The sequence below is a fragment of the Lichenostomus cassidix genome, unplaced genomic scaffold, assembly GCF_008360975.1.
Source record: "Lichenostomus cassidix isolate B80296 unplaced genomic scaffold, HeHo_3.0 HiC_scaffold_577, whole genome shotgun sequence".
Classification (NCBI taxonomy): Eukaryota; Metazoa; Chordata; class Aves; order Passeriformes; family Meliphagidae; genus Lichenostomus; species Lichenostomus cassidix.
Genome location: NW_028148002.1, coordinates 350 through 70,588, shown reverse-complemented (window position 1 = coordinate 70,588; position 70,239 = coordinate 350). Strand labels below are relative to the sequence as shown.

General features: G+C 46.8%; 2 protein-coding genes across 3 annotated transcripts; both read left to right on the top strand.

Annotated features, from left to right (window-relative positions):
• Window positions 1–1,108: 1,108 nt before the first annotated feature.
• On the top strand, window positions 1,109–3,454 carry LOC146420402 (prefoldin subunit 4). Its single transcript, XM_085048314.1, has 4 exons — window positions 1,109–1,267; window positions 2,073–2,180; window positions 2,615–2,758; window positions 3,031–3,454. The coding sequence occupies exons 1-4, from the start codon at window positions 1,247–1,249 to the stop codon at window positions 3,160–3,162; spliced, it is 405 nt and encodes a 134-aa protein (XP_084904440.1). The 5' UTR covers window positions 1,109–1,246; the 3' UTR covers window positions 3,163–3,454.
• Window positions 3,455–39,749: 36,295 nt separating this feature from the next.
• LOC146420401 (docking protein 5) lies at window positions 39,750–67,240 on the top strand. 2 transcript variants are annotated; one of them, XM_085048313.1, is made up of 8 exons: window positions 39,750–39,925; window positions 55,289–55,396; window positions 60,558–60,672; window positions 60,767–60,886; window positions 61,594–61,744; window positions 63,264–63,399; window positions 65,153–65,273; window positions 66,618–67,240. In XM_085048313.1, the coding sequence occupies exons 1-8, from the start codon at window positions 39,860–39,862 to the stop codon at window positions 66,683–66,685; spliced, it is 885 nt and encodes a 294-aa protein (XP_084904439.1). In that variant the 5' UTR covers window positions 39,750–39,859; the 3' UTR covers window positions 66,686–67,240. The 2 variants fall into 2 exon arrangements, with proteins under 2 accessions (XP_084904439.1, XP_084904438.1); XM_085048312.1 differs by having other exon boundaries at window positions 61,555–61,744.
• Window positions 67,241–70,239: the final 2,999 nt, after the last annotated feature.

Genomic DNA, 70,239 nt, shown 5'->3' with positions numbered 1-70,239 from the left:
GGGGACAATTTGATTGCCCTTCCCCCACCTGCGGCCACCCTTCGGCCAAAGCTGCTGGGTGAGCGGATGGGGAAATGTGGGGGAGAACGGTGAGATTTGGGATTTGGGGGGATTTTGGGACATCTAGGGTGTTTGGGAACATTGGGGAAATTTGGGTCTGGCCCCATTTTGGGGTGTTTCTTCCCAATTTGGGGTGGATTTTCCCTATTTTCGGGTGGTTTCCCCCCTATTTTTCGGATGTTTCTCCCATTTTCGGGTCTATTTTTCCCATTTCTGGGCTGATTTTCACCATTTTTGCTCCAATTTACACCATTTTTTCGCAGGAATTTCACTCAATTCGGGTCTGGGGTCTCCCGCAGTGTCCCCTCCCCGCCAGCTCTCCCCTCCAGATGGCTCCTCTGTCGCTGCTGTCACCTCCCACCTGCAACTGCCTTCACTCCAACCTGCGGCGTCGTGACCTCGCCAGGCAGCCACGGCCCGGGGTGGTGTGCGCGGGGGGGCAAGGGGCCTGCCAGGTAATTTGGGGGAAATTCCGGCGATTTTCGGTCACTTATATCCGGTAATAAGAGATTTTGGGGGTGCTTATATACGGTTATACCTGTTTATATACGGTAATTTTTTTTGCTCGTGTAAATGCAGTTATATACGGTAACTTTGGGATGCGCGTATATTCGATTATCTACGGTACACTTGATGCGCGTACATACCATTATATACGATAAAAAATAGATGCACTTATAGTCGAGAAAGTACGGTAAATTTTTGTTGTGCGCGCCTATTACGTTATATACGGTAAAGGTACCGTAATTACAATAATAGGCGCGCGTACGAAAACCCCCCGTATTTACGAAAATATAAACGCACTAAAAATCTTACCGTAATTATCCCACTATCTCATTATCCCAATATCACATTATCCCAATATCACATTATCCCACTATCCCACTATCCCATGATCCCTTTATCCATTCCCGTCGCATGGCGGCACCAGAGCCCCACAGCGGCAGTGCCATCCCGCCCCTCCGCCGGACCGTACCAAACGCCGCGGGGGTGGCGTCGCCTCCACTCCCTGCCCCGAGTCCTCTCCCCGCAGCGCTGAGAGAGGTCAAAAGAAGGATATTCCTCGATTTGCTCAGGGTTGTGGCCGTTTTCTGAAGTTTTCCCTTATAGTTCTTCCTCTCCCCGCGGCCGCTGCTCCCCCGTGCGCGGCGGTGGATGGTTGTGCCCGCGTGGCCATCCCGCCGCCATGGCCGCCTCCATGAAGAAGGTGGGTGCGGGACGGGCTGGGGCTCTGCTCCCCTCCCGGCGGGCTGCCCTCCCTCCCCAGGAGCTTGCGGCTCCCTCGCTGCTCCCGGGCCGCTCTGTCGGAGGTTCCTGCTGGCTCCTGCTGGCTCCTGCAGTCCGTGCGGTGGGCAGTGCGGGTCAGGCCGTGCCGCAGTGCCGGGGAGCTGAGGGCGCTGGGGCGGCTGTGCCCTGAGGGGCTGCGGGCATTGCCAAGGCTGTGCTTTGTCGTGTGCAGCTGGTGAGGGGATTGCAGGGAGTGGGTTGGGCTGGAAGGACCTTAAAGCCCATCCAGGGACACCTCTGCTGTCCCAGGGTGTGCCAAACCCCAATGTCCAGCCTGGCCTTGGGCACTGCAGGGATCCAGGGACAGCAGCCACAGCTTCTCTGGGAACTCCATCCCATCCCATCCCTCCCCACCCCACAGGGAGCAAGTCCTTCCCAAACCCCATCAAACCTCGCTGTCCGTGTGAAGCCATTCCCCTGTCAGTCCATCCCCCTGTCACCACAGTCCTTGTCCATATTCTCCGGATAAATTTTACAGCAGGGAGTGCAGAGGGTTGTCAGTGTCACAGAACAACCTTTGGCGTTAGGATGCTGTGGATGGCCAGAGCTTTAATTGGGTGTTATCCACCTTAATGGGAGAATTGCTGCTGTCCTTCAAGAGGCACTTGGAGCAATTCTGCATCAGCAGAATGGCAGACTGTTGTCCAGACTCTTTGTAGGAATAGCCTTTTAGCGAGACTCAAGGGAAGAACTGAAATCAGCATTTGGATCTCTTCTCCTTGCAGGCTGCAGAAGATGTCAATGTCACCTTTGAGGATCAACAGAAAATTAACAAGTTTGCAAGAAATACCAGCAGGATCACTGAGCTGAAAGAGGAAATAGAAGTGAAAAAGGTGTATATTTGCTTCAGATCTCATTAATTTTTCATTGGCCTGAATTAATTTTCAGCTGTAATATAGAAAATGGGGGCAGTGAGTTACTGGGAGCTTATGCTTTGGTTCTGATAGGAGGTTTTTGATACTTTGGAAATAGAGAATGGTGAAAGCATGTTAGATATTAGTAGAATTTAAATCTGCTGTTATGCCTTTTTCTAGACAGTTAATGATTCTGTTAATGACAGATAATGAGTGCTGGCTAGGAATTTCTACTGGATTGAATTTAATCCTGATGCTAAATTCCACCTCTGAAACTGCTGCGTTGGATATCCTGGTGCTGGGTGGGATTTGTTCCCAAAATCCAGACTCCCTGAGCTCCTCATCCAGCTGTGGCAGTGTGTCCAATGAAATACCTTACAGAATGAGCATCTTCCTTGTGTCTTGGCAACCAGAAGCAGCTGCAGAATCTGGAGGATGCCTGTGATGACATCATGCTGCTGGATGATGCTGATTCCCTGCTGATTCCCTACCAGATCGGGGATGTCTTCATCAGTCACTCCCTGGAGGAGACACAGGAGATGCTGGAGGAGGCAAAGGTGTGTCTGCAGCTCCGTGCTGAGCACTGGGGTGGGATGGGATGATCTGTTCATCCTCTGGGGCTTTGACATTCCACATTTAATGTTGGATTTAGGATTTGAGTCACTCCAGAGTCACTCCAGCCTGTGTTTGGCCCAGCAATAAATCCTGCAGCCAGACTTGGGGCTGAGTTGGAAAAGAGACACCTCTGTGTTGGTTCTGTGTTGCTGACAAACCTGGCTCGGTTTATTTGACAGAACTGGTTGATTTTGATTTATTTTTTGCTTTTCAGAGGAGTTTACAAGAGGAAATCGAAGCGTTGGAATCCCGAGTGGAGTCAATCCAGAGGGTGTTGTCTGACCTCAAAGTTCAGCTCTATGCCAAGTTTGGAAACAACATCAATCTGGAGGCTGAGGACAGTTAAAGCTTTTCTAAACACAGAACAACTTTTCCTTAGGCTATGAAATGTTTAGTTAACATTTTTGCAATTACATTTGAGAAAAGAAAATCCATCTCTCTCTTTTTATTGGTGTTTTTTTTGGTTTTTTTTTTTACTTTCCTGTCTTGGGTTCTGTAATTTTGATAAAAACTTCCTTATTTTGATTATTGCAGTTATTTATTTGTTCAGGAAAGCATTGGCTTGTCCTTTTTGGTAAAGCATCAAGATTGGAATGCTTGCATTGTTTATTAAAGTAATAAAGTCAGGCATGTATTGGGAGTTTCTTGAGTCTTGTTTTCCACTCACAAAAAGGTTTAAAAGTATAAAACAAATGGAACCAGGGAATTTTTGATTGGCATTTTGATGGCTTTTGGATAAAAGCTGTGTGATGTAGAGGACATGAGCAGGGAGTGGTGATTTCAGGTGTTTTTAACCCTCCTGGAGCTCCTGAATGTGTTTAGTATTTGGAAATCCTAAAATATACTGGAAGTCGGAGTGGTGAGTCTCAGTTTCTCATTTTCCTGAACAGTTTTTAAATAAATTGGTGTCAGAGTTGTTCCTAGGTTTTGTTTCAGTGTCAGCATCACTCCCTAATCCATGCCTCCATCACTAGGAGGAGCTGAATAATTTTTAAATGCCTTAATTGGCTGACTCCTTACAGCCTTAAATGATCCAATCAACCAGTGAATTTATAACCACAGAAAGTACAAAAGAGGGTTTTTCTCCAGGTGAAAGCTGCTGGAGTTTGACCACACCGAGGAGCTCCCAGCAGATGGCATCAAAGCTTTGGGAATGCCAGTTTTGGGCAAAGCTGGCAGTGCCTCAATCAGGGATCACAGCCTCCTTCCCTGCATGGGGACACTTCCAAAGTCCCAGCTCTGCAGGGATTTTAAAGGATTGTCACTTCCAGCTAGGCCACAGGATGGATATGACTTCATTATGGGGAAAAAAAAAGAGTTTGGGAGTGGTTTGGGTGGGAAGGGACCTTGAAACTCATCCATTTCCACCTTGGCAGGCTGTGGAGAGCTTGCTGCTCTCTGATCCTAAAGGTGGGATTGGCCGTTTATACAGTGCTGGTGTTCAGGGAAGGTTTTTCAGGGTCCTTGTGAGTGCCACAGACCTGGTTTTCCCCTTCTTTTCTCTCCCTTTAGGTTTTCTGTGGTACATTTTTCCTGTTGGCTCAGTCCTTGCTACAAAAACGTGAGGGCATTTTGCACCTGGGGTGTTCCATTGCCTTCTGTGCTTTGGACAAATGTGTTTGCAAGCCATTCTGCCTCAGCATGCTTCAGATCAGCCTCTGAATTTCTGTGCTTTGCAGAGCTCCTGTGCCAAGCCATCATTTGGTATTTTTATATGTGCAAAACAGACCATGCAGGAAACACTTTTTTTATTCCGCAGTTGGCATTGTAGAAGTGACTTTGCAGATGGTGCATCAGTTGCTTGGAAGGATTTGACAGCATCCTGGTTTTGCCTTTTAATAACCTTTCTGTCATCAAGATTTGCAATTGTTTGTGAGTTGGCATTAGTTCTGCTCAGCACCCCATGTTCTGAGTGCTTTTTATTTTTGGTGGATTGGAATCTGTTCTCTCTGCTAATGTTGCCTTACCTGAACAGAGAACTGTAAAATGGACATGAACAAACCCTGGTGCTCCTCTGTGATCTCATGGATCATTTAGGTGCACTTGACAATAGAAATGGTTAAATATCCTTGACAGAATGCAAATGGTTTATTGTTGTTCCCTGTATTGGCAATAGAGTGACATTTGGAAGCACCTAGGAGATGAAATGTCTTTAAGGCCTTTTAGGGTTCTGGCCAAGCACTTCTCACTGATGAAATCAGCTTGATTTTTGGCTTAAAACATCATTTCAACACTGGTTTTGTTCTGCAGGTCACAGAGTCTCCCAGGGCTTGGCTGCAGCAGTTCAAGCAGTACAGTCCAGGTGAAATTCAGCTCATTGTGTGTCTGCTGGCAAGGAGAGCCCAGCTCTTCAAAGGCTGGGAAAACCTGGTGGAATTCAATTCCTGCACTTAATGTCCTTCCAGGAGCTTATTTGTAATCCTGGATCTCAGCTGATACAAAGAGGTTTTCCACAGGATGATCTCCAGTGGAACCTTTATTAATCCACATTTTCCAGAGCAGATCTGGGGTACCTTTCTGCTCCACGATATAAATGTGGTGGATAATCATTCAGTAATTACAGGCAGTGGTGTGTAGCTGAAGCACAGATAATTTTGTGGTAATAAAATCACTTCCAAGAGCAAAAAGAGACTGAATTTTGAATACTAAAGCCACATTTTCTGTAGGAGCAACAGAACTGAGCAGTTTGGTTTGCATGACTCAGTGGTTCAGATAATTTATCTAATGTTATTCTAATAGTCTGATTCATGAGAGACAAAAAAAAATATGAATATATATATTAGGAATAATAAGGCCTGACAGAAATTATTTACAACCAACTTTGTCTTTATTTAGATTGCATGAGTCATGCAGAAAACCAAATTAATTTGTAATTAAACTTTAGCTGCAGAGAAGCACCAAACACAGACCAGGGAGGATTCCCTCAGCAGGAAACCAAACAGGTTTGCAATTCAGGGGAACTTCATGCAGCTGATTTAAAGTGTAATGAAAAATGTACCAAAAAATGATAAACATGAGGAGAACATCAGGATGTGCTCAGCGTTGGACTCCAGGCTTGGCCAGCACAGGTTTGTGGGGTTTTTTCCTAATTTTTTTTTTTTAATTTAGAAAATTTAAAAAAAAATTTAGAAAATTAAAAAAAAATTTTTAATTTTTTTCTAAATTTTTTTCTAAATTTTCTAAAGTTTGAATTCCTGCTGTCTCTCAGATATCTGGTGTGAGCATGAATTAAACTCAACTCCTGTGTAAGGCTGGCTTTGAACAACAACTGCAGCACACAAATCTGTGCTTGTCTATAAACCTGACTGCCTTTGGGTACAACCAACCCAGAAAAACATTATTAATGCCAACACCCATGGCCAAGGACTGCTGGTGACTAACCCTGCCTTTTATTAACACTTGGGGGAAAAACAATACCATGTTCAGTTCCATTTCTGTTGTGAAAGCATCTTCCCCTCCAGTTTTTAATATTGCTGTTAAAAGCTCAGCCAGCAAAGCTTTGGTTTGCTTCTGAAAATATCTCCCAGCAGCAATGTTGAGCGTGGCAGAGATCAAACAGCCTCTGGGAAAGGTTTGAAACTCAGGGTTTGGTTCTTCTTGTAGGGATTGGAGAAATATTCCTGTGTTTTTCACATGTGGAAGAGAAAGTAAAGCTATGTAAGAGAGAGCTAAGCTTTCTCCTAGCTGCCTGAGAGAAAGAATTGTGGTCATTTCAGCTCCTGGAAAGAGGAGTTATGGATTATTCAGAGCTGTTCAGGATGGCATTGATAGGAATTGACTTTTACTTTGCAGAAAATGCAGCTAACAACACGAGTGCAGGCAAATCTAAATAGTAAAAACTGCAGTTTTCAAATATAAAGGTTAGAAAAAAAATCAGAGTTTTTATCTAAAGGAACAAAATGGACTTTGCCATGGAAGAATTATGGTCCTCATGGCACATTCCATTGCAGTCATGTTTGATTCTAGAAAAGTGGTAGGAAAATCAACTGCAGGACATATTTTATGCCATTTATTTAATTTCACAGAGCTACAGCTGAAGATAGACTTCTTGGGGATATCATTGTGAGATTGCAGAGATTTTGGGGTTATCCTGTCCCAGCTGATCCTCCTCCCAGCTCATTCCCATGGAGGAGGTTGTGATTTTTAGGAATGGCCAAGGAATGCATTAGGGCACCATTATTCCCTCTGCAGGAACTTCTCTGGCATCTCATTGTTATCCTCCTGGGATGAAGGAGGTTTTATGGGATTTTAAATTGTGGGTTGTTGGCTGTGAGTTTTCTTCTTTAGGTTCTTGGAGAAGAATCAACCAAATGGCACAAAGCACGATTTACTCTCAGCTTTGCACTGGACACAGAGCTGTCAGAAGTCAACAAAGCTCCAAACCCCAATATTTTGCTCTGTGGTTGTTAAATTGACCTCAAACAGAATTTAAAATTCACTCCCTGCTCTCCAGCAGAGCTTTCCATTCATCCACATGCACTGCAAGTGACATTTTGCTGGTATTTTGCTTTTTTTTTTTTGCCATTTCCTTTGGGCTTTCGAAGCTTTTGAAGCTGCTGGCACTGCTGGGTGTGTTTCTGCTGCTGCTTGGTGACATCAGCGCCAGGATGTCACATCAGCCTGGCTCTGACTGATTTATTGTCACCACTCAGGACTTCCTGACACACCATTTTATTGCCATTCTCCTTGTCACCGCTCAGGACTTCCTGACACACCATTTTATTGCCATTCTCCTCGCCGCGGCAAACGGCAATCAAATAAAATCGCATTTCATTTTCCAGCCAAGCCAAGGTTTATTGAATATCCCCAGCAAGTTTCAGCTGCTGCCTGTTGCCATGGCAACGAGCAGCAACTTTAGGAATTATCTCCAGAATTTCCTGAGTTTCCTGTCAAACTGGAGCAGCTTGGAAAGCTTTTCTTAACTCTAACAGGACAGGAGGGAGAAAGATCCCACTCTGCTCCCTGAATGCTGCTGGAATTCTGCATCTCAAAGTGGATACAAAAATTAGGATTTTTTTCCTGGCTAATTTGCCTGTAAGCTGTTTCCATTTGTGCTTTGTGCTGCCAAGGAGAATAAAATGTTTGCTTTTTTCTTTATTTCGATTTGATGCCTTGCTGATGAGCTCTGGGTCAGGCTTGGCTGTTGTTCCAACTCTTCCCAGTTGGGCTGAAAAACAGAGATTTAGGCTCTTGGCTTTGCTCTCGTGGTGACCTGCAAAATGAAAAATGATGATACTTTAATGAAGGGAGGTGTGAAGATGCTAAGATTTAAATTCACAATTCACAAATAGGGAAAAACAAATGAATCAGACAATTAATATGAGGGAAAGGGGATTAATTCAGAGCCAAATCAGTGCCCTTCAGTTGTAGTGAATTCTGAAGGAGAATAGAAGAGATATTCTGTATAAATGCAATTTTTCTGAAAATCTCAGTTATTTCCAGGGACAGTTTCATCATTAATGTGCACAGCAAAGTTTGTTTTTCAAATCAGGCCACAGGGTTGGTTGGTAACTGTTTGATTGAATGCTGTGACAATATAAAAACCCTTAATTTCTCATTTTTTTAACATTTACCCCCAAATCAAAATGCTCTTAGGATTTCTGTGCAGTTCTTTTCCTCCTCCTCAGATGAGGAGTATTTACTTACCTGTCCCAGCTATTGCAAGGGGGAATTAATTAGTCAGTGTTTTGACAGCTTTGTAAAGCATCCTGTAGGAGTCAAGGCTTGAAATAATCTCTCAGGTAGCATTTCTCACTATACTTAATAGGATTTCAATTAGAATGCCAATTAACACTGATTTGTTTTAAAGGAACAGCCCTGTTTTGAATTGCAGCACTGCACATTGAGCCTCGGATTTAATTGCAATGAGATTGCTGAAGTGCTGCCTTTATCCCCAGGAGCAGAAAACTTGGATTAAATTCCCAGAAATCCGGATGGAACAGAAACATTAATCTCAGCAGGTCCAGCACAGCCCAAAAGGAAGAGCCAAGGAGTAGATTTTTGGTGCCTTGCTGCTGCATGGCTGGAATTTTATAGGGTTTTTTCTGCTAAATCCCAAACACAGGGGAAATCTGGATTGTTTGCAGGTGGATTTCTCTCTTCTCTGCAGAGCTCACCCTCCTGGGCTGGAATTCTCCCCAGGCAATGGTTGAGATCCTCAGTAAAGGAAGAACTGCAAAAAGATTTCAGGAGTTGGATTATTTCAGGAGTTGGATAGCAGCAAAGAGATTCCCATTTGCAGGGTGTGCACATCACAGCCCACTAATTAATGAAGGAATTCATCAATTCCTCCCCATCCTGCCCTCACATCCCCCTTGGCACTTCTAGCTGCGTTTTCTCTTCCCTCAGAACACCTCTGTGGGTATGAAAAGCTGGTGGGGTTGATGGTTTAGGGGTTTTTTGTCCATTTAGGAAGCACTTTGAGGCCATGCATCACCTGTCAGGGAGGGAAATGTGGTGATTCCAGGTGGTTTGATGTCCAGGCAAGCTGAGGGCTTTGAAGTTTTAATACAATAATCCCCTTAGCAGGCAGGAAAGGTTTGAAGACATCAATTTTCGGTATGTTAGGAGTAAAAAAGCTGTCCTTCAGTACCCACAGCCTGAGCAGGGACAGCTCTGGGGCCAGCTGAGGATGGGAAGTGTGGATTTGGGATATTTGACACTGCTCACTGCTGGGATCTGAAGGATCCTGGCAAATCCTTATCCCAAGTAGCCTGAGTTTGTCTCAGGGATTTATCTCAGAGCAGCTGTGCCCTGCACTGGTGTTTTTGTAACAACACAATTATTAACTTAAACCCCCAAAGCTTTCACCATTATCACACTGAAAACCACTTGGCCTCAGCTTAGTCTTGTGCTCAGTGTGAATATTCTGATATTCCTTTAGAAATACTCTGATATTTCCTTTAGAAAGCATGGAATTTTCAGATTCTCAGCACTGCACAGATGACATTTGTAGCTGTAATAATTGCACATTCCCACTGAGTCCTTAAGTACCTTTTTTCCCCAAGATCTGAAGGCAAAAATTTGAAAATTCAAGTAACTCTGAAGCAGAATGTGACCAACGTCTGGACTGTGGCAAAATTGAGCAGACTGAGCCTCTGAGCCATTTTCATAATTAAATTAATCAAGGCTCAGGTAAACCAGAGTGGGAAATGAATGGAGCTGAGGATCTGATTGCACCTGATTTTCCTGGGCTTCTTGTCATTCCACATTCCCAGGTCATTCCCCTCTTGTTTTGTTCTCATCTGATCACTGATTGCTCTTATCCTGAGGAACAACTCTATCATCAGCACCAAGGAATGACCTCCCAGCCCCTCTCCATGAGCTCTGCCATCCTTCCAGGGAAAAGCTGCTGGAATGCTGTTCAACCCTTGGCACACACCTGGAATTTCAACAAAAAAGATAGACCCAGTCTTGTGAGTCATTTCCTGGATTGATCTCATTTCCCTGGAAGGTTAATGAATTCTAAACGAATTCAGGCATTAATAACCACTTACAGATATGTGAAAGGCATTTAGCTGTGCACCAGGCAAGTGGTGGAAGCCAGTTTATGATCTCTTCAAGACTTTGGGAGCTCACTGGATGGGATTTCAGATCTGGTTGGTTGATACACAGAGTGGTTGGTGTGAAACAAAAGGTGTTCTAGAGCTCAGCAGGTAATTCTGAACAAGGCATGAAATTCAATTTGCTTATCGTGCATAATTAAAACCTTTGTGGGAAGGTGATCATGGTTTTCTTCTCATGGCATTCATTAAAATGTTCAGTGACTAAATAACTGGACCAGAACAATGTCCATTCTCCAGTTTTTTTCCCCCCTGGGACAACAGAATCGATGGTGCTGCTCCTCCTCTCTGGATTTTCAGAGCTGCACCACAACACCAACTCCAGGAGCTCAGCTCTGTATAAACACACTTTGATATTTACCAATTCCGAACATCTTGAGCTGCCAGCAATGGGGAGACTTGCAAGTCTGAAGCAGCAGCAGGGAATAGATCAGGCAAATAGCATCTGTTTCCTGTCAATGTTTTGGTTTCTATCCACAGCATATCTATTCTATTCTATTCTATTCTATTCTATTCTATTCTATTCTATTCTATTCTACCCAAATTGGGAGAACTTTGATACACTCTGGATACTGTGTGTGATCACATCCCATTTGATTTAAAATCCTCCTGATGACAGCCAGGGTGTGGGGTGTGGAGCCTGGGCCAGGTTTGATTTGGGTTTTTATCTCACCCCAGGGCTGCAGGAGCACTGAATGCACTGATTTATCTGCTCCAGAGCAAAGTGTCAATAGAGAGAGAGAAAAGGACTGCTCTGCAGTCAGAGCTCTGAGCTGCTCAGGCACCCAAATAAAACCTGTTCCACACCTAATCCAAGCCAAGCACACAGATAAAGTTATAATTATAAATGAAGAAAACCCACCACAGGCTCTGGCCAACCTCCCCACCCTCACAGGGAGGAATTTCTTCCCAATCTCCCATCTAAACCTCCTTTCTGCCAGTTTGTCCCACTGATCTGCTGCTCACTGCCCCGCCAGAACAAGAACATAACCCCCAAAAAATCCTCAAGCTGCTGCTGAGCTTGATTTGAGAAGGATGGGATGGTAATAAATTCGGGGAAAAGGCCATTATCGCTGTCATTTTGTATCCCAAACTGCCATTAGTCATTTGGATTCACAGCAGATGTTCGCCAGGGAGATTTCTGCTCTGTGGAAATACATGATTGGAGGATGTTCTCTTGGAGAAAGAGCTGTCAAATGTCATTAGCACAGCTTGTCCATCTTCCACGGGTTTATTTAAGATATAAAGCTTGGGGCGATGTGGTATCAGTCTGTAGATTAAATTAAAGGTTGCAAAGTAGATATTTTATCTGATTTTCTACACAAGGAGGCACAGATTTGCCACTGATAATTCACAGGGCTCAGGAGAGGTTTAATCTGTTTATCACCCAGTGCATTCAAGAGGAAGAGGTTTTCCTTTCAATAATTTTACAGCATAACAGGATTTCAGGGAGCTAAAACCATGAGGATCATTCAGCATTTCCCTGGGCTGGTGTAGCTGGAGTGCAGGACAAGTTCAGATTTCAAATCAAAAGCAAACCTATTCCCCCTGTCAGACACAGGTTAGACTGTGTCCTTCATCCTGCCCTTGGTCAGCCTCCAGATCAGTTCCATACCTCTGGATGAGTTGGAAAAAAGCTCTTAAAGTTGTGATGAACAAATTGCTTTTCAGTGAGAAAAGGACTTTTTTTTTTTTTTCCTGAAAACAGGAGATGTATTTTTGCCCAGCTCTAGCAAAGGGATTGGAGCTGGATCAGCTCCATACCTTTGGATTATTTGGAAAAAGCTCTTAAAGTTGTGATGAACAAATTGCTTTTCAGTGAAAAAAGGACAGTTTTTTTCCTGAAAACAGGAGATGTATTTTTGCCCAGTTCTAGCAAAGGGACTGGAGCTGGCAGCTTGGTTATGAAGTCAGAGTTTCATTTTTCAGACATTTCACCAAAGCCACCAAAGACTTCCACTGCAGGAAGAAGTGTCAGTAGCAAATGTATTACAGCAACACAGTGGTGTGAATTATTCTATTGCCTGTGGACTGTTTGAAAATCTTATTTTGACTTTTCCCACAATAATTGTGCTGCACAAACTTTGTCACATTTATTTCCTTGGTGACTGAAGTCATTTAGCAACTCCATTGAGACTTTTGAAATGCTGGGCTCACAGAGCCTGTAGATAGGATTGATTTGCTGTTGGAACTCAAGTCTTTGAATTATCAAGTTTAAAATCTATCTTTTCGTTCTAACACAGAGCAATTCTTATGTGGGGTGAAGATTAGGTGGGCAGAGCTTAAAAAAAAAAACAGCCACAGAAAAATCCGAGAAATCTGAGTCCAGAGTTTATTTTATTTATTTTTCAGTGCTTGAGTTTCATTGATGGCAGTGTGTCCTTTAGATTGCAGATAAACAGATAAATTTGTAGATAATTCTTACAGCAAGCACAGAACATTCAGCAGCACGAAGCTGATATTTCCAGGGATCTCACCTCACCATGGGCTGGAAAACATGTTGAACATTTTCTGCAGAATAGAAAATGACTTCTTTTCCCTCCCTCTCCTCTCTGATCTGCCCTGCTGTCTTTTGCCCACTGCATTTTCCCATCCAACTTCCCCTAGCCACTCTGTAATTCTGACGATTAAAGTGCAATTAAGGCTTAAGAGCTATTAGCACGAGGGATTTGGAGATGGGGATGAGACTGTAACCCTGACATCAAACGGAAATGTCAGCGTGGCTGGCATGGAAGGAAGGGTGGCTTTCCTCTGCCAGGGAAGAGCTTCCCATGCAAATTCCTCTCAGTGCAGCCCTGGGATGGATTTATCCACAGTGATCTCTGGAATTACCTCTGTGCTGCCAGCATACAAATGGCACAGTGCAAATTATATCATTTTAACTTGTTTATCAACCTGCCATCGCAGCCTTTTTTTATAATTTTTTTCTTTTCCCCAGTGCAGCGGTGTAAATCTGACTGGTGCAGAGAAAGTCAGGGAGATGCACTGGCCTGTCGGGATTTCCAGCAATATTAGCAGGAGAAATCCATTAATTTGTCCGTATGGAGAGGATTTAAAGGTTGTTGCATTCATTTGTTACCAGAGCCTGAGCACTTCATCACACCGACTCGGCGCAGCGAGAAAATTATCTCTTCTTCTCAACTCCATTAGCAGCACTTTTGCAGAGTCTTGGAAAATATAAATATTGGAGGATGTTAATGGAAATGACACCCATACCTGATGTATTGGCGCCAGGAAATGTGATTAAGTGCCCTGTTAATTAACTTCTTTGCTCTGCTACTCGTGAGAGTGTAGTCATTTTTTAGAGGTAAGGGAAAGGGAAAGGACACTGCTGTGATGTGGGGTGTGCAGGGAGAGGTGCCAAAATCTCCTCTTTCCTGCTCCTCCTCTGGCCCAAGCAGGCTGCAAAAATGGGGGAAAATCCCTCTGATACACATCATTTGTGAGCTCATTATTAGGCATAAATCATTCCAGTTTATCCAGAGGATTTTGTGTCCAAAGCCTGTCCGTGTGGCTCAGGGTGCTGTTAATGGGACTTGCTCGGTGGAGAGCCACAGGGAGATTTCCCTGCATTACAACACAATAAAGAGCACCAGCAGGAGCTCTAAAAAGCCCTTTAGATCAGGAAATTAGAGCCAACAGCACCGTGAGTTGTGCTTTTCAAAACACCGATTTGCCTGCTGGCAGGGCTGGCTGTTAACAGTGAAATATTAATTCTTGTTCGCTTTGATTTTTATTATTTTTTTAGCTTCTTTCATTGACAGAACCACGCTAATAGCACTTGTAAAAAATCCTGGCCGAGGGTTGGAACACACCAAGGCGACATTCTGGTCAGCTGCTAATGAGTTAATGAGCTGCACAGCCTTAATGAGCAGAGCAGAAATGGAGAGACCAGAAGTGCATGAAGCTGCTGAGTGGAAGCTTTAATTACACTCCCCTCTCCAGGTCATTAGCTGCATAACTACCTGTGGAGGAGCTGGTAATTATTCTCTCGCGGCACTAATGAATTTGGGGTTTGTTTGGATTGGGAAAATGTTGAAATCCTTTCCATGAACGATTAAACTCTGCCATGGGCTGGACCAGAAACACGCTTGACCATACTCTGCATGTTTCCTTCACCCCTCCTGCTGCTGCAGTTTGGGTTTAATTACAAATTTCCAGCCTGACTTTAATGAACTTAGCTGCAGTTTGGACAGGAGGAAATCTTTGCAGGGCCTTGCAAAAAGAAAATTCAAGCAGCAAGTTTTCAATTTCATTGAAAATTTCATTTCATTCAATTTTCAAGTTGCTGAGTGTTCTGACAGAGTTTCCAAAGGCTGATCCTGGTCATGTTATCGTAACCCAGAGATACCTCAGCTCCCAAAATCACCTGTAAACCAATGGAAAACAATTTTGGAGTGGATTCTTGGCAACTTGGCAATGCATTTCTAAATTAAATAGCATTTATTGTAGCAGCTCTGAAAAGGGGAGCTGAAAACGCACGGAGGGTAATTTTTTCTGCGAGGTTCCAGACCTGTTTAATCCATTTTCCTCTGCACTTTGCATGTGTGATTGCAGCTGCCTGCAAAGAGCACTGGAGTGAATGCACAGCTCAGAGGAGCTGACAGCTCCCATACACAGATCCTGTTTGCTCCTGACAGAGCTACAGGGCTGAGCCTTTGCCTGAGCAAATCTGGGGGATTTTTAAATATCTGAACTTACACGGCAATCAAACGCTATCAGTCTCGTTTCTAGCAGTTCATCATCAGCTTAGGTATTTTTATATGGGGAGCAATGGGATGTTTTTAAATTATCTTTGCAGTGTTTTGGATATTTCAACCAAAGGCAGTAAATAGGCAGTGAATCAGGTCTTGGAACTGATTTTTCCACCTTTATTTCCCTGCTGGGGTTGTGGAAATCATGTGGGCAAAGGAAGTGAAGTGCTTAAAAATCAGAACCAAGTCAAATTCTCCAGTCACAACCTGAAAGACGGAGAGATGGTGACAGCCTCCAAACTCCATCTGACTTCTGCAGGACAGTGACACTGATTTCAAGCACTGAGGGATCATCTCAGTGATTCTCAGAGGGATTTAATGTTCAGTGTGTGCTGAGCACAAAACACAGGTGGTGCTGGGGGTTGGTTTAGTCCACATTCTGCTTTTTTATTTCCCATTTCCCTGGGTTTTACAGATCTCCCCTGCCAGGCAGAGAGAAAGGGACTTAGGGGCCCCCACGTGGCTTAGGGGCTAAAACACCCTAATATTTTAGGATGTTAGCAAAGGAAAGAGGCAGAGAAAGCCCTGTTTGGGGGGTGAGGAGCATCCCTGGCACTTCCATCCCCAACCAGCTCATTTTCCAGTGCAGTCCTTATTCCTTCACTGCTGTCTGCAGATCCTGGCAGGAAATCCCAAAAAGTGCTGTGCCTCTGATCCCATTGTGCCTCTGGAGCAGCAGCTCTGATAGCATTGCTCTCGATTTAGCAGCGACTAAATGCAGGCTGGGATGTTTTATTAAGCTATTCCCACTTCTTCAGCTTGCTGTGTGTGTTGGGCTGTTTGTGAAATGCTGGCTGGTTAGCAGAAAAAATTGGATTACCAGAATGCTACATTCATTTTTTTTTCTCTAACTTCTGGGTCAAATTTAATCAGCTTACAAGTCAAAGAATGCTTTCTGCCACGGCAGTAAACACAGCTGGGATCCAAAGCTGAGCTGTTGGGGGCAGAAAAAAGGCTCAGGCAGTTACAATGTCAGCTAAATTCTTCTTTCAGCCTCTCTAACTGCTTGTGATGCTTGGATGAGAGAGGAAACTTTTTAATTTCAGCAGACCAGGTTGCCTGGGCCCCAGCATTGCTCATGTGGCTCCTGCCAGACTGTTTTCATTCCTAAGAAATCCCAGCTCTGCAGGTGCTGGAGGAGAAAATTCATTTCTCCAGCGAAGCCCAAGTGTAGGAATCAGAAACAGAGAGGAAACAGATTTATTGTGTGAGGTGGGTTTTGTCCTGGGCCAGTTTTGTGGCAATAATCAAAGCTGGCTGCAATATTGCACAGGGTGATGTCCCCTGAAAAGGCAGCAGGTTGGTCATTTATCATGAATTTATCAAATTCCCCCCTCCTGGTGTGCACTGGGGAACAGCAGAACAGGGAAAAGGTGTCTGACTGCACTGAGAAACTGCAGGGAGAAAAGGCTTTTTGTCAAACATTGACTAAGAAAATACTGATTAATACATTATCTTTCCTAGATCTCCTTAATTCTGACAACCCCAATGCAAATTTGGATGAAGGGATCTATTTTCCTCTTCAAGCTGCTTTGCACTCCACAAGAAGAGATGTGACTCTGGGATAATGTGCTTTTTCCCAAATGTCCCATTGTGCTCTGAGCCATTCACAGCTCTGACACCTCAGTGCAGGCTCTCTGCTTCTGAAATGAATGTTTCATTAAAATAATTCAATAGAATTATAATTTGTTTTTATCTCATTATATAGCCTTGTAGTTATCCCTTGAAAGACTTCGGCTGGTTATCTCACTGCTGGGATGCTGCAGCCATAAGGGATTTTTGTGGGGATTTTTTTAACCTCTGACTGCAATAAAACACCTCTAGAGGCTCCCAGTTTTGGCATAAACCACGCCAGGATTTCTGGAATATCAGGCAATTTCTGGACCTGCAGAAGGAATGGAAAGACATTTTTGGTTTGAGCACATTGCCATCTCCAGGTCTGGTTTTTTCAGAATGCTTGTGGGGAAAGAGTTTCTCTGTGTTTCCCAACTCCTGTTTCTAGTCTAACTGAACCCAAACCAGAATATAATTTTCTCATCACAATATTTTTTTGTCTCTCCCATTGTTTGTAAAGCAGTGAATTGTACAGCTTGTTCTGAATATTAGAAAGCATTTCCTCGCTTGGTCAGGAGCCAGTGATAAAAGAAATTATAATGAGCTCATTTCAATTCCAAATGAACTCATTCCTGCTCTGGCTGCTGCAAATGCATGAGACAGGAATTGTGTGTGTCCTAGGTTGCAATATTGATGTAGTTAAGTATTCTATTACCACCAGCTGTGGGCCATTAGCTGCTATCACCCACTCCGGATGACAGGCAATGGGCCATCCGTTAGCTATTATCACTTGCTAACGACCCACCCCGCATGACAGGCAATGGGCCATCAGGGACCCACCGTGTGACTCATGGACTTATCTCATCCCATTGTGAGATGCTCTGCCGAGGAGGGAGGAGCCAGTGTTCCCACCTGGGTATAACCTGGCCCTGGAACTGCCTGAGCTAGCCCTGTCTACTGGGTTCCCAGAGGACCAGAGCTACCACTGGATCTTCAGCTGGAGACTAGACCTTCACAGGATCACCGCTCCAACTGGACTACTTCAGTTGGACTGCTACTACCACCCTAACAGGGTGTTAGGTTGTATCTGACTTTGTCAGTGCTGTTCCTTGTATTATTTCACTTATTTTTAATTTCAATCTTGACTTGTGATCTCCCACTGGTTTGTTTTCAAACCAATACATATTTTGGCGCCCAACGTGGGGCACGACCTGGGGAAACGCAGAAATCCTAGCACCATGATGCTCGGCTTATCTATATGGGTACTGTATCTCGCTCTCTATATTTTTCCTCAAATGGGATACTATCTGCCCGTCGTATTGCTCCTGTTGCGACCAGGGAATGGCATGAGAATTGCCCTATTGGTTTATTATGCCTATGGCATGGTTACCTGTGAGGCGATGAACACCATTCGTTATATATACTCGACTTTGTCTGCCTGGCCTAACCTGAGCTGCTTCATCTGGGATCTCATCAGCAATCGCACCCACCCTCTGGGGCTAGGAGGAGAGAGCGGTTTCTTCCAGCCTTTCAGGTCAGGCACAGCCATTTTTGACAACATTGAGTTCTCTCTGGATGCTAGGGATGGCATAATCTTTTTGTTAGTTCTGTTTTCTTTGACCAGCACCGTTTACCTCATGCTGAAGAACAGAACAATACTTTGTCTTCTTGAGGAGGAGAAATGAAGCAAGTCAGCAGGCAAGAGGAAAAGAACCAAAGGAGCAGTCAATGTCTCAACACAGACCATTGCCGAATCAGAACAGCCAAAGCCAGTAGCGGTTGCCCCCGTCCAGAAAAAGAAATCCAAGAGCAAGTCAGTCCGCACAGCGACTGATGAGGATGCGGCAGGACCATCTCACCAAGCAGAAGAGACAGAGCCAAAGATCATCACTCGCTCTCTGTCCCTGGGGGAGCTGCGTGACCTACGGAGGGAATTCACCCGGCAGGCGAATGAGTCCATCTTGACCTGGCTGCTCCGTATCTGGGACGCCGCAGCTAATGACACTATTCTGGATGGAAGTGAGGCCAGACAACTGGGATCCCTGTCTCAGGATGTGGTCATTGACCAGGGGATTGGGAAAACCCAGGAAACTCTCAGCCTCTGGCGGCGATTGCTACTGAGTGTACGGGACAGATACCTGTGCAAAGAAGACCTCCAGATGCACCAAAGGAAATGGAACACAATAGAACAAGGTATCCGATGCCTGAGGGAATTGGCCGTGCTAGAGATCATTTTCTCAGAAAACGAGAGATTCCCCAAGAGCCCAGATAATGTCCAGTGCACTTCACAAATGTGGCTAAGATTCGCGCGGCTCGGACCAGAGATATACTCTCGTTACCTGGCAACACTGCAGTGGAGGGAAGGCGAAGACCAGGTGGGCGTGTTAACAAACAAACTGAGAATTTACGAGGACACTGTCACCGCTCCACTACGCACTCAGGTCTCATCAGTGGAAACAAACCTGGCTGAGCAAGTCCGGAGCTTGATTGAAGAGAGCCTCCAGAAACTAAGGAAAGAGTTCAAAGAAGGATTTTTCCATGTCACACCGAAACCAACCAGAGTCTCTGCCATCAGGAGCAGACGTCCCCCAGCCAGGGAAAGAAGACAAACCCCGCGACGTGACCTCTGGTTTTTCCTGCAGGAGCATGGGGAAGATATGAGAAAGTGGGATAGGAAACCCACCTCCTCCTTAGCAGCCCGGGTACGTGAATTGAAAAAGGAAACATCCACTTCAGGAGGCTCATCTAGGTACAACACTGCCCCAGTCTCTTGTGGACAGAACTCCAGACAGAATGGAAGCGATAATATGACTGATCCTCTTGAAGGGACCTCAGGGACACATTTACAGGAGAAGAACATCGTGCACCAAAAACAGGATTAAAGGAGCCCTGCCTCTAGCCAGGTAGAGGAAAGGGATAATCGGATCTATTGGACTGTGTGGATCCGATGGCCTGGCACGTCTGACCCACAAAGATATACGGCTTTGGTTGACACCGGCGCTCAGTGCACCCTGATGCCATCCAGGTATGTGGGGACCGAACCCATTTCTATTTCTGGGGTGACAGGAGGATCCCAGCAGCTGACTGTACTGGAAGCTGAAGTGAGTTTAACTGGGAATGAGTGGCAGAAACACCCCATTGTGACTGGTCCAGATGCCCCATGCATCCTCGGCATAGATTATCTCAGGAGTGGATATTTCAAAGACCCAAAGGGACATCGCTGGGCTTTTGGGATAGCAGCCGTAGAGACGGAAGACATAAGACAACTGAATACCCTGCCCGGTCTCTCAGATAACCCGTCTGCTGTAGGACTATTGAGAATTGAAGAACAGCGGGTACCAATTGCTACAGCAACAGTGCATCGCCGGCAATACCGCACTGACAGAGACTCTGTGGCCCCCATCCATAAGATGATTCGGGATCTGGAGAGCCAAGGGGTGGTCAGCAAGGCTCACTCACCCTTTAACAGCCCCATATGGCCAGTGCGTAAGTCCAGTGAAGAATGGAGACTGACAGTGGATTACCGTGGCCTGAATGAAGTCACACCACCACTGAGTGCTGCTGTACCGGACATGTTGGAACTTCAGTATGAGCTGGAATCCAAGGCAGCAAAGTGGTATGCGACCATTGATATTGCCAATGCCTTTTTCTCCATTCCTCTGGCAGCAGAGTGCAGGCATCAGTTTGCTTTCACCTGGAGAGGTGTGCAGTACACGTGGAACCGACTGCCCCAGGGGTGGAAGCACAGTCCCACCATCTGCCATGGACTGATCCAGGCTACACTGGAAAAGGGTGAGGCTCCAGAACATCTGCAGTATATTGATGACATCATTGTGTGGGGGGACACAGCAACGGAAGTATTTGGGAAAGGAGAGAAAATCATCAGAATTCTCCTGGAAGCCGGTTTTGCCATCAAGAAGAGTAAAGTCAAGGGACCTGCCCGAGAGATCCAGTTCCTGGGAGTAAAGTGGCAAGACGAACGGCGTCAGATTCCTTCTGAGGTCATCAATAAGATCATCGCGATGTCTCCACCAACCAACAAGAAGGAGACGCAAGCTTTCCTAGGCGCCATAGGCTTTTGGAGAATGCACATCCCTGAGTACAGCCAGATCGTGAGTCCTCTCTACCTCATAACCCGCAAGAAGAACGATTTCCGCTGGGGCCCTGAACAGCAGCAAGCCTTCACCCAGATCAAACAGGAGATCGCTCATGCGGTAGCCCTTGGCCCAGTCAGGACAGGACCAGAGGTAAAGAATGTGCTTTACTCTGCAGCCGGGAGCCATGGTCTGTCCTGGAGCCTTTGGCAGAAGGTGCCTGGCGAGACCCGAGGCCGACCACTGGGATTCTGGAGTCGAAGTTACAGAGGGTCTGAAGTCAACTACACTCCCACCGAGAAAGAAATCTTGGCAGCTTACTAAGGAGTCCAAGCCGCCTCAGAGGTGATCGGCACAGAAACACAACTTCTCCTTGCACCCCGACTGCCAGTGCTGGGGTGGATGTTCAAGGGAAGGGTTCCCACTACCCACCATGCCACTGATGCCACGTGGAGCAAATGGATTGCCCTCATCACACAGCGCGCCCGTATTGGAAACCCAAATCGCCCTGGGATTCTGGAAATCATAACAAACTGGCCTGAAGGTGAGACTTTTAAATTATCTTCAGAAGAAGCAGAGGAGAAAGTAGCACGTGCCGAGGAAGCACCCCCGTATAACGAGCTGCCGGAGAGTGAAAGACGCTATGCCCTCTTCACCGATGGGTCCTGCCGAATTGTAGGCGCAGATCGGAAGTGGAAAGCTGCAGTGTGGAGCCCCACACGACAAGCTGTACAGGCTACCGAGGGACAAGGTGGATCGAGTCAGGTTGCAGAGCTTAAAGCCATCCAGCTGGCTTTGGATATTGCTGAACGAGAGAAATGGCCAAGGCTCTATCTCTACACCGACTCCTGGATGGTAGCCAATGCACTGTGGGGATGGTTAGATCGCTGGAGAAAGGCTAACTGGCAGCGCAGAGGAAAACCCATCTGGGCCGCTGAGATTTGGCAGGACATCGCCGCCCGGGCAGAAAAACTGACTGTGAAAGTTCGTCACGTGGATGCACATGTTCCTAAGAGTCGGGCTAATGAAGAGCATCGTAACAACGAGCAGGTGGACCGAGCTGCCAAGGTGGAAGTGTCACAGGTGGATCTGGACTGGCAGCACAAAGGAGAATTATTTCTAGCTCGTTGGGCCCATGATGCCTCTGGTCATCAAGGGAGAGATGCGACATACAGGTGGGCTCGTGATCGAGGGGTGGACTTGACCATGGACAACATCTCACAGGTCATCCACAGCTGTGAGACTTGCGCTGCAATCAAACAGGCCAAGCGGGTGAAGCCTCTGTGGTATGGTGGACGATGGTCAAAGTACAGGTATGGGGAAGTATGGCAAGTTGACTACATCACACTTCCCCAAACCCGCCAAGGAAAGCGCTACGTGCTGACCATGGTGGAAGCAACCACAGGATGGTTAGAGACCTACCCTGTGCCTCATGCTACTGCCCGGAACACCATCTTGGGTCTGGAAAAGCAAGTCCTGTGGAGACATGGTACCCCTGAGAGAATCGAGTCTGACAATGGAACCCATTTCAAGAATGGCCTCTTAAGCACCTGGGCTAGAGAACACGGAATTGAATGGATATACCACATCCCCTATCATGCACCAGCTGCTGGGAAAGTTGAACGGTGCAACGGAATACTTAAGACAACTTTGAAGGCACTTGGCGGGGGAACCTTCAAAAATTGGGAACTGAACTTAGCAAAGGCCACCTGGATGGTTAACACAAGGGGTTCTATCAATCGAGCCGGTCCTGCCGAGTCCGAACCTTTGCACACAGTGGATGGAGATAAAGTCCCTGTGGTACACATAAGAGGTTTTTTAGGAAAGACTGTTTGGATTAGTCCCACCTCAGGCAAAGGCAAGCCCATCCATGGGGTTGTTTTTGCCCAAGGAGGCTGGTTATACTTGGTGGGTGATGCAGGCAGATGGGGAAACCCATTGTGTCCCACAAGGAGACCTTATCTTAAGTGAGAACTGTGTAGATGGTAATAGAATAAGGGGTGGATAATGTCCTAGGTTGCAATATTGATGTAGTTAAGTATTCTATTACCACCAGCTGTGGGCCATTAGCTGCTATCACCCACTCCGGATGACAGGCAATGGGCCATCCGTTAGCTATTATCACTTGCTAACGACCCACCCCGCATGACAGGCAATGGGCCATCAGGGACCCACCGTGTGACTCATGGACTTATCTCATCCCATTGTGAGATGCTCTGCCGAGGAGGGAGGAGCCAGTGTTCCCACCTGGATATAACCTGGCCCTGGAACTGCCTGAGCTAGCCCTGTCTACTGGGTTCCCAGAGGACCAGAGCTACCACTGGATCTTCAGCTGGAGACTAGACCTTCACAGGATCACCGCTTCAACTGGACTACTTCAGTTGGACTGCTACTACCACCCTAACAGGGTGTTAGGTTGTATCTGACTTTGTCAGTGCTTTTCCTTGTATTATTTCACTTATTTTTAATTTCAATCTTGACTTGTGATCTCCCACTGGTTTGTTTTCAAACCAATACATGCTGGCATGAGAAATTTGGATTTTACCTCCTTCTCCTTGCTGCCTGCCACAGAAAGCATCCAGACTGGGACAGCTCAACACCAACAGGTTGGAGGAGAAAATGACCACCTGCTCCTGGGTTGGCATTCCCTGGGCTGGTTTTGAGCTCCTCATCCAGCCAGAGCTCTCAGGAAAAGCTTCAGAGGCACAGGTGGCTGCAGGGATTGTGTGTAGATACGAGCAGTTGTAAGGTGTGAGGATATCTGCTCTGTGCCAGGCTGGGGTGGAGCTCAGGTGTTCTGCTCAAGTGTTCTGCTGAGGGAAATCACCTCTGAAAAAGTGAAATCATCTCTGTGCACAGGTGGCAGCTCAGCCTGGGTTTGAGTCAAACCAGACAGCAGGAAGAAGAGCATAAAGGTACTTAAAACCTTGAATTCCTCCTGCTAAATCACCATTTTGGGTGGTGGGAGCTAATCCTTTTGGAATTGCAGGCTGTCTCGGAATAAGCTCTTCAAAACCCACAAAATTGGGTCACAAAATTGCAAAATTGAGGTAAAAAATATTGACTGTGTTTTCTGCTCCTGGACTGTTTCAAAGGATTTTTTTTTAATATCAATATTTAGTGCTGCAACATAGACTTTAAATGCCTGGAATTCTTCTAAGAGGGATTTTATCTTATTTTTTTTTTTAGTTTGGGAAGTCTTGTGGCAATCAAAACGTGACTCTGCTAAAATCTATGGCAACACAGCCTATGAAACGTGAGCAAGGCTGTTCTCTGGGGGAGAAAAAGGGACTGGAGCTTGTTAAATTGGAATGTAATTACAACCAAAAATCAAATAGAAAATATCCTGGTGGAAGGTGTCCCTGCCCACGGCAGGGGGTGGAACTGAATGGTCTCTAAGGTCCATTCCAACCCAAACCCTCCTGGGATTCTATGATTTTTTCTAAGCTAAATGGTGTAAATTCATGGAGTAAAACTCTTCTAGACTTCTCTTCCTCCTCCTCCTCCTTCCCTCAGTGTTTCCTCTTACCTGCCCCTCTGATAGAACTCTGGATGCTTTTCAATAAACACCAAATGGTTCATTTTTGAGAGCATTTCAAAACCCAGCTCCCTCTCCCAGCAGCCCCAGGTTCTTCACACTAAAGCTGGGATGATACTGGTGATTAATCAGCCGAGCCAGTAATTGCAGATCTGATTTTGTGCCAGCAGCCTCAGTTTCCTCTGCTCAGGGAGAGGAAACATTGACCTTTCTACCTGTCAGCCACCGTGACTCACTGCTGATGAGTGTCTGAGGCTGATGGGATTCTCTGGCAGGAGGAATCAGCGCTGCAAATCTCCCTGTTTGATTGTTGCCTTCCTCCTTCCACAGGCCCTGGGAACTGCCTCAGGCTTCTCCTGTCTCATCCAGGTATTCCCCAGGGCCAGGAACGTTGTGTCCACATCACCTCCTGGGCTTTTCCTTGTGTCCACATCACCTCCTGGACCATTTGTTGTGTCCACATCACCTGATGCCTAAAATTGCTGGTAAAAACTTGGAGACACAGACATGCAGTATAGGAAAAGGGAATTTCCTTGGTTTATTAGGATTCCAGGTGCACCACGATGAAAAGAGCAACGATATCACACACATACAATTTATGGACCTCACCAATTAGCATACCTACCTAAAATTGTCCAATAAGAAGCCTAAGAAATGAAGTAATTACCCCCATATTCAAATTACCTCCCCCCAAAAAGGTTACAACTCAGTTTACAAAAACATGTCTCAGGGATGAGGCTCTGTTCAAGGTTGGTGCCTCATGTTCTTGAAATTGTGGAGATTATTTCATCTTCCCCAAAGAATTCTGAGCAGAGCAAGGGTACAAGGGTTATAAACATGTGGGGCTAAGGTACAGGGAGTGAAAAGTACAGGAATGGGAAAGGGTAAAAACAATATAAAGAGAGTATAAAAGTATAATGAAAAAGGACAAAACCCCATCAGGCATCAACCTCCTGGACCATTTTTTGTCCCCACATCACCTCCTGGACCATTCTTTGTCTCCACATCACCTCCTGGGCCACTCCTGCAGTGAGGTGAGCTGAGCAGGAAAATCCTCCCTGTGCAGGTGGGAAATCCTCCATCCCTGCTGGGTGTGGAAGAGGCAGAGGCTGGGGAAGCTGAGGGATGTCTCTGTGGTTTCTCTCTGGAGAACAGGAGCCCTTTTAAAGAATCAGATTGTCTGGCCCCTTCTGCCAGAACTGGGTGAAAATTTGGGCAAAACAATTCCCATCACCCTGAGCTCCCAGAGGATGAGGATGTCCCACCCTGCTCCGTCTGCACCTGATCTGAGCAGAACTTCCCGCCAGGTTTGCAGTGAGAACACTCTGAACATGTGAATTTACAGCACAGAAATCTTCTGCAAACTCCCTTTTCCCTCTCCCCTCGTCTCAGATCTGCGGTGTGAGTGGGACTGGACAATGTGCTGAGGTAAAAACTCCAATTCTAGCCAAGGTGAAGGATTCTTCACTTCATTCCTTCTCATTCAGCTTAATTGCACAATATCTGGTGTGATGTGCAGTTTGGCTTCAGCCTGGTGGTATGGAAATGGCTTTAATTTTCTCTCTCAGCTTGAAGACTGACTCGTAAACAGTGGCTGACAGGCATATCTCTCATCTCACTGACAGCAAACTGATCTGTCAAAAATCCCAATTAATATTCCGAGCAGGGAGAAGAAAAGCAATGCAATTCCAATGAGGTTAAATCATCTGTTTTAAGATTTGGGATTCCTCCCTCTGAGCACCTCAGGTGCCTCCTGAAGGTGCTGTTTGCAGGTGGGATGTCCACAGCAGTGCAGCTCTGCAGTTGGTGCCTCCAGGGAGGAGTTCAGGGGTTATTTCCACACATTCTGTGAGCCAAAGAACTCTGCTAATTCCTTTATTTACATTTTCAAAGCCACCAAGCCCAACTCCCAGCACTGCCTGCACTCCTTGGAGAGGCTTTGCAGTGCTCAGTGCTTCAGATTGCTTCTCTGCTGGGTTGTGGTTGAAATTCAGCATTTGCAGGGCCAAATGCTGCTCCTGCAATCCATTTTCTGGTCTTGTGAGGCAGCAGAGTGAGGATTGATTCAATTTCCCTGTTGTTAATCACCATCGTGGTAAACAAACCCTAATGGCAGGGATGCATTAAAAGTCAACAAAAACCAGGAAAGTGGCTGCATTTGCTCATTATCCACCAATAACCCAAGCAGTTAATGCCTTTGCAGGCTAATTGCTTTGCTCTCTATTTTAGACCAGAAGAAGTCATATTTCAATACAAATTGGGGTGCCACGTTTATCGTGGAGCATTTTTTTTTTAATGACTAATTAACTTTCTTTTGCATTTAAACCACCAAAGCCAATTGAGCTCCAGCCTCACGAGCACCACTTTGGGGAACACATCTGGAATTCCAGCAAGGGATCCCAGAATGAGCTGAAATGCTTTATTGGCTCTCAGACCTTCACTTCAGATCACTCAAAGAGCAAAGGGTTGGTTGTTGTGTGGCTTGCAGAGCAAATCGATTAAATGTGGAATATTTTCATGAAATATCGTCCATGAGAGATCATTTCAAGCTCTCCAGTCAAATCCTGTTTGCCACAGTAATTGTTCTTTTACAATAACAGTGGGGGCTGGAAAAGAATAGTTTGCTTACTGAAAATTGATTTTTTTTTTTTTTAATTGGAGGGATTTTTTTCCTTTTTTCCCCCGTAAATCACAGAATCTCATGTCCTGTGTTCACCTGCAGATGGTTGAGCCTGAGGGAAATGATGAATTTTTAACAAATTATAATTGCAGCACACATTTCCATGTGAGCAGAGCTCGTGCACAGCTCAGTGCCTGAACACACTTTCTGATTTTGGTTCACATTTTGGTAACTCTTTTGCAGCTCCAAACGCAAGAGGTTGAAAATCCTTTCAAACAGGATGACAGCAAATGTTCTCCTCCACACAGCTTTGGTCACTGGTGAGTTTTATTGGCTGAGGGGGGAATTTGGGCACAAGGAGGATCTTGCTCTGGGCTGTGTTTGCATTTATTTAAAACCCCAAACACATCCCAGAGAGGTGTGTCCTGAGCTGACCTGCCCAATCTCATTTTTTGATGAGAAGCTCTTTGTCTCACTGCTTTCTATTTTATTCCACGACTTGCAGGTTTGCTGCAAATCCCATTGAGCTCCCAGTGCGCTGTTGGATCATTTTCCTCCTGCAAAGCTGCTCTGCTTTTCCTTCTGCTCCTGCCAGGGAGAGGTGAGAGTCTCCAGCAGCTGCTGTCTGGGCTGGTGTTGTGCTCCTGATGCTCCTTGTCTGCTCGCCAGCACCATTTCCAGAGCTGGGATGGTGCCAAGAGAGGAAAATTGGACTAAAAAAAAAAGGTGATTTAATATTTTCCCTGCATTTTAGGATGTGTGAATTAAAAACAACCAGCCAGCCACAGCAAAACCCCCAAAGGCACAACCCAAAACCCCACAGCCCCAAACCCCACAGCCCCAAAATCCCACAACCCCAAAACCCCCAGCCCCAAACCCCACAGCCCCAACCCCAGAGCACTTTACCTGCATGGCAGAGGATTATGGGGCTTAATGCAATTTGGGGCTTTAAAAATGGTGTTTTTCAGTGCCTTGTGCTCCTCTATCTGGCAGTGGTTCAGGCAAGATGTTTCTTGCAATCAAACCTGTCTTGAAGCATAAAGCAGGAGATTTCCATCCTGAGGAAGGGAATGCATGTTTCCCAGCTCTGGGTGCCTCTCTGCACAGAGAGTTTGGGGTGGAACATTCCAAATGGAGGTTTTGGTGCTGCAATAACATCCCAAATGGGGTTTTGGGGTTGCAAAAACATCCCAAATGGAGGTTTTGGTGCTGCAATAACATCCCAAGTGGAGGTTTTGGGGTGGCAAAAACATCCCAAATGGAAGTTTTGGGGTTGCAATAACATCCCAAGTGGAGGTTTTGGTGCTGCAATAACATCCCAAGTGGAGGTTTTGGGGTGGAATATCCCAAGTGGAGGTTTGGGGTTGCAATAACATCCCAAATGTTGCCCCTTGGTGGCTCTGGGGAGGTGCAGTGCTGGAGCAGAACTGCTTTTTGCACAGCAGGTTTTTTATTGGGATTTGTGTCGGGTTGGACACGTCAGGGTCAGCAGAAGAGCCAAGATTCCACCAGTTGATGATAAAAAATGTATATATAATGCTGTGAGGTGACTGTTTAAAGGGAAACCAGTGGGGTTTAGGTCTCACTTCATCCCCTGCAAATCCTATTGTCTGTGGAATATTGGAGATGCTGCTGGTCTTCTCACAGCTCTTCCAGCCCTGACTGTGACAGGGAAGGAGAGGTACAGGAAGGAATTTGAATCACAAATATGATTTTTGATTGAGCTGGTTGGTTTTATTTTTTTAAAATTCTTCATTTTTTCCCAAGAGCTGTGAAGATTCAGCAGTGCCAGGGGACATCAAACCAAATGGCTCCATTGCAACTGCAGTGGCTTCATCTTCCAAATTACTGCTTTTATCTCACTTTTTTAAAAAGTCATTTCTGACTGATTCTAAAATCCCTGTCATTGAAGGACTGAGGAGCTGTGAGCAGCACTGCAATATTTGCTTTTATCTGTCATGTCTATTTTCACTTGCTTTGAGTTAATTTGTCACATGTTTTGTAATTACCATTAACCATCTGAAACCTTCTCGGGATGAAATGCTTTGCCAACGTGGCCATTTGCAGTTCCCTTCAATTAGGCAGATCTTCTAAATAAACCTGAACTCCTCTTTTTTTCTTATTCCTATTTGCAGGACCTGGATTCTTCAGTTCATCCCACTGGATTTTGGCTTCTGGTTCATTCATTTCGAGCATCCTTTCTACCCAAATATCCTTGGAAATGTTGCAGTGTTCACATGGGCTGATTTAATTTATATTTTAATTCATAGTACTATGATTTTTTTATCAGTGAAGCTATTTCCCAACTCAACAAATCCTTTACATTAAGCTGCAAGGAGCTATTGTTTTTCATATATTACAGTTATGTTTTCTTTAATATTGATTTTTTTTAATGTCGATTTTATTTTATTTTTTTTTAATTGTGCTTCCTCAAAGCCTGGCCTGCTTTTTGTCCTTCCTCAGTTGTTAAAGGCTCCAAAAGTGCACCCAGAGTTTATTGCTTTGCCTCTCAGCCCTGCAGTGCCATTGTTTGTGTTGGGGAATGGTTGGGAAATCTCTCCCTGCCAGATAAACCTCAATAATTCATTTCACAAGGACAGTCTGGAGTCTCTAATCTGCTGCCACGACTGCTTATCTTCTGCACTGCCACTTGTGGAATGAAAGGATAATCTTCCTTTGGGGTGAGGTGAGGAATTTTAGAGCAGAAAGTGCTCATGTGAGAGCAGTTGGTTGTTGCTCGTGGTGCTTCTGCTGAAGCTCAGGGAAGTTACTAAAACCAGATCAGGTTTTCATGCTAAAAAATGAAAAATCCTGAGAGAAATCCTGAAAGAAATCCTGAAAGAAATCCTGAAAGAAATCCTGAGCTGCCGGCATTTGCTCAAATTCCCTACAAAGAACCAGGAAAGTAAAATCAACATAATTATATAGAAAAAGTTTTCTGCTTTTTTTCTAGAAATGAAGGTATAAGCAAAATACGGCACTGAATCAATTGCAAAATGTTTTTTGGGATTATTGAGGCTGCCTGGGCTGAGATTCCATTAAGGAACAGGCAGGAGTAAATCAAAACTCCATTCACACCTATTCTGATTCTGGTAAGTAAGAGATGCTTCAGACCAAGCTGTTCTTCAGGGTCACGTTCTTGTTCTGAAATTCAAATGCCTAGAAATGTAATTTTTATGATTAAAAAAATAACTGGTGATGTTAAGCAAGGGGTTGGAGCTTTAGATTTTCACATTTTCAATCCAGTTTTGAGAGGTGGCAACAACACTTGAAGGAATCTAAAAGGGATTTACAGATTAGACTGGATATATCTATTTTATTCTATGCTGTCAGTATTTTCAAGGATCTGTTAACAGTGCAGTGGGGTCAAGTTCCTTAATTTAAATTGGATACATCCAGGGAAAAAAGCTCCAGGAGAAAAGCCACTAAAGGACTTTATTAAAAGTCAAAACCAAAATTACCAATTGCTTACACTTTTAAAGCCACAGATCTCACAAACATTTTAATAATTGTAGGTTTGTGTTTTGCTCATGGAAATACCCAATTGCTAAGCACATTTATAAAGACAATCTGGGCAATTAGAATTGCAATTATACATTTTGTTTCGTGGCAAACAGTTGGAAAAAAGCAGAGAATGTGATGATGCCATTAAATATCACCCAGAAATGCTTTTTACCAAAGCTGCCCAAAGGACAGAAAGTGCTGATTTTTTGTAAGAGGGAACAGCATTTGTTGGATTTTGGAGCTGCAGCGTCCCAGGGTGTGAGCAGGGAGCAGTGAGGGATGGCAGCAGCTCCTGCTCCAGCCCCAAACTGCTCCAGTGCCATGGAAACAACACTCATCCATGATTTATTGCCATGACTCAATCCCAGCATTGCTGCTGTCTTGAGCTGAAACACAGCTGGGAACTGGAGTGTCCTTCACTCATTTGATCAATCCTTGTGGTCCATGTGTCTCACCTGAACTGACCCACAGATGGGAATTGGAATGTCCTTCATTGATTTTATCAATCCTTGTGTTCCATCCATGTCACCTGAGCTGAACCACAGCTGGGAATTGAGGTTGTCTTTCACTGATTTTATCAATCCTCGTGTCCCATGCGTCTCACCAGGCAGGTGACATTAACTCTCCCAATGAGCCCAGGAGCTGTTTGACCCTCCCAGCAGCCTGGCCATGCCATGGGGACACCAGCTGTCCCCAGAAGCCACCAACACACCCAGCTGCTCCAGGAGATCCATTGCCCCTATTTCCATCAGGTGATAGCTGCACTGTTGGCTCGGAGGTGTCACAGGATGTTCAGGAAAAATGGATTAGTGGGTGACATGTCTCCAGATCCAAGGGATTGCTGAGCAGGAAGCTGGCAGGGATCCTGCTGGTGGCCAAAGGAGTGGCCCTGACAGCCTGATGGCATTATTGGTGTCCCCACCCTCTGCAGGAACAGTTTTGATCCTGCTTTGGTAGATGGGTAATTGTGGATAAGAACTTCACGTGGTGAAAGCCCAACTGGAATTGTGTCCAGCTCAGGAAGGAGCTGGAGCTGCTGCAGAGTCCAGGGGGAAAGAGAGGATTTCCAAGGGATGGAGGGACAGGACAAGGGAAATGGATTCACACTGAAACAGAGCAGGTTTAGATGGGATATTGGGGAGAAATTCTTCCCCATTTGGAGACCAGGAGGAAAACTCCCAAGACAAAGGACAGACTGATGTGTCCACAAGAGCAAGCTGGGCTGGAGGGAATGAAATTCTGCATTCTGCCAGAGTGGGTTTACTGAGACTCCAACCAAAGCTTGCAATAAAGTTACAACAAGCAGGAAAAAACCCAAACCCTCCTAACTGCTGTTATTGATGGAGAGAGAAACCAGGGCTTTGGAATTACTCATCCATCATCAGGGAACGAGGTCTGGAGCAGCCTGAGCTGCACAAACACCATTCTGAGTGAAGCCATTCATCTGTGATGTGCTCTAATCCAGGTGCTCAGGCTCTGCATGAGTCAGGGCTGTGCCTTGGGCAGAAATTCCCAAGAATTTTGGAAGAGGAATGAATCCCTAACCCCTGCAGGGTGGGAGAGGGGAGTCTGGCACTGCCTGCAGCACAGCAGAACCTGCTGGCTCTGCTCTCTCTGAGCCCCAAGCTCTGCTTGCTCTTTGCCCTTTCCATTGCACTTTACCCCCAAAAACCTCCCAAATCCACAGCGAAATGGGGAAATCCTGCTCCTCCTGCAGGGGGCAAACCTCCTCCCAAATGCAATAACCAGGCTCCCCCAGGAGCCTGGCAGCCAAACCCCGCTGAAAATTCAATAATTCCACCAAACCCAATGCACAGAGGTGATTTCTGGAGCTGCACAGAGTCCTGCTGTGGTGCCAGGAGCAGCATTGCTGTTTTCCACTGCTGCCTCCAGCCCTGGCAATCGAAAATGACAGGTAATATTGGTACAGAGAGATCAGCTGCAATTTAAAATTGCTTCTCCCATTCCCACCTTTTTTTTTGGCTGTGGTTTGTTTTGGAAGAGAAAACTCTTGATTGTGTAAATTCACAAAGACTCACCCTGAATGACCAAAATTTGAATTTCAATATGAAATAATCCTTAAGAGGCCCACAATAAAGATATTATGAGGTTTTAACACAATATGGAAGTTTCAGCACATGTTTTGTTCAGTAATTCTCCAGCACTGCATTTTGTAACAATTTTGAAGCTTTTAGCTCAGTGCTTTTTGCCAGCCAAATTCCACTGTTAATAACATTCATGTAACATTTTAAAATGCTTTGTAAACTACTGATTGAAAAAAAAAAAATTGTGAGCGTAAAGTGAGATAGATGTGTCTGGCCACAAATCATGGCAGAGTGAAATTGGAATTAATGTAATATTTAACCATCAGTGAGGAAACAGAGGTGCTGCTGACAGAGCTTGTTAATGCTGGGCAGGGCAGGTTTCTCAGGTTGATTTTGTTGTTTTACTTTATGAATGAGTGAGTTTTGTATATTTTGTGTATTTATTTTGTATATTTATACCTGTGCCTGTCTCCCTTCTCTGCTCCTGCTACTCCACGTGTTTCCCCAGCCAGGACAACTGCTGAGTCCCCAGAGCCAGGTGAGCTCTGGGAAGCAAAGTCACTGCTGCTAATGAACCTAATTTAAAATCATTTACCTGCGAGACGCAATTGCCAATATTTTGTGTGTAAATGGCAGGGAAATCAAGGCTAATTGGGCACTGAGTCACTCTGCTCAGCCCCTGGGGAAGGACAAGGTCTGTCAATCCACCCACTGCAGGCAATCCTTGGCAGCTTTGTGGGACAACTTGGTCAGCTTGGGGTGAAGCAAATCATCTTCCTGAGATATTCTCCAGTCAGAAAATGTGCATTGCTTTGGGTGCCTGAAAGGAAATTGAGCTCAATTCTGTCCAAATTCAGGTTCCTGCACCACCTCCTGCAAAGGGAGGATGACATGGAATACAAAATCCATCATTCCCAACAGCTCCAGGGCACTGGGAGAGCTTTGGCTTTCCCTGCCTGCAGTCCTGGGGAGTTTCCTTGTTTCCAAATTCATTCCTTTACCTCAGGTGCCCAAATTGCCCAAGGAAATGGTCAAATCCAACCTCCCAATCTCCTGCTGCTAAGGCAGCACAAAATAACAAACTGCCTTGCAGACTGACACTGTTTGGTGTCTTTTCCAAATGCCATCTGCAGAGACTATAATTAGAATATCTCCTCTTTCCTAACTCATTTAACAGCGATGAAAAGATTAAAAAAAATAAAAATCCAGGCGCAAATTTTGCGTAGACATGCAGCAATAAATGCTCAAAGCTGCACTGAGTCAGGAGAAGTATTTGCCTTGCAGCTATTTTGTTAACACCAACACCAAATTTGCTTGACATGAGCTCAGGAATGAGCATGGAGGGCAAAACAACAGGGAAGGAATTTCACTGGAATCACTTGGTGTTGGAATATCTGTAAATGTGTACATTGAAGTCTAATTTAGAAACATCTCCTGGTGTTTAAAAGGGTGATGTAATGCAAAGAAGCTTCGACTTGACTTTTCAAGTGAAACACTTGAACGCTTGGGGTTCGACTGAAAGTTAACTGATGCTTTACTTGCAGTATAATAATAGTGAATTCTGTATTTAAATAATGATATTATGTGATAATTGTGTGTAACAGCAACCAGCATGGTGTCCAGCACTGAGTGCTGGCACTAACCCCAAACCCATTTTCTAGACAAGCTTGCAAGGTTTAGATTCCTACAGAACATCCTTCAAAATGTCATTCACCATTAAATTCAGGTCCTGCATTAAATATCTCCCTGGGTACCATTCATACTTTCTCAGTCTAGTTCCTTTGTGGAGATACAACAGGCAAAACATTAATTTAAGGGAAATGCTGCAAAATCTCCCATCCTGAGGTTGGCAATCCCAGTGCTCAGAAAATGGGAAGGTGTTGCTCCTCCCAGACGTTGCTGCTGCCAGCAGATGCTGTTTGGAAGGATCCCTCGGGGGATTATTGCAGTGCTGTGGGGTGGAGCTGGGCAGACCCCAGTGAGGTGCAGAGCACTGAAATCCTCCTCCAGAGGCAGTCAAATCCCAACCTCAGGAGAAGGGCAGTGAGCAGAACCAGCCTGGCTGAGCTCTGAACTCTGTCCTGCTGCTCTGCCCAGCCCTGGCTCCACACAGGCTGCAGTCCCACCTTTGGGACCTGCTGTGGGATCAATGTCCCCGTGCTGGCTCAGCCAGGAAACACCCAGCAGGCAGTGGGGAAATGCAATTTTCAGGTGATTATCAGCCCAGGCTGATTCACCCCAGAGCCCCAGATCAGAGCCAGCTTTGATCCCTGCAGGCTCTGATAAATCCCCCACAGCCCAGGGAGGATGGATGGTGACCCTGTGACCTCACTCAGCCCTATTTAATCCCTCAGCCAGGTCTGGAGGAGCAGGAAGGTCCCTTGATGTGTGTCTGGAGGGATGACAAAATGCCCAAAAGCTTGTAATTGTCACAGCAACACAATAAATGTTGTGTTTTCAGTGCTCCCTGCATTCCCTGGGCCTCCACATCCCCTCAGCATGTATTTATTTCCATTTCAACACTCCCTGTGCTGGCAGGGGTTTTATTAGGGACAAAATATTACAACCAGAAGGTGAATTTCCAGTAAAATGCTGCATTTCCTGGGCTGCCCAGCCCCCCTCAGTGTCTCTCCTCTCCCCACGTTGCTCCACAGGCAGCAGAATTCCTGGGCTGAATCATGCAGAGCCAAGGCAGCGATAGCACTGTGCAAAACGACATGCTAGCCTGCTTAATAGATTATTTATTTTCATTAAATATTGATTATCAGCAGCTCATGCTGGCAGCCACTTCCCTGCTGGCTGCACAAAGAGCTCTGTGCTTTCACTCCATTAGAATGAGAGGGTTTTTTTATGAGTTAAATGTTCAATCTCATGAATTTTCATGTTTTGGCACTGACTGACATCTGCATAGTAATTCTGCCAGGGAGTTCTGCGCGTGTTTCACTAATGCAATTTTCTACCTGATGGATTTCAAAATCCCCGGAGCGAGTGAGGATGTTTGAACCAAAGGTTCTGCCCTCCCTTCGCCAGGGAAACTGCCTCAAAAAGCCAAATTTTTTGGAGGTTTTCCGAATTCTGTGAGCCAGCACACGACTCCTGACAGAGCTGGACATTGCCTGACTCTCAGAAACAGATTGTGGGTGATGTGCAAAGGAAGATGTACAGAAGAAGATGTGACAGAAGGGAAAGGCACCTGAGAAATCTTCATTTCAGCAGAATTCATTGGCTCAACGTTGATTAGCACAATGGCACAGGAATGGGGAAGGAATCTCTGGGAAGTGCTGTGCTGTGGAGGCAGGACTAGCACCAGAGGAGAACAAGCCACAATTATGAGGCAAAATGGATCAAATCTCTGCATTGTGAAAGACATAAATTCAGAATAAACTTCTCTCTTTTTTTTGGCTTTTTCCAAAATGAAATGATCCAAGGCAGCTTTTTGCAAAAGGAGAAGAAGGGATTTCAAAGTCTGCAGCAACATGAGAGAACCCATCCATTTTTAGGAAGAATTACACTCTCTCAGTTTTGCTCATTATCTGTTGCGTTTCCTCCCAGCCAGAACTCATCCCAATTCACAATTCCCACTGCAGAAATCGGAAGGAAATGTCAGAAATGTATCTCACACCGCAGCAGAATTAGACACTGGAATGCCCAACAGCTTCTCAGGGAGATGCTGTGTTTGAAATATTGCATTCCAGTAACCTCAGAGCACTTGAAAAGGTCAGCACACTTCATGGTGATGTTATCATCTCCAAACTCCTCGGGAAAATCAAAACAATAGCGGAAAAATGTTGGCATCTTGACCTTCTGGAGGCAAAACGTTAGGGGAGCGTTTAAAATAAAAATATTGACGTGTGTTGTAGATTTGCAGAAAATCCTTTCAGGGTGATCAAATGAGAAACCTTTTTTTTTTTCTTTTTTTTCTTTTTTTTTCTTTTTTATCAGGAAATGGTTGACTAGCCCCAACTCCATCGAGAAAATAACTTCCATGGAAAATACTGTGGCCTCAAAATAAGCAGTTTGTTATCCTTTAACTCGGGAAGTCCCAGAGATGTTTGTCAGATTTCACCTGTGATGAACTAATATCCTGGGCTCGGGGGGATGAGGTGCTGCAGGTACAACGAGATGAATGTTAACCTCCTTTTAAAATGTCAGGATGGCATTTTGGGGCAAAACCGAGTAAAGGTGGGATTTTGAAAAAAAAGAGTGATTTTTATTTGCAGTGGGGTAAAAGCAAGGAGCTCATTGCAGGGCAGCACCACTGAGAGTTCTGATGAGATTAGAGCAGAAATATTAACAACAATTAAATATTAACAACAGCCTGGTGCTTCAAAGTGCCCCTTGACTCTCATCTGCCTGAGAAATAATAGCAATGATTCCCACATCAGAAGGGAAAGCACTGCAATGACAGCTTGTTAAGGAGGTTTGGGACAGTTCTGAATGTGGCTAAAGATAAATACAGGGCTGAGTTTCCTTCTGCTGAGGGCTGATGGGCAACAGGCTCCAGGGAAATGCAAGCAGCACTGCTGTCCAACCAACCAGGGCACACATTTGAGTATTAAAAAAAATGGGAAACGGGGAAAAACTAGGAAAAAACTAGGAAAAACTAGGAAAAAAACTAGGAAAAACTAGGAAAAAAAATAGGAAAAAACCTAGGAAAAAACCTAGGAAAAAACCCTAGTCTTTTTCTGGAGATAACTCGGAGTGGAAAACCCGAACAATGAGATTTTCTGGCGCGTTCTTGGAACGCATTGCCCACACGGGAATTAAAGTGCATTTTCTCTTTGAACCGTGGCGTGTGTGAGGGATTTGTGCTCTTCTAAGGGAAGATGTAAGTGGACGCTAATATCCCAATTCATCAAAGAATGAGCACAGGATTAAATCCACCTCGACTTAGGCAAGCTCTCAGGAATGTGTTTACCTGCAGGAACACACCAGTGACTAATGAAACCAGCAGTGTGTGTTTACAGGGATTAGAAGAAACGTCTAAACTTGTTGAAAAGCCATCTGAAGTGGCTCTGTAATTTCTTCCCTGCTATGAATGCCTTTGAAACGCAGCTAAGCCTCTCTGGTTTTGTTTATTGTTGTTATTTTTTAATCCTGGCTTCAGAATGTGCTTGATGCTCCCAGCATTAGTATTTGACAAAAGTGCATTTCTGGGGGATTTTGCAGCCTGGGCTTTGTCAGATGCAGCTGGTGGGTGTGGATTTCATGGAGAGGGTTGTGTTGGAAGGACCTTAAAGCTCATCCAGTGCCACCCCTGCCATGGCAGGGACACCTTGCACTGTCCCAGGCTGCTCCAGCCTGGCCTTGGGCACTGCCAGGGATCCAGGGGCAGCCACAGCTTCTCTGGCAATTCCATCCCAGGGCCTGAAACCCCCACTGGGAAAAATTCCTTCCCAAAATCCCATCTAAACCTTCTCTCTGTCCATTTGCAGCCATCCCCTGTGTCCTGTCACTCCATCCCTTGTCCCAAATCTCTCCCCATCTTCCCTGCAGCTCTTTCAGGCCCTGCAAGGCCACAGGGAGGTCACCCTGGACCTTCTCCTCTCCAGGTGAATAAACCCAGCTCTCCCAGCCTTTCCTCAAAGGAGAGGTGCTCTATCCCTCTGATCAACTTGGTGGCCCCAAGGTCATATTACAGACTTATCTCAGAATATTCTCATTTCTGGTGTATTTTGGGGCATGGAAGTGGAAGGTTTTGCTGGTTCTGGCAGAAGCTGTTCTGTTTTATGCATTCTGTAAAACAGCTCTGAGAAGAGAAGCAGGAAGTGTGAAATCCCAAAGTGAGGAGTGCAGGGTTGCCTCCTCTGTCCTAAGGGAATTAGTCCTCCAGCTGGAGAGTCCTCAGAAATCCACTCCATCAATTAATATTCCTCAAAGCCTCGCCGAGCAGAATCACCTCTTCAAGGCAGAGCTGGGAGCACCACGCTGTCACTCTGTCACTGCTCTGTTTCTGGCTGCTCCCAAAATGAACGAGCCACACGTTTAAACCAGAAAGGGACAACTTTTACCAGAGCTGGATTTGGCCTCAACCATCTTTTCCAAGCCTAAATGGTTCTGTGAATTATATAAATATGGGCATATTTTCCCTCCAGCCCTGAGCTCAGCCCAGCTGGGCTCTCCCTGTGTGCTCTGTGCTGCTTCCCTCTCTGCCTTTCTCACTGTCCCGTTTGTCATTTTCACAGCAGGACAATTCCCAAAGTCACAGCCACCTCTCTGGCTGACCTCCTTGGGGTGCCTGTATTAGTGACTCTATAAAAAGCTGTTTTGAGGAGATGAGAGTCCCTCTTTGCAGGACATGCTGTTTATAGCAAGGCACTAGCAGGTAACTGTGGAGTCACCAGAGCTCCTCTCTCCTGAATCTCGGGAGAGCTTGGCAGTGTTTGCACGTTCTTGGAAAAGGAGAACTTGGAGCCACAGAAGACAAGCCCAGGGTCTGGCGCCAGGAAAAACCTGTCCTTGCTGCCACCACCCACTGCCCAGCAAACACAGCTCGGCTCGTGTGACATTGCCCAGCTCCGGGGCAGCAGCTCGGGTTTCCATCCTGCATCCCTCGGAGGAGATGCCAGAGAATCCTGGCTTCACTCCAGGCGTCTGAAGGACTTTCTGGGAAAGCTACTTTCTGGGGGAAAACCGCAGCTCGGAGAGATCAGATCGGGCTGCTCTGCCTGAGCCTCCCGCAGCTGGAGGGCACGGAGAGGGGCTGGGACAGCGGGGCGGTGCGGGGCTCGGGGCGGAAAGCAGCGGAAAGGTGCCGCGGAGCGCTCCGGGGCGGTGCGGGGTTCAGCAGAGCGCTCCGGGGCGGTGTGGGCTCGGCAGAGCGCTCCGGGCCGGTGCGGGGCTCGGCAGAGCGCTCCGGAGTCGCTCCGGGGATGGTTCGGAGCAGCGCGGGGCTGTGCGGATCGTCCCGGGGGCGGTGCGGGTCATTTCAGGGAGGTGCGGGGCTGTGCGGATCGTTCCGAGGGGCGCTCCGGGAGTGCTGCGGGAGCGCTCCGGGTCATTCCGGGCGAGCTGCGGAGCGCTCCGGGGCCGCTCCGGGCGAGGGGCGGTGCGGGGCGTGGAGCTCCGAGGGCGGTGCGGAGACGGTGCGGTCACTCCGGTAGGAGGTTCGGGACGAGCGGTCGCTCCGGGGCGGTGCGCTAGGAGGTGCGGTGGCTCTGGAGGGAGGTGCGCTGGCTCCGGGGCGGTGCGGTGGGAGGTGCGGTCGGTCCGATAGGAGGTTCGGTGGGAGGTGCGGTCGGTCGGATAGGAGGTTCGGTAGGAGGTGCGCTCGCTCTGGTGGGAGGCTCGGGAGGAGCGGTCGCTCCGGGGCGCGGCTCCGGCGGCTGCTCGGCCATGCGGGCGGGCTGAGCGGCGCCTGTCCCGGGCGAGGATGGCCTCCAATTTCAACGACATCGTCAAGCAGGGCTACGTGCGCATCCGAAGCCGGCGGCTGGGGGTGAGTGAGTGAGTGCGTGCCCGCCGGTGCCTGCCCGGGGCTGGACAGTTCGCTTTCCCATTGATTTTCCCCTGCCGCTCCTTTGTTCCTGCAAACCGAGCCCGGTGTGTCTCCGCAGGGGAGCCACGAAACAAACAGATGGGCAGAGAGGAATGGAGGCACCATAATATCTGTTATCTGTAGATGTGTATGGATGTATTTACCTTTTCCCCTCTCTCCCGGGGGCAGCCGGGGATGCTGCTCTGCCTGAAGCTCTCAGCGCTGCCTGTCGCTCCGGGGCAGCTCCGGGAGGGTCGCAGGGCTGGCGGTGGCCGTGCCGGGGCTTTGGGGGTCCGGGGAGCCTCGGGCAGGGCTGGGCTGAGCGCTGGGAGGCTCTGGAGCCGCTCAGGTGCTTCGCTTCCTGCCGCCACTGAGGGTTTAGCGTCTGGGGTGGGACAGCTGAAGCTTTGCGGGGTTTTCAGGGCTTTTCGCGTCGCTGGAGTTGCGCAAAATGCAAATTCACGAAGCCCCGTTTAGCTGCTGGTTTGATTTTAAAGTTATTTTGAGGATGTTTAGCTGCCGCCGTGTGTTCCCAGTTTGGCTGGATGTGCCAGGAGAGGCAGCAGGGCAGCTCCCCGCAGCTCCCGGGCTGGAATGTGCTCTGAAATGCTGGAATGTGCTCAGAAATGCTGGGCTGTGCCCCCAGTCCGGGGCTGCTGCTGTCCGGGGATGGGGATGGAGAGCTGTTCCCTCCTGCGAGTGTCCCCGAGTGCGCCTGGCTCTGGGGATGTGCCTGGAGGGAGGCTTTGGGCAGATGAAACCTGTTAATCGGTGTATCTGCCTCTCAGCGCTGGAAAGGAACTGTTTTATTGTGTTTATTAGAAGCTGACGGGTTGGCAATTCGGAATTGGTTTGTTGCAGGGAGTGTCTGTGCTCCTCGGCAAGCTTTGCTGCCTCACTGCAGTTCCAGTTCCCTTCTCTTGCTGGTTCCATGCTCAATGACTTCTCCCCAGTTTTGGTAACTTGCATCTCCCTGGCTGCTTTGGGAACAGGGAAGCATTTTAAAAGTCTTCCGTCGGGCTGGATTTCCCATCCCTGCCCTTGCAGGCACAGCTCATTCTGCGAGAACCCTGTGACTCTGTGACAGATTGACATAATGTCATTAGGAGAGGACTTGGAGTAGATTTGGCAGAATTATTGTGTCAAGATTCAGTTTCATTATTGAATATCTATGAATGTTCAGTTTGCTCCAGCACAAGCTGGAGATTGAGCTGTGATACATTTTTCCATGCTGTAACAGTGAAACTCAATGCAGTGAGGTGCATCTAACTCTGGAACAGTTGTTTCCAGCTCGGAGTGTTGCGTTGGCCCCCAGCTCAGGAGCAGATGGGTGAAAAGTGGCTGCAGATTCCTCCTGGAGCGTTTGCTGTAAGCTGCTTAAAGCCCAGTGCCCTGCTTGCCAAGCCCCGAGTGGAAATGGGGAATTTTGATCAGCCTGAGCTCTCTGGGGCAGGCTGGAGATGTCCCTGGTGCTCCTGGAAATGGGGAATTTTGATCAGCCTGAGCTCTCTGGAGCAGGCTGGAGATGTCCCTGGTGCTCCTGGAAATGGGGAATTTTGATCAGCCTGAGCTCTCTGGAGCAGGCTGGAGATGTCCTTGGTGCTCCTGGCTGTGATGTGATGTGACACCTGAGCTCCTGCCTGCAGCAAGAGCTTGAGTTCAGTGTCTCTCTGGCTGATGGGAGCCTGGCTTCTCCAGAGGGGAAGGATTTATGCCAACAGGTTGTTTTCTGCTGGCTGTGCCGGGAAGGGCTGTGGGACACCCAGGAGCAGCTGGAGGTGGGCAGGGAAAAATTGCTTTATAAAATAATAACTGTCAAACAGCTTTCCCCTGCTGTGAGGAGCTCAGGAAGGACGAGGCTGCTCCAGCCCCGTGCAGGACTCGTGTTTGATTGAAAGGGATGCTGAGATGTGAGTGGGAGTCTCTGAAATCCATTCCCATATTCTGGTGGCACAGCTGTAATCAGAGCATTGTCTCTCCAGGCTGAATGCAGCTCCTGGCTCTGACTCTGTAATGCTATGGTAATTCCATCTCCAAGGGAACTGGGAGCAGAGCTGGGAACCACAAATTACCTCAAGAAATGACTTTTCTGAGGAGCTAGGGTGCAGGTGCTCCGTTTGGAAAGAAAGGGGTGCAGAGGAGCAGCTTGCTCAAATCCACACCTCTTTGAAAAGGAATGTGACAGTTCTGGAAGGCCCCACTTTGTAATTCCAAAATTGAATTTAGGCTAATTAGTTTTGCACCTGAACTCTTTTTTTTCGGGCGCACTCGAAATGTGTGAGTTTAATTGAATATTATTTAATAGAATAGTTCCCATAGCAACATTTGTACCACATGTGTCTTCTGCAGAGCCAAATATATTCAGGAGAAAGCTCACTCTTCCCCATCCTACCCATCCTTATAGGGAGAGAAAGAATTCCCCCAGCCAATGGTGTCCGTGTGTTGTGTCATTAGCAGTGACACACAGCAGGTCGTGTGCTGGAAAACTGCTGACAGGGGAGAAGCACAGCCTCCCAGAGTTCTTTAAAGCAGGCAAAAATCAGCTTTGCTTCGGGAGGAATGATTCTGTCAGGAACCACCAGCGACCACTGGAGCTGAATTTGGGGAAGGAGGATGCTCAGTGCTCTGGCTGGCAGTCACTTCTCAGCTGATGAAGGGTTTTAATTCTGGATATGAAGCAGGGCTGTTGTTTTATGGCTTCTCTCTGTCTAAAAAGGCTTTTTTGTGCTTAGGGTGCTGAAATAATTTGCATGTGAAAATGAAGGTGAAGCTGTATTCTGGGAGAGGACAAAGTTTTTCCTTTTATAGGGAAGAGGGTTATTAAAATCAGAAATCTGTAGGACGACAGATGCTGCTGAATCAATACACAGAGATTACTGCTGCTGCATGACAGAAATACTTAAAACAAACAGTCCTGGCAAGTTGTCATTGGTTAGAAAAGCCTTACAAGGTATTGATCCCTGTGGAACATATCCCATCACTAACTGGACTGTTTACAACCCAGGAAAATCCTCTGAGCACTGAGTAGCGTGTGGAACTCTCAGAGGTGGACATTAGGAACAGGCAGCCGGATTTATTTCCTTGCTGCTGTGATTTTGGGGAGGTATTTCCCGCCTGTGGAGTTCGGGGAGGCTGCTCCACGAGTTTGCATTGCCATGGAGCTCCTGCAGGCTGTTAAAAACCCTGGCTTGGGAGGATCCATCAGCTTTTGTGGAGCTGTGCAAGCAGCCAAGTGTCTGATCCTGAAAACACAGACTTGTTGGTCTGTTTGTCAGGGGATAAAGCTCCTGGAGCTCTATGGGAATAACATCTGTCAGGGGATAAAGCTCCTGGAGCTCTATGGGAATAGTGTTTGTCAGGGGATAAAGCTCATGGAGGGCAACAGAGGGGCAAAGGGGAATTTTTTTACCTGGGAATCTGTGTGGGAAGGAGGTGCTGCCGCCAGGTTTTTGCACTCCTGTCTCAGGAGGTGCTTTGCCACCTCGAGAGGATCTGTTTAACACTTGTGATTAACCCCAGCCTGCCCTGGGGCTCTCTGTGACCCCAGCTCTGCAGGGAATGATCTCAGGTGGCTCTCAGAGGCTCCTGCATGGCAGTTTGGGTTGGATCCCAAAGGAGCTGGGTGTCCAAGCTGAGGGTCAGTGGGGTTTTGGCAGCCACAGCCCCAAATTGCAGCTCTGCAGTTTGTCCTGGCAGTTTCCTGAGGCCATGGGGCTCAGCCACCCTCCTCCAGGGTTTGGTCACTGGGCTGTGCAGCTCTGCAATGTCCCTGCAGCCCTTCTGGAGGGGGTTCTGTGGCTCTGTGCTGATGGGGCTGGATTTGCTGGGGTCAAATATGTACAAGGGAGTCTGAAAGGATGGCTTTGACCACCTTTGCTGGAGATGGAGAAACTTCTGCCCTTCCACCTGGCAGTGGGGCTGTTTGAAGGGCTGATGGTGAGCTCAGCCCAGACCCTTTTTCTTCCTCTCCTCCCTGCAGGGCCCTTTCCTGGCTGTGGGACAGAGATTCAGCCTGCTCAGGGACAGAGATTCAGAGCCTGTTCAGGGACAGAGATTCAGCCTGCTCAGGGACAGAGATTCAGAGCCTGTGGGACAGAGATTCAGCTCAGCATTGCCCCAGCACTGCAGGGACAGCATCCCTTGGGGTGCTCTGGACACACTTTAACCCTGATCTGAACCAGCTCAGCCAAACTCAGTGCAGTGCTGCTCTCAGGGAGCTTTGGGAAGTCCAAATCAGCAGTGACTGTGCCTCTGGTGGAAGATGTGACTGCTGGCACTGGAAGGGTGGAATTGTTCCCTCTTCAGTGTGACCCTTGGTGAGGACAGAAATGAGATCTGAGTGGGTCAAGTTTCTTTCCTTGATGGGCCTGACTGGCCCCAAACCTCCTGATCACATCACTGGGAAGGAATGAGGTGTCAGGGGTGTCCTCCAGCACAGAATTAAGACACTCCTGGCCAGCCCTGGGTAGGAATTAGTAGGAATTCAGAGTTCAGCTTGTGACAGAGGAGGGAGCTGAGACTGCCCCAGCTCTGCAGCCAGTTGTTTGCTCCTGGGGAATGCTGAAGTGGTGTGAGCAGTGCTCAGATATTCCTGGATTGATTAAAAAAGTCAGTGAAAAAAGGAATTCTTGTGTTTCTGGAATTCTTCTGTTTCTGCCTGCTTCTTATGTCGATTAGTGCTTTGCTGGCAATATTAAATTTTCCCCTAAAATGAGGAGGATGTGAAGCTTTCCTCTATTGGGTGAGGAGTTCCCAGTTGAGCAGTGCAGGACTGAAGTGGGAAAATCCAGCAGTTTTGTCCTGGAGATTGTTCCTCAATAAGCAAAGCATCAGTGCTGATCTCACACCCTCCTTTAGATGAGAATTATTAAATAATATGAAATAATATTCCTTCAGGGTGAGGCTCAGAAATTTGGAGAAACTTTTCCATCGAGTTCAGGACTTGTCCACTCCAGCAGGAACGTCTGACTGGTGAAAGCTGAGGAGAAATCCAAACTCTCAGGGTTTTCTGTGCCTGATTTTAATTAAACTGCCTCCTGTGGCAGCTTCATTGAGAAGATCGCTGTCGAACGTTGCCAATGACATGTACTTTGACAAGTTCTGCTCAGCTCTGTTGCTGTGAAACCCTGTGGGAGGAGAGGTAGAGTGGGGGAGAGACAATCTGCAGGACTAGAACCATATGGTGGGAGAGATTGGGCGCTGGAAGAAATGTGCCAGCAAGTTAACGTGGGGATTTTAGAGTGTGAGAACTGGGGAGAAGAATGATGTCAGGCTGGGGGGAAGGGGAAGGAAAAGTTGTCTGCAGCTCCCTTTGAAGCAGCTTTATTAATAAAACTGTTCACCTATGGAGCTCCTGTCAGTCTGGAAGTTGGAGAGAGAGCAAAACGGAACAGATTTCTCAGGCGCCAACTCCAACCTGCCAGATATTAAAGCTGGCTGGAAATTCATCGTTTTAGCGAGCTGCTGGGTAAGGTGTGAGAATATCTTCACAGATATTAGGGTTTCTGACTGCTTGGAAGTTGTCAGTGGCGGCAGGGAAGGATCCAGAACGTTCCTTGGGCAGTTGGAGCTGACAGGGGATCCCAGAAAATGCCAGGAGAGCCTCATGCAGCTCCTTCTGGGTGCTGTGAGTGCAGCAATCCCCTTTGGATTGGCACAGAGTTAATGGGGTGAGAGCCCAGTTGGGGTCTTTATGGGGTTGGCTGTGGGGTTGAGGTTGCAGCAGGGTTTGCCATTTGGCTGTGCTCAGCTCCTGTCCCTCTGTGCTCTGCTGAGCTCAAAGCAGCTTTCCCATTTTGTGTCCTCTCTTGATTTTTGGCTTGTGGGAACAGCGGGGAGAAATGAGGGTCTTCATTTGTTCCCCAAAAACCCCCACCAAAATCCCAAAACCCCCCACCAAAATCCCAAAAGAACAACCCTAAGAACTATTCCTGGTTTTTTCCCCAACAGATTATACAGCTCATGATTTGGGGGATGGAATTCTCAGGTTGATTCTGGCCCATTTTAGGAGGAGGAATGGCTTTTTTTGTGCTTTCCAGCATGTTTGCTGATAAATTACCTTCTGGGTTTTTCTTTGGAACATGGGCTTAGTTTGTGAAGGAAAACAGTGAATTCAAATGTTTCCCTGAACTGAATTAACGAGTGAACAAGTGGCTCTCACCCATTTGCTTTCTTCTTCTAAAGATGTTTTATTGTAACAAGTTTAATGCCAATCTGACCAGATCACCCTTTTTCCTTTACCCCAAACACCTCCCTCACCTGCTGGTTCTCTTTTTCCCTATTTGCTCTTCCTCTGGTACAAAAAAATCTCTGTTTTCTGGAGGTGACAGCAGCAGCTCTGCATGCAAAAAGGCCTGTCAGGAATGACTGTGAAGGCAGTGAAACCCAATTATTAACAGGTGAAATGTACCCTTTGGTGATTTTGATGGCTTTTATCATCAATTCCTTTTGCAACATGCAGGAAATTCTCCCCCTGCTGTGGATGGGCATTGCCCCGGAGTCAGAGCAGGGATAAATAACATCTTGCAGTGGTTGTGGAAACACTTGAAAGAAAGTAACAGATGCTAAGGGCTGCTCCTGAGACTGACATCTTAATTTGAGCCTGACATCTTAATTTGGTGTTTGTGCAGCTTCAGGAATGCTGTGGAAGATGATGGACTGTTCTATTATCTTTTTATCTGACTTCACCCAGTGCTGTCAGAAACACCAGGGAAAGTTCAAGCTGTTGAAATGAATATTGCTGGCTTGTTTTGCTTTTTTTTTCTGTACTGAAAAGGATGTCACTTGTTTCAATTAGGGTGAAATAAGTGGTATTTCTCCCCAGGAATGTTTACACAGGAGGTTAAATTGTCCCTTTACTTGCCAAGCAATGTCTGTCTGGGGAAACCATCAATCCCCAGTGTGTTTGGCAAAGGGAAATTCCCTGTGAATGTCTCAGGGATGTCCCCAGGAGGGTGAGGAGGGAGATTGCTGATGGTTCTGAATTCACTCATCCTGCTGAGTGGCAAACTCCTGGCACAGTGCTGTGGGAAAGCAGAAGTGGCTCTTTGCTGCTCGATGGAGTGGTGCAAATTAAGTGTTCTGCTGAGCTTTTATAGACGTTTTGAATGCAGCTTTCTCGAGGTTGTGTCTACCTGAATGTGAGTGAACTCCTCGACTCTGTCTTTAACTGGTGCTGGGAAGTGAGGAATGAATCTGGGCTGGGTTTGTGCAGTGGAGCTGATGTGGAGAGCAGCCTGAGGAAGTGCAGGAGCACTGCAGGAGTTGGTGGGGAGAGCAATTCCACCAGGGGAATGCTGGCTCTGGAATCCTCATTTTACTCACCGTTTCTTTGAGTCAATGTCAGTCCATTCCCCCAGCTCGAAAAAACCAAAAAACAAAAACAACCAACAACAACAACAACCAAAAAACAAAAACAACCAACAGACCTCCCGCCCCCAAAAAAACCCCATAAACCCAAACAAAAAAGAAGCCCAACCAAACAAAAAAAACCCAACCAAAATAAAACCCCACAACAAACCAGGAGCTCCAGTCCCTCCTGTCCTGAGGATCCCACAGCTGGACACAGCACTCCAGATGTGCCTCACAGGCTGGGCAGAGGGGCAGGGTCACTCCAGCTGTGCTGCATAGAGGGGCAGAGGGGCACCCAGGCATCAGGGTCACTCCAGATGTGCTGGGCAGAGGGGCAGATCACTCCAGATGTGCCCCTCAGGCCGGGCAGAGGGGCAGGGTCACTCCAGCTGTGCCAGGCAGAGGGGCAGAGGTGCAGGATCATTCCAGATGTGCCGGGCAGAGGGACAGGGTCACTCCAGCTGTGCTGCACAGAGGAGCAGGGTTACTCCAGATGTGACTCTCAGGCCGGGCAGAGGGGCAGGGTCACTCCAGCTGTGCCAGGCAGAGGCGCAGGATTTGGAGTTTGGGAATGTTTGGAGCAGGAATCCCATTTTTTCTCCCGAGCTGACCCCAGAGCAGCTCTCAGGGCAGCCTCAGCCCCTTTAGCCCTTGAGGCAAACACCTCCATCCCTCTCAGCTCTCTTCCCCGATTTAACGGGCTGTAAATCTGTCATTCCCCACAAACCCCGCTCCTGCTGAAGTCCAGCCCGCAGTGACTCCCTCGGGAGCACGATTTGCTCTTTCCTGCAGATCCACTTTGATTTCCAAGCTGCTCCACGCTGCCCAGAGCCCCGGCAGTGACCTGTGGCTGCAGGGTTTGATGGCAGGATGGAGGGGAAATGTGGGAGGAATGAGAGAAATTCACCTTGTGCTGAGGCAGAGCCATGGATTCATCCCCACCCCTGGGGTTATTTATTTATTATACATATTTATTACATTATTTATTATATTATTAATGTATTTATTGCAGAAAAAGCTGTGCTGCTCCCTGGAGCTTGCAGGTGAATTAACTGGTGAATGTGGAGAGTGACAGCAGGCTGGGAAGGGGAAGTTATTCCTATTTTTCCATCTGTTAGTGAGGAACTTGCAGGGTGTTTGTCAGGCTTTCCAACAGCTCCCAACAAGCAGCATTACCTGAGTTTTGCAGCTGGGCAAGAGGTACAGCTGAGCTGCTCAAGGATGGAGGAACTGGAGTTCTGCCATATCTGGCTTTGGATGTTGGTGGCTTAGTGCTGGAAAAATGACTTTACTGGCAGAAGGTCTTCATTCATGTGCAATTTCTGCCCTTTTTTTTTTTTTGTCTCCTTCTGTGTAATCTCCAAATGCCGAGTCCAGCTCTGAAATGCAGCTCCTGCAGACGACTGTGTGCTCTGAAGGGGTGAAAACCCGAGTTTGTGAGCAAGCCCAGTTCACCTCCAGCACGGAGCTGTGCCTGCTGGGGAGGGCAGAGAGCATCCCTGCTGTCCTTGTCACCCAGGGCAGCCTCCTGCAGCTGATGGCCTAATTAGGGAGCTCTGTTAATGAGCTGTGTCAATGCCCCCACAGCCCACGTAATTCCAGCAAGCAAATCAGATAACTCGTGACAAAAGGAATGAATCCAATCCATGGTGGGCATGTAAACCATTCCCCAGCTCCCTAATCCTGCTGATTCCTAGGGTTGTGCCCAGCAGGACAGCCCATCCAGCTGCCCATCCAGCTGCTGCCAGCCCGAGCTTTAGCCTGCACTGAAGCCTTTGCTATTTTTCCTGCCCAGTTCCAGCCCCTGATTGTCTCCTATCCAATGTCATGCCCAGAATTAACTGTGTCTGGGCGTAAAGCTTGGCAGATGTTCAAGGAGCCAAATCGAGTCCTTAGCTCCAGCCTGGATGGTTTTTTCAGCTGGTGAGGGAGGGTTTTGCTCTGAGTGCTTCTTGGCTCTTCTTCTGGAATGGTTCTTCTCTCCCCTAAAGGCCTTTTAGCAGCTCAGAATTATAACCTTGTCTGTATGGTTTACAAAAAAAATCAAACAAAATCCACCAAGCCAGCAAACCTACACTTTGAAGGCTATAGGTCCAAAAGACCTATATAAGTGGTCCATAAGACCTGGAAGTGGATAGGATATTTCAGATAAAGCTCTTTCTGATGATTCCACATGCAGCTGGTTAGTTTTACAGGGAGGGCAGGCTGGAGACTCAGATCTTGCTTTTAATGTCGTTTAGGTTGCATTTAAGAAACACCTCAGTGTGCCCTGAGTAGAGAAGTGAAGGAAATTCCTGCTTTACAGAGCACCTGTGACATTCCTGGGGGATAATTCCCAGTCCTGCCTCCTCAAAGGCATTTTCCACGAGCAGCTCTCACTGTCCCCTCCCAGCTGCCACCCTCCTGGCTGTCCCTGTCCCTTGAGCTCCACAGTGAGCACAATTCCAGTTTGGTATGTTCATGGCCATGAGGTTCAGGTGGCTCCCCTGCCCTGGCTGAAGCACAGAGTCCTTAAAAACCCTCAAAAGATGTCGTCCCAGAGGGATTTCCCTGTCCAACCCTTCATCCCTGCCCAGGAGCTGCCATTCAGGTGCCTCTGAACTCCAGAAATGTCCTGCTGGTTCCATCAGTGGGACATTGCTGCTGAACTGCTTCATTGGCAGGGAGTCACTGCCAAGGGCTCCTGGAGGCTCCTGGGTGTCCCTGGAAAGCTGTTTGACAATGGGATCCCCCAGCAGGAGCAGCACATTCCTCCCTGTCCCTCGGTGAGCCATTCCCTGTCAGAGCTGCCCTGCTGCCCTCTGCCAGCAGCACTTTGGCTCAGCATTGTCCCCTTTGGCTGAGCCAATGACCAGTTCAGAGCAAAATCTATCCAGTGCTGCTTGTGTTTGCCTGGCTGCTGTCCCAGAGCACAGCATCCAGCAGAGGCTCTGTCACTGAGCTGCTAGCAGAGAAGACCCAGATTCTCAGCGTGGCATAAAAAAGAGAGCTTTTATTATTTAATTCCAACTTATATGGATTTTTTCAGAGGTCACCCAGATTGGTCAGTCAGAAACCTCCCCCTAGGCCTGACTGGCCAGGTCTGAACTGTCCAAATCTCGAGACACTGTTTTTAATAACATCCAAACTTTATCTTTGTTTATAAAACACAAGAAAAATTCTCATGGGAAAGACCTGTGCTAGCCACAAGGCTCCATCCCTGCACTGCCAGGAAATGCTGTCTGTGCTCAGGTGATGCTCCCAGCTCAGACAATGTGTCACAGTCTCAGCTGCTCAGGGGGTTTGGCAGTGAATCTTCTCTGTGGGATTCATCCCACGGAGTCACGAAGAACGAAAAACCCCAGATAAATGAAGATGCAGCACAAAACTGGCTTGTGCTGACTGTGTGGAGTGGGAATGCATCCGTGGCTCCAATCCAGCTGGGTGGTGTTTGAAGCTGAGGCTGGAGGAATGGCTTTGAGCTCTGAGCCTGAACCATTAACAGAAATCCCACTTGTGCTTGATGTCATTCCAGTTGGGAGGGGAGGGCTTGTGGGGAGAAAAGGCTGATTGAAATGCCTGATGTTTGGCAGAAATAGAGATCTGTTGTGACTTGCATCAGCAAGAGTTAAAGGTGGATAAATCCCTGCACTGCTTTGTGCTCTGGCCTCACAGCGAGCTCTGGCCAGTGCCAAAGCTGAATTTTGTAACTTGATGAAAAAGCCTTTGCCCTGCTGAGTGATGTTGTGCATTCTGAGTGCAATCAGAACCAAGATCAAACCTCATTCTGAGTGCAATCAGAACCAAGATCAAACCTCATTCTGAGTGCAATCAGAACCAAGATCCAGCCTCATTCCCCATTAGCAGCTGTGGATCACTCTCGTGTGAAATATTGTTGGTGAAGATGCAGCCTGAAAGAGGGGAAGGAGTGGGGTTTATCCTGCCCCAAATGTGTTCTCAGGGGAAGGAAAAATCCTGATTATTTTCTTTAGTGTCCCAGAGGAGATAATAGCTGGGGTGATCCATCTGTTTGTAATTGTTCTGTGCTTGTTCTGTGGCTTTTCAGGGTTAAATGGGGCTGAAAACTCTGCCAGTGTGGGGGAGAGTGGACATGGGCTGGGAAAGGAGAGGCAAATCGTGATTTTAGGGAAGAAATCATTGCAATGAAATAGTCTGTGGACTCCTGGAGAGGCTGTGGGGTTTGGGCCACAAAGTCTCATTCAGGTGAGAGAGAACTCTGCCCTGCTGGCAGCCAGAGCTCTTTATTGGAAAGCAGCTCTGCAGCTTTCCATGGGGAAAAGCTTCCTGCTGGAGATGTGCTGCCTCAGGCAGGCTGGGGAGGGATGGGATAATGGGATAATGGGATGGGATGGGATAAAGGAGCTGCTATCTGCCTCTCCTGGCACTGATTCATTTCTCCAGAAGCACAGCAAAATTCTAGACCCAGTCTCCTCCCAAATGTCCTTTGAGCTGAAACTGATTTCGGGGCTCATTTCCCACCTTTGCACTCAGAGGTGACAAATTAAGGCTTTTTTTTTTTTTTTAATAACAGAAGAATTAAGATCCAAACTCTTGCCTGTGTGAACAACTCCCTGTTGGAAAGACTTTGCACCTGGAATTCCAACCCACTGAGGACTCAAAGTCCAACAAAACCCTCCAATGATTTTCCATGTGCAGCTGAGGCTCTCAGTTTGTTTCCTACCAGCCTTGGGGGAAGTGGCAGCGTTTTTTTTCCTCCAAAAGTAAAAAAAAAAGGCAAATTTTAGGAGAGACTGAGGAATTTCTCGAGCCGTTGAGCTTTGCCTTTACTGCTTTATCTGTTTCTAGAGGTTGCCAGAGTCACGAAAGGCAAATTCCTGGCAATATTCCAGGTTTCTGGAGGACATCCCAAGCTTCAGGAGTGAACCTGCAGCTCCTGCTTTGAAAAAAAAAAAAAAAAAAAGCAAATTTTGTGTTGATTTGACAGCAAGTTCAGTGTCCCTGCAAGTGCACCTGATTGGAATTCTTTGTTTTAGGGCAAAGTGCAGAAAAACACGACAGAGGAATAGAGCAGGGCAGCTTCCCCTGGAGGGTCTCTTGTTCTCAGAGGAGAAATTCACCAGATGAGGTTTTCTGCTGCTGCTTGTGACCTCCAGAGCCTCTGGAATAGCAAACAAATAAGGGTGGGATTGTTTGTTTTGGTGGTAAAGTAGCTTTGCTTTCCTGTGGAGTGGTGGAAACCACAGATCTTAGTGGTATAAAACAGCCAATTTCAGCCCCCCTGCCTCAAGATCTGACAAATAACCTTCCTCCCTCCAATTCTATATATTTGACCATTTCCAGATGCTTTTTTACCTTGGTTCCTGAGCAAAACCAGTGAGGGGCTGGGGCAAAGAAACGCAGATTTTAGCTTCTAAATTCAAATATTTTGTTTCTTTTCACGTGGAAAATTCTATTCCATTCTTACTGTGTGGAATAATCTGTGCTTTGTGTCTAAAGGAGAGAATTTTGGGCACTCCAAGTACAGCCCTGGGTGATCCTGCTGTGCTTTCCCTCTCATTTCCAGGATGCTGCAGGGTTTGGCTCAGCAAGCCCTGGTTTCAGTTTCCCTCTCTGCCTGAGGATATTCTGGAAGCTCAGAGAGGCAGAAGATATTTTTCCATTTTCCATCAGGCAGATGTCATCCCTGGAAATATCCCAGGCTGGGTTGGATGGGGTTTGGAGCAGCCTGGGACAGGGAAGGGGATGGGATGGGATGGGATGGATGGATTTAGGGTTCAGCTCCTTTGCTCCTTTCCAACCCCAAGGATCCTGGGAATTCCTGCCTGGCTGGGAAGCTCCAGGGGCAGAAATCCAGCTCCTCACGTTGCATCATTCCTTGGAAGTCACTGCTTGGAGTGGTAATGATTCTAGCAGATGATCTCTGGAGCCCGAAATAGAAGTGGCTGGACTGACCTTGGACATGCAACACCTCAGGGATTTGGGGATCCACTTCACTCACAGCCAGGATATTTCCCTGGAATTTCGTGCTGTTACCTTCTCTGTGTGCTCTTAGCAGCTGAAATTGTCAGGAGAGGCCCCAGGGAGGAGAGGCTGATTTGTGATACTTGAATTAAATCCTGAGTTAGACTTTCTCAGAGGATCTCACAGGCAAAGCTTGGTGAGTTTTAGGTGTTAGCAAATGCCAACCCTTGCTGCTCCCTCTGAGCACATCAGAGCCCAGTTTGCTGTGGGATTATCTGATCTCTGTCAGCTCAGGGTTTGCAGTGCATGTGATCACAGCACTGCTGTCAGCTCCTTCCTGTCCATGGAGCAGCAGAGAAAATGGGGATGTGAGGGATCAGCGAGCTCAGGATTCCCACTGATTTGAGGGATCAGCGAGCTCAGGATTCCCACTGATTTGAGGGAAAAGTGAGCTCAGTATTCCCATTGATTTGAGGGAAAAGTGAGCTCAATATTCCCGTTGATTTGAGGGAAAAGTGAGCTCAGTATTCCTGATGATTTGAGGGAAAAGTGAGCTCAGTATTCCCATTGATTTGAGGGAAAAGTGAGCTCAGTATTCCCATTGATTTGAGGGAAAAGTGAGCTCAGTATTCCTAATGATTTAAGGGAAAAGTGAGCTCAGTATTCCTGCTGATTTGAGGGAAAATTGAGCTCAGTATTCCTAATGATTTGAGGGATCTCTAGACTGGGTTTTGCTGTCACTGTGGTCAGGGACTTTGGAACAATTCCATTCAAACCCTTGCATTAAACAGAGCAGGCTGAGTGCCCAAAAAGCTGGGAAATGGGCAGAAAATCCTGCTCAGCTCAGCTCAGGCTGGCATGGGAGCAGCCTGAGCATCACCTGAGTGTTCCTGCAGCCCTGTGGGTCAGCAGTGTGAGTGTCCCTGTGGGAGATGGGCTGGAAAAGCTGGGGGGAGAATGATAAATCTGGGAGAAACAGCTAAAAACTGGTGAAAGAAGCGCAGTTAACAACCCTTTGGGGTGGAGAAATGGAGCTGCAGCTACTTCTGATGGACATAAGAGGTTTTTGAGCCCTCAGGGGTCACAGGATGGAGTTCCTGTGTGTTTGGGCAGTGAGCTGTCTGGCTGTGTCCCATCCCTGATCACCAAAAAATCTGTGCTGTGAACGCCTTGCTGACGGCTGCTCTCACTTTATTGATTTATTTATTTCATTCCTTTGAAATCACGCTCATCCTGGTGGCAGTTTGGATTTATTTGGAACCCGCCAGGTGTTCCCTTGGCACTGCTGATGGAGTGTGGGCTGGGAGCAGTTGGCAAAGCTCCTCACTCCTGCCTTCCTCAGCAGCCTGCTAGCTCAGCCCAGAGCTCTGCCTGGCGATGGCAGAGAGAGCAGGAAAGCAGCCTTGGCTGGGGAATGGAGATGGAGAGATGGAAAGGTGGTTTTAAATCCACTCTGCCCCAAATCAGTGGAATTTCAGTGCAGTTAGACCCTGGGAGCAAATTGCCACTTGTTGCCCATTCTACAGCTGAATAATCTGCATTTTTTGGACCAATAATTCAGTTCCTGCTCCCTCCTGTCACCATTATCCACAAAATACACACTCAGAGTTGTTGCTGTTGAGCTGCTAGCAGAGAAAAGGACCCAGGTTCTCAGTGTGGCAAGAAAAGAGAGATTTATTATTTTGATTCCAACTTATATAGACTTTTCAGAGGTCACCCAGATTGGTCAGTCAGAAACCTCCCCCTAGGCCTGACTGGCCAGGCCTGAACTGTCCACATCCGAGAAACTGTTTTTAATAACATTCAAACTTTGTTTATAAAACACAGGAGAAAATTCTCATGGGAAAAACCTGTGCTAGCCACACAGAGTCACCTCTCACACCAAAAATTCTGATTTCATCCCAAGAAACAGGCTGGAATCACCCAACAGCTTGGGCTGGTGTTGTCTGTAAACTTCTGAGAGCCAACAGCTGCTTTAGGATTTACCTTCCCTGGGGATATTGGTGATTTTCAGTGTTTAATGATGCCAAGCTGACTCTGCTGTGCTCCTAGATCTACCAGAGGTGCTGGTTGGTGTTCAAAAAGGCTTCAAGCAAAGGGCCCAAGAGGCTGGAGAAGTTCTCAGATGAACGAGCTGCTTACTTCAGGTGTTACCACAAGGTAAGGCTTTCTCAGACTTTTATTACTTGATGTAATAGCAAAATGAAATCTAAACTCTACATGCATTGGTTGGCCTGAAAATGGGAACTTTTTTCCCCTCTGAAGGTGCTGAATCAGTTTTGTGTGTGTTTTCATTCAGTGAAGCAGAGGAAATGCTCTTTGTAGCAAACACCTTGCTGAGCAAGTGGAAAATGACTTTATTTTGGAAGCATGTGGCCTTTCCTCTCCTCAGCCCTTTGAAATCCCATCTGAAATACTTCCCAGTGGCTCCTGCTTGTCGTGTTTACAGCAACAGCCATCCCAGGGAATCCAAAAAGCCCTGGATATTCCCATTTTCCTGGGATTTTTGCCTCTGCGGGAAGAGTTACAGCTGCAGACATGAAGGACAACAGGCACGTTTTCACAGCAATGATGGTGTGGGAAGCTCTGCTAAATTCACTGGTAGTAAAAGAATGAAGGTTTTTCCCCTCCAGTCACTTCTCTGGAACGATGTGCACATTTCATATTCACCTGAGAATTTCCATGTGTCATTCTGCTGGGCGTGGGGATGGAAATAAAAAACCTTTTAATTTACCGTTTTTAAATTTACCGTTTTTAAATTTACCTTTTTTAAATTTACCTTTTTTAAATTTACCTTTTTTAAATTTACCTTTTTTTTTAACCTTTTTTTTACCTCATTTTTACCTTTTTTTTTTTTTTTAAGAAACCTTTTAATTTTAATTTTTAGTAATTGTCAGAAAAAACCCCGAAGATTAGGAATTATGTGCATAAATTCCAGGCTGCTCTGCACTTCCTCACTTTGACAGACGTTGAGGAGGAAACCCTGAGGGAATCCTGCCTAGCTGTCTGCACACCACAGAATCTGGAATTGATTGGGCAGAAAACCCGTGGCTATTGCTAATCAGTCAGGCCCAGAAATAGTTCATTCCAATTTCTGCTAGGCAGCTTTCAGAGGTAATGAATAGTGCTTTAAAAAAAAAAATAAAATAATTGATGTGTGTGAGAGCTGCACGGTGTGTATGAGAATTTCCAGCTCTGTGGGAAATTTGTATTTTTGTGCCTCTGTCAATTATTGATGCAAATCTCTGCTTCTTCCCTTGCATTGAGTCCTGACAGGTCCTGTTTATTCCTAACAAACCTCACTGAGAGGGAGCTGATGAATATTAAATGGCATTTTCTGGGCAAAATGTGCTCGCTTGCAAAGAGGACAGGTGGATAAAAATGAGGTGTTTTTGTTTTTTCTAAATGAGCCTTGTAAATGTGTGAAATTCAAACGTGGTGAATGATGCAGCTTATAAAAGTGTTAAATATGAGCTGCTGGAAAAGGTGAACGTGGCCCTGCTGATCTGTATTGTGCTGTAGTGGGATGATTGCTATAAAAACCACAGTTAATTATTGATAAAAACACCCAGCAAAGACTGTGGCAGAGACTTGGACAATCACCACTTGTAGTTGAATGGTTCCTGTAAAAAAGACAGTGAATTATTGATAAAAGCACCCAACAAAGTATATGGCAGAGACTTTGACAATCACTGCTTGTAGTTGAATGAGTGCTATAAAAACCACAGTTAATTATTGATAAAAACACCCAGCAAAGACCATGGCAGAGACTTGGACAATCACTATTCATCACCTGCTTTTCACTGATAACCTGGGTGGGGTTTTGGTGCTCCAGGCTCCTGCAGAGGTCTGGGATGGGCAGTGCTGCTGCAGTAAAAGCTCCATGGGCTGCAGAGGCTCTGCTGTGACAGTTCTGGTGGTGGCACGTGGGGACAGGAGGCTGACTGAGAACTTCCCTGACTGAGAAGTTAATCCTGCCAAAAAAAACCCCAAAACCCCAAACCCAGGCAGAGCCATGCAGTGTCAGTGGTGAGAACCAAACCTCGCTGCGCAGCCCAGGGCTCACCAATGCTGAAAAAACCCAAGAAAAACCCCAAAAAAACCCCAAACCCAGGCAGAGCCAGCAGTGTCAGTGGTGAATCCAAACCTCACTGCACAGCCCAGGGCTCAGCAATGCTCAAAAAACCCCAAAAAACCCCAAAAAAACCCCAAACCCCCAAACCCAGGCAGAGCCCTGCAGTGTCAGTGGTGAATCCAAACCTCCCTGCACAGCCCAGGGCTCAGCAATGCTGAAACCCCCTTCACTCCTGCCTGCCTCTGCAGGAATTCCCAAATCCCAAAATCCAAGCAGCTCTCCCTCATCCAGCACTCTCAGCAGAGGTTTCATCCATCATAAAACTGAAGGGTGGGAAAGGAAAATGAAGAGCAGAGCTGATTTCTCAGTAGCTCTGCCTGCTCCACTCCAGGGTTTGTTTCTGAGGGTTTCTGCATTCCTGGGATGGATTGAAGGGCTAGAATTCCTTGGATATTTTGGTGTCCAGGGGCAGAGCAGAGCCCTGGTTCTGGTGGCACCATGCTGGCTCTGTCCTGGGGTCACACTGTGCTGCAGCTACTCTCTCTCCAGAATTTTGGGTGCCCAGCAGTGATGCTTCTGGGATTTTGGAGAATCTGACTCGTTTGAATTTGAATGTAGTTTTTCTACAGCTCAGCACCAGGGCCTGGATTTGGACATCCTCACCACTGGAAGAGCAAAACAACATCAAAAAGTACCTTTTTTCAGTATAATATTAACCTTTAAATCCTATTAACCACGCTGGCCCAGTCCTGGGGTCACACTGTGCTGCAGTTCCTGTCGTTCTCCAGCTGAATTTTGGGTCCTGGTGATGCTTCTGTGATTTTGGAGAGTCCAGTTGGTTTGAATTTCAATGTGATTTGTCTGCAGCTCAGCACCAAGGCCTGGATTTGGACATCCTCACCACTGGAAGAGCAAAACAACAGCAATAAGTACCTTTTTTCTGGTATAATATTAACCTTTAAATCCTTTCTGATCTTGCTCTGGTTTTTAAAAGTGGAAAGGTCACAGTGTCCTGAAATACACCTCGTGTGAGAACAGTCATCTGGAGCTTGTGGAGAGAGCTGGGAATTTGCATACCCAAAGCAAATTGCCCACTTAATTCATTTGGTGCCACAAGGGAGAGACAATAATTAGGATCCAGGCTGCAAAAGCTGCACAGAGAGCTGCTGCTCAGGTGATTTTCACTGTCTGATTTTCACTTGGTACTTGTAAATAATCAACCACAAATTGCCATGTGCTTGAGCAAAATACTGCTGGAGGGAGGAAGAAATTCTTTATTTCTTTTGACTCTGTGGTGTGCCAGAAGAATCCTCAATATTCCAGTGAAAACCCAACTAATTGCATGTTGCTGACAGGAATTCACAGAGTCCTGGAGGAGTTCTGAGTTTTAATCCTTTTGTGTTAATCTCACCTTGAAACAGCAGAAATGATTTGAACAGTCTTTTCTGCCTGCTTATGGAATAATCCACTCGGAAAATTGAATCGTGTAACTTGTAATTGTTTTCCAGGCAAAACTCTATCAGTGGCAAATGGAATGTTTCAGGTCTGACCACTGCTAACGAGGAGCTGGTGAACATTTGTTTTAGGGAATGATCCCTTAGCTGGGAATGGGGGTTTGGTTTGAGGCTTTAAGGGAATTACAGGAACTTTTCAGGGTGTTTTAGTGTCCCCACTAAAATTCCATCCAGCAGGGCTTGTGGAATGTGTGAGGAAGAGGAGAGGAGAAGGCAGGGAGTGGAGCTGGATGGGCTTTAAGGCCTTTTCCAATCCAATCCAAACCATTCCACGATTTTATATCAAATTCAATCTATAATTTATACTCAGCAGGTTAGACATGCACAGGCAGATCTTATAAGCAGGAGCAAGCTGGAATTTCAGCAACAGCATTTTCCATTAAATGCTCCCCTGGGGTTTCCTGGGAAATGTTTTATCTGTTCTCATCATGGGGCTGATTTTCAGTGAGCCAAGCCATGAATCCTTAATTCAGATTAAAACCCAAGGTGCATTGAGTGTGGCAGTTGTGTAGGCAATAAACAAAATCCCTGGGGTTTGTTAGGTTCTGAAATGCTCCCCAAATATGAGAATTATGCACTGATTCAAGCAATAGTTGGAGTGCTGAGGGCTGTTTTTTAGGAAAGTGCTTTTCTGGCATGGTTTTGATGGGAATGCAGGTGAGCACTGAGGCTGTGCTCTGTGCAGTTCCATCCCACAAGAGCTCCCAAGCACTCAGTGCAGCACAGAGTAAGCCAGGAGCTGCCAAATATTCTAGCAAGCATTTCCTCAAATATAAATTCCCTTTTCCACCCCTCCAGTTTGGAGCTAAACCACAAACTCCAAAGGGTTTGATGATCAGAAATTAATCAGAAATTAATCAGACACAACAAACTATTGACAGAGGCTCATTTCTGTGCTCTCTGTCTTCGCCTTCTGATCTTCTGTTGGCTTAGGGAGAATTTTTACTTGGAAAGATGAATTAATCTCCCAGAAAAGCAGGGCAGAGCTCTGTGAATGCTGCACAGGCAAGAGATAAGAGATAAATAACTCTTGGGTGATCTGCAGTGTCTTCTTCAAACCACAGAGTGCTTAGAGGGAGCTCAGGAGTAAAAAGCAAGTGCAGGAGAAAGCATTTTCAAAGGAAAACAAATGTTTCTGTTCAGGAGGATGAACTTTGGGATTTCAAGCATGAGCTGATTCGGGTGAAATCTCTATTGGAATCTCTTACTCTGATATTGCAAAGTATTTTACGGCAGTAAGTAGTTTTTGAGAGGAATTTATGACAAGGAGGGAGGAATGATTTCTGTTCTCAGGTCCAACTGATGATGCTGTTCTGTTCCTGCTTTTTTCACGTTTCTTGTTTGGCACAACTGCCCTGCAGCAGAGCTGCTGGGACTCCTGGAGCTCCACATGGGTGAATCCTTTACATTTCCATCCCCACCTCTCTCTGGTTCTGCCACACCAGCTTGGTTTTTCCCATTCCCTTCTCGTGAGAATTGCTCAGCCTGGACAGAGCTCTGCTCCCACCTTTCCCTTGGCTGAAATCCCCTCGGGATGGTGATGTGCTGAGGTGAGAGGAGTGCAGGAGGTGGCTGCTGCACCTTCCAGGGATTTCCCATGGAATATCTGAGCTGATTCCTGCCTTTCCTCAGAGGTTCCTCACCTCTCCTCCCTCCTTCCCTCCATCCAGTCAAGAATGGACAGAGATCTTCCCAAGCTCCTCGTTCAAACCCCAGTTTGTGCTTTTCCCAGGTCACAGAGCTCAACAACGTGAAGAACATCTCCAGGCTGCCCAAGGGCACCAAGAAACACGCCGTGGGGATTTATTTCAGTGATGACACCTCCAGAACCTTCGCTTGTGACTCGGGTGGGTAGAACAGCAACGCTTGGTAGGAAACGCTGGAGAGTTAATTGGGAAATGATAAATATTACACAGAGATTTTCTGGGTATTTTTTTGCAGAGCTTGAGGCAGATGAGTGGTGCAAAGTGCTGCAGATGGAGTGCCTGGGAACACGGATTAATGACATTAGCCTTGGAGAGCCTGACTTGTTGGCATCTGGAGTAGAGAGGGAGCAGAGCGGTAGGTGCATCGATATTGACCTTTTGGAATTTTTAATCGCGTTATTTTCAAGTCTTTTTGACTGTACATGTGGATTTTGGAAATAAACAGGAGCAAAACTGCTTTTCCAAGCCCTCCTTCCTGTTTTGGCAGGGTTGGGTTTGGGGTTTTGGGGGTTTATGTTTGACTTTTGTTTTTAATTTCCACCAGAGGTAATAAATAAGTTAACTAGAATTATTTTGGAGCATTTTCTATCTCAGATGAGTTAGTTGCTCCACGAGATGGGAGCTACCTGTCACTGTGTGGTTTTTCAGTGCAGTGTCAGTGAGTGAGGCTCTGTAAAGAGAGCAATAAATAACAATAATTGCATGCAAAACCTGAGCCCGTGGCTGCTCCACTTTGCTATGCAGATGAACTCATTCCCTGCACGAGCAGTGGATTTATTCATGAGCACAATTTTACTATTTGTTTGCAAATACCAGGATTATTCTGGGGCACACAAATATTTGATAGCCTTTTATTGCCCCAAACTGGGAGTTTATTGAGTTATTGAAGGAATTCTTTGTGTGGGAAGGAATAATTCTAAGTGGAAATAAGATCTTGTTAGAGGTGGAAAATAGGAAATTCCTTGCATGACTCGCGCATTTGCTGGGCAGGGATTTTAGACTAACCTTCTGTTTTTCTCCCAGAGAGATTCAATGTGTATTTGATGCCATCCCCTAATTTAGATGTGCATGGGGAATGTACCTTGCAGATAACATTTGAGACTATCTGTCTTTGGGACATCCAGAATCCCAGAGTCAGGCTGGTCTCGTGGCCGCTCAGTGCTCTGCGGCGCTACGGGAGAGACGCAGCCTGGTTCACCTTCGAGGCTGGCAGGTGGGTGGGAATTTTGTTCTCTTCTTGGCCTTCCTGGGGGGCTGGAAGCACTGTCAGGGGGGTGTGAAGGTGAGGGAGCTTCAGGATAAGGGATATCCTGGATATGCCTTGCCAAGGATGAGGGAGCGTCAGTCAGAGGCGAGTCTCGACCCATTTCTGCAAAAAAAAAAAACCCTGATTAAAATATGGAAACAAATGTGAAACAAACAAAAAAACCCTAAAAATCCGGATTAAAATTCTGAAACAAATATAAACAAAAAACCCCAATGAAAATACTGAAACAAATATAAACCCCATAAAAAACCCTGTCAAAATACCGAAATAAAAATAAAACCCAAAAAAAGCACCAATTAAAATACTGAAAAAAAATAGAGACCCAATTAAAATACTGAAACAAATATCAACCTCAAAACCACCCCAGTTAAGATACTGAAACAAATATATAAACCACGCCAAAACCCTATTAAATTACTGAAGCAAATATAAAACCCCCCAGTTAAGATACTGAAACAAATACAAACCCAATCAAACCTCTGTTCACCCCAGGTTATAGCTGACAGTACTGAGTGTCACTGTATGGAGTTATTCTTAAATAAACAGGCAACGAGCCTGAGATTTGGATGCAAAGATCTGGGAAGAAGGTGTAAAAATCATCCCAGAATTTGTATGAAGTTTGGGCACAAAGTTATGGAGTCTTTGGCAGGAGAAGTGCAGTTTGATGTCAAGGGCAGTGAGTGCCAAGGTGTTTCCCAAAAGCAAACCAAAGTACCTCCCAAAAGAATATAAAAAACTTTGTACTCCTGTTTTCCATGGATCTCCCTGACCAATGGATTTACCAGGCAGTTGACTGCAATTCCCTGTTTTAAAGGTGTTGCTCTGTGCTGCTTCTCCAGCCCAGGGGTGACCAGCTGAAGAGTTCTGGTGCTGCTGGAGCAACACTGAACTGATTTCAGTATTCAGGAGATACTGAGAGCTTTATTTGAGATTAAAGGATTGCACCAGTAAAAGGGACACAGATTGCACTATGAACTTATCAGGAAAGGGAAGAGGCATTGCAATTTCCATCTTCATATCAGTGCAGGATTTAGCCCTCCTGGGGAGGGGAAAGGAGCACATTTTTATTTAGCTGATCATGCATTAGCCAGGACAGGACAATGCAGTTTGGACACTGAGGATTTGTATTTATTGTTTCAAAACTCATTATCAGCAGCGTTAGAAGTCCAAAGGGGGAAGACAAATGAATCCTACCTGGCACAGATTCCAGGCAGAACCTAAATATAAAAAATCAAGGTCTCATGAGGGAATCTGCAGAGCTTTTGCTCTCGTGATGGATCAGCTGAGGCCCAGTTTGGAGAGAGCAACACAAACATGGCCTGGAAAAGGGAGCAGGGCTGCAAAGAGGTGGATAATCAATAATTGGATTTTCTATTCAAAACCCTGTGCTCCTGAGGAGGTTTTGCAGGTTCATGGTGACCTGGGAGCTTCCCTGTCCCAGCTGGCTGTGCTCTTGCCTTGGCAGGATGTGTGACACGGGGGAAGGGCTGTTCATCTTCCAGACCCGAGATGGGGAAGCCATTTATCAGAAGGTGCACTCAGCAGCCCTGGCCATAGCAGAGCAGCACGAGAGGCTGCTGCAGAGCGTGAAGAATTCCATGGTATGGAGGATTGGTGGGGTTGGGATTTGGGTTGGGGTTGGGGTTGGTTGGGATTCCACACTGGGCATCAACCACAGTGAAATCTCTCTCTTTTATAATGAACAGTTCTTGTTCAAATTGGTTTTGATTGATTGATTACATTAATTGCTTCACCAGGAAGGAAATCCCCTCAAATCCTAAAAAAATCCCTCAAAGCCACAGTGAGTGCAGCCTTTTCCCAGGGGGATTTCAAGGTCCAGGTTTGCCCTAGTGCAAGTTATTCTGCAAAATCTTTCAAAACTGGGTTGTCCAGCCTGAGGAAAACCAACCAACCCTAACAAATCTTCAATAATCCTTCTTTTCTTTCCTTTTGGAGCACTTTTCATGACGGATCTGAGAGAATTGCAGTGTGCAGGGGCTCATTTATCATGTCAGGGCCAGCTGCTGCTGTGGGATGCAGCCAGGGATGAGCAGGAGTTCCTCCTCCTCCTCCTCCTGTTGCCACAGAGATGCTGCAGGTTAATAGTGGAAATGAAATCAATCATCATTAAAGCCTCCTGTGCTCGCGGCCCGAGGTGTTTGGATGAAATGTTGTGTATTCAGGACAGAACATTCTAATTTTCATCCTCAGCTGAGGTTTTTTTTTAACTTTTTCCCCTGCTGATTGAGCTCAGGGGGATTATTTGTTCAGCCCTTTTTCTGTGTCATTTTCTCTTTGCTTTTCCATGTTTCCTGATAGTTTTTTTGCTCCAAAATACACTGATTTTCTTGTAAAAGGTTCTTTCACCTCTGATTTTGTGAAAGTAAAATATAAGACTTATTCTTTTCTAAAAAGCTGTCTTCATAAATTAGAAAAGTCTAGTGAAGCCTTGGTATGTTTGAAATGATGTTTCCCTGAGCTTTGGGAGGAGAGTTTTAGCTGCACTGTGAAACTGATAAAATCCAAATATTTTTATCAGCTTGCACATTAGTGAATTTATGGAAGAAAAATACCTTAAAGCAGTCAGTTCTCACGTGTTCAGCATAATGTAGATAACCAGGGGCTGTGATTATGGAAGGAAATGGAGCTGAAGGTCCTGCAGGGAGGGGAATGTGGGTTGAGCTTCCAGCAATGGGTGCAACCCATGCTCTGCTCCTGCACATCTGGATGTGAATCCATCCAGCCCATGCTCTGCTCCTGCACATCTGGATCTGAATCCATCCAGCCCATGCTCTGCTCCTGCACAGCTGGATGTGAATCCATCCAGCCCATGCTCTGCTCCTGCACATCTGGAGGTGAATCCATCCAGCAATCTGGGGGGAGGATGCAGTTCCTCCTGCTGCACTCCTGTGCCATCAGCTGGAATGTTCCTTGACTGTGGGAGAGGGGAGAGGAATAGAAAATGCTTCAAAACTACTGAGAGCAGCTTGTGAAACACACCCAGGCAGGGTTCTGACCCAGGCTGTGTGAGCTCCTGAGCCAGAGCTGTGTGAGCTCCTGACCTGAGCTGTGTGAGCTCCTGACCCAGGGACATGTGAGGTCCTAACCCAGAGCTGTGTGAGCTCCGAACCTGAGCTGTGTGAGCTCCTGACCTGAGCTGTGTGAGCTCCTAACCCTGAGCTGTGTGAGCTCCTGACCCAGGGACATGTGAGCTCCTGACCCAGAGCTGTGTGAGCTCCTGACCCTTGCAGGGGCAGAGGGGAGGAGGTTCTGCTTCAGTTTGTGCAGAGTCTGTGCTGTTCACACCTGTCCCCCTGTCCCTGACCATTGTCCCTGACCATTGTCGCCCCGCAGCTGCAGCTGAAGATGACGGAGCGGGCAGTGTCCCTGGGCACGGTGGTTCCCCTGCCCCGCAGCGCCTACTGGCACCACATCACCCGGCAGCACAGCACCGGGCAGCTCCTCGGCCTGCCAGGTAAGGGACACTGCCTGCCGTGTCCCCAGAGGGTGGCACTCGGCCTGATGGGGACGGGGGTGTGTCCTGTTTGGGGGGACAGCAGGGCCAGGCGGGGCATCCTGCCCTGTCAGGCTGTGTCCCCAATTTTGGGAGGATGCTGAGGACATCCTGGGAGCAGCTAGGATGTTTCTCCTGCAGGAGAGGAGGATTGGGAGGGACCTGATGCCAAACTCTTGGTGGCTTTTTTGGCTTTAAAACATTTCAAACATCTCCTGTCCCTCTGGATGGCTGCCTCACTCTGACAGCAGTGCAGCCTTCATTATTGATTTTGTGTGCTTGTTAAAATTCACCCCAAACAACCACATCCCCCAAAAGAACAGAAAAAGGGAAAATAAAAGGGAAATGGCCACGGTAAATGTTCCTGGAAAGCAGTTTGTGGAGCACCTGCAGTGCTGTCAGTGCATTCCAGCCTGGCCTGAGGGTGGGCAGTGTCTCCCCCAAATCCTGGGCAGCCCTGGGGCAGCACAGGGGTGCAGAGAGGGAGGGAGGGATGAGCAAACTCCTGCATCCTGCTGTCCCTCCGTGGTCCCCAAGGGACATCTGGTGGTTCCCGAGTTCCTGGGTGGGTGTGGGAAGGATCCAGCCATGCTTGAGGGAGGCAGGATGGCTCTAGGGGATCTCAGAGGGTTTAAATCTGAGTTTCAGGCTCCTGAGAGAGGGGAGACTGCAGCAGCTGCCAGGCACTGCCGATGCCTTGGGCTGCTTTCCCCAGCTGGAGATGCTCCAGGAGGAGCTGGGATGAAGTCAGCACCGTGCAGTGGTGTGTTTGCAGAATTCAAAACACCAACCGATTTTAAAATGCCTCAAATGAGATCCTTTCCCCGGTTCTTGCTTTCCAACACTAGAGGGGGCAGGCAGCCCATGGAAAACTCATCCAGGGAGGGATGAAGGATGAAGGATGAAACTCTGCCTTGCCACAGAGCCCTTCATCAAACCAGTGATTCACCAGAGAAATAAGGCTGTGTGAATACAAATCATTCATTTGATAGTTAGAAAAAGAGTTTGCTCGTTAGAATGGGGGAAAAAAAGGTCTAAAAGGGCGTTTTTACATTTTAAATGAATTTTACATTTTAAATGAAAGTAAAAACTTGGCAAAAACGAATCTGCTCTGTGCAGATTTCTGTTGGGAAGGAAGTGGTGAAGAAAATCTGTGTGGATGGTTCTGAGCTGGAGCAGCAGGTTAAGCAGGGATAGGTTTAATTAAAACAGAAAGGCTGAATTAAATGTGATCTGCAGTTCACATATTCCTGGGCAGGATGTGTTTAACTGGGGCTGTTCTGTTTTTCCCATCTGGCTCTGAAGATGTCTCCAGCCCCGTGAAGCTCCACCGCACAGACACGTTCCCAACCTACAGGGCAGAGCATCGATAAAATCCCAAAAGAACTTGACAAACTCTTTATCTCCTGACCAACTGCCCCGGAGGATGACAGTGGTGATGACAACCAAGGATGGAAATGCAGAGAAGTTCAGCCTGGATGGAAAATTCCTGCCATACGAAGGATTTTTTTAAACTTTGCCAAAAGTGGAAACTCTTCTGTATTTATTGGGGAGAGGAACCAAACCACCAAACCCTCGGGTGTATCTTTTATATCTTCCAGCTGGACAGAGAAGAAATCACTCCCTAAACACTTCCCAATGGTTTTGTATGATAGCTCTGTTGTAAATATGTGAACTCCTGGTGTAGTGTGGTTCCGTTTTGTCTCCTGACAGCTGTGTCACCCTGGTTTGTGGCAATGCTTCTCTTTAGTTATTTCCATTATTATTTCCCTCTTCCTGACCTCTGGAATGGTGGCCAGTTTGAAGCAGCTCTTGGATACAATTTTTTCCTGTTTGAAGATTTGATTGGTTTCTTTTAGAAGAATCTTCTCTTTCCTGTATTTATTTCCATCTCTGTAAACACTGAAAATAAAAAGAGTCCCACTTCATTTGCTGTGCAGGAATTTTTTTTGTCAATCAATTAGCACAAGTTAATTTTCTCATAGGACAGAATAATGGTCTTGGGCTTTGAGTTAAAAACAGCAAAAGGTTAATGTTGGATTTCCACATCCAGGATTGTTGGAGGAACAGAACTGGAGGGGAGAGAAGCTGTTGGGGAAGCCAAATGTGTTTCTGAAGGCAATAAAATCAATATGCCATCGCTGTGGAAGGTTCCCCACAGTGCACAGATAAGCTTCATTTATTGTAAATAAGGATTATGTTCACTTCATTCCCAAGCTGAGCTGCTCACAGAAATAAGGGATGGAAAGCCATGTTATGACTAATAGGTCTTTATCTTGCAGGTTTGCTCTGCTAATGTATTCCCTCTGAGCTGGCAGCAGCTGTTGTTTTATGGAGGAGATGACAGCTCAGGAAATGCTTTTATTCACCTTTCACTCGTGCAGTGATTGATACAGCACAGCTCTCTGGGCCTGAGCACTCCAATCACACAGAAGACAAAAAAAAGCCACTCTAACCTTGGCCTTTAAATGAAGGGTCATTAAATCAACCACCTCTGATGTTATCCTGTCTGGTGGAGCTGCTGGGAAGGGAAAACAGCCCAGAGTTCACTTTGCTGTGAGTTACTGTGTGCTGGTGACACAGCAAGGAGCTGCTCTGCTTTCCTTTGTGCTCCAGCAGGTGAAGTTATCTGTTCATCCCTGAGGAATGAGGGGTTGCTGCTCCTGGAGGGAATGCCTTTCTGCAGGGGAAAGTGTTCGTGTTCCTATTGCTCCAGGGAATTCCAGCCTGGCCTTTTTTACACCCTTCAGCCTTGGTTTTCCTTGAGCACCTCACAGAAATGCCAAACCTCTGCTGCCTTTCATCCCCCAAAATCCAACCTGCAGGTCAGAGTAGTGGAGGTGGAAGGAAATGTGTTGGGGGAAGGAGAAAAAGGGATCAGAGAGGCAGTGTGGAGCTGCTCACCCCACTTTTCAGCCCATGCTGTTATTATTTTTCCATTTTTCGAGCAGGTCTGAAGCAGCAAACTGCTAATGGCACAGTGGGTGGAGGGAGAGGGTCCAGACAGTAATCCTAAAAAGCTAATCTTGGAATCAAATGCACTAGGGAAAGAAATATCAATCTAATCTCAAGGCTTCAAATCACATTTCTTTTTTCGTAGATGTTTTTGTGGCAGGGAACAAAATGCAAATGGATTTATTTAAAGAGCACAGGGCAATGGAACTGCTGGAAATAAATCACAGTGCTGCTGGGAGGAATGGCATGGCTCACATCAGCTCCATTTAAAGGATAAAGGGACATGGACTTGCTAAAAGCCACTCAAGAGCTCGAGGTATTCTATTGTTGTTGAAAACTTTCCTTTTTTTTCTTTAATGAGGGAGATCTTCCATGTTTTGCTTGACCAAGATTTAATCAAACAATTTTTGCCTCCTTGAGGGAGTTGGTTGAAGTGGTTTGGGTTAGCATTTGGCTGAGTGAAACAACTTGATTTTTCATGCTTTCCCTAACCTTCTGTCCTTTACTTTGCTGCTCTGCTGTGAACTTAACAAATCTGCCATTCTCCACCATGTGTGGAGTAAATGAAATCATGTCTTTCATACTTAAAAATGGTGTTTAGTTTTCTCTTCCCTTCTTACAGCGGAAAAGCATCATTAATATTTAAGCAGGTGGGTATCTCTGGAAGGTTTTTTGCAGCCAGATTGGGGTTAATTTCAGCAATCCCAGAGCTCAAAGGAGCTCAGAGGGAGCTAGGAGAGCCCTGGTGTGTGCAGTGGTGGTGAGTGCATGACAGCCCTGCAGCCTCAGGCTCTGAGACCAGCTGAGCATCTCTGCACAGTATTAACTTTCACAAGGGCTGATTGATCTCCTGTTGCCAGGAACGCTAACGAAGCATCTTCTGATTTTTGGGGGATGTTCTGCCCCTGCCACGAGCTCGGGAGTGTTTAAAGGAAAGCTGTTTTCAAGCAGAAGGCTCTCATTAGAACTTGAGCCTCCACTGATTGCTCCATGCTGCCTCCATGGGTTTAAAAATGCCAGGGGAAGTTGGTTGTGGTTGTTTTCTCTTGAGCATTTGTAGCCTGTGGGTTCTGTGTCTTGACAAGGCAAATTGAGGGAATTAGGTGCTGAGGGACTCAGGGTGGTTGGTTTGTTTTTCCCAAGAGTGTTTTCCCAGCTTTTAAACTCTCTGGGAATCTTACAGGTCGAAGGAGGGAGAGGTTCATCTGCTCTAAGCCATCATATAAAATAAACTAATTCTTTTAGCTCTGCTGGAATCAATCCCCGGCTTTCCAGCCGCGGAATGGGAGCAAATGTGGGAAAGAACAGGCAGGAATAGCCGGGAGTGCTGCTGCTCCATCGGGCGCGATGCCGGCGGCTGCCGCGGGATGCCAGCCTTGTCCCGGGAATGGGAAATGAGGGATGGGAATGCCAGCCTTGTCCCGGGAATGGGAAATGCGGGATGCCAGCCTTGTTCGGGCAATGGGAAATCCGGGATGGGAATGTCAGCCTTGTCCTGGGAATGGGATCTGATCCGAGGGATGCCAGCCTTGTCCCGAGAATGGGGAATGCGGGATGCCAGCCTTGTCCTGGCAATGGAATCTGATCCTCGGGTTGCCAACCTTGTCCTGGCAATGGGATCTCTTGTCCCGCAATGGGATCTCTTGTCCCGCAATGGGATCTCTTGTCCCGCAATGGGATCCTCAGCCAGGGTCGCTCCCCGGCACTCAGGACTGCCCCGAAACCGGGACTTGGAGTGAAAACCCCAAAATCTTTCCTCTGGTTCTGTCTCTGCTTTGTGATGCTTCCAGCCCCTCCTGCTCCACCCTGTGCTGCCCCAGCTCCACATCCTGCGGGATTCCCAAAGGGACCATCCTGGGGCTATGGCAGGAGTTTTGAATGCTCAGCTGAGGAATCCAGAAAAAGAATCCACATGAGCCCATTTTTCCAGCTCTATTTCCAGTCCAGCCTGGATTTCCCACTTCACTCCTGG

What these genes read in the sequence shown, in the direction of transcription:
- LOC146420402 (XM_085048314.1), top strand. Translation starts at nt 1,247, where the DNA reads ATGGCCGCCTCCATGAAGAAG. An exon ending in TGGCCGCCTCCATGAAGAAG is followed by an intron (nt 1,268 to 2,072) that starts GTGGGTGCGGGA and finishes TTCTCCTTGCAG; the next exon opens with GCTGCAGAAGATGTCAATGT. An exon ending in AGATGCTGGAGGAGGCAAAG is followed by an intron (nt 2,759 to 3,030) that starts GTGTGTCTGCAG and finishes TTTGCTTTTCAG; the next exon opens with AGGAGTTTACAAGAGGAAAT.
- LOC146420401 (XM_085048312.1), top strand. Translation starts at nt 39,860, where the DNA reads ATGGCCTCCAATTTCAACGACATCGTCAAGCAGGGCTACGTGCGCATC. An exon ending in TTCACCTTCGAGGCTGGCAG is followed by an intron (nt 61,745 to 63,263) that starts GTGGGTGGGAAT and finishes TTGCCTTGGCAG; the next exon opens with GATGTGTGACACGGGGGAAG. An exon ending in GCAGCTCCTCGGCCTGCCAG is followed by an intron (nt 65,274 to 66,617) that starts GTAAGGGACACT and finishes CTGGCTCTGAAG; the next exon opens with ATGTCTCCAGCCCCGTGAAG.